We start from the raw sequence: 72,089 nt of genomic DNA on the forward strand, positions 1-72,089 counted from the left end.
GCATGTATATATATAAAAAACTAGGTGAAAGAAGTGAAGTTTGAACCCAGAAATTTCAGTTTTAGGAGCCATAGTCTGAACAGCTACTCTCAAAACTAGAAAAAATTATAACATTTTTAAACTTCCAAATTTAATAGAGTTCAACCAAAAACAACTTTCCAATTATTTATTAAAAACATACAACACCTTATAAAAGACATCATAATTAGATATGTAATTTGGGAATAAAACTTTTAAGCCACTGATGTAATAAAACCATAATGATTCAACAGAGCATTTTTAATTCTCTCAAAAATGTCCACTGAAAATGGAATGAAATTGCAGACAGCTTTTATAACTGACATAATTTTCAGGTTTCATATCCTTTTACTAGAAAGCTACACAAAAAACATTTTATTAATTTGATGCTTCCTGAGACATTTACAGTGATTCCATTTGGCTATTTTTAAAATTTCTCTCTTGACTTTAGTAACTAGGGCATTTTGGAGGTCAAATGATACCTGTCTCTTTTCAGAATACTTTGCCTGCATGTTAGTTTTTAGCCAAGGTATATGACTTTGCTTCTCATTCTTTTCAGTTCATTTCTGTATTTTCATCGACTTCCTCTTTCCAGTTATCACTCATAGATGAAAATAACATAACTGCCTCTAGAATAGCCTGTGTGGTTGAGGGGCGGGGAGAGAGAGTTGCCATTACTGAGGTTGCCAAAATCACCACCAAAGATTCACAGGTGCACAGGTGGTCTGGAAGGGTAGTGAGGAGGCTCAAATGCTGATTGAGAGGCTGGTCCTAAGTTTGGAGGGATAGGAAATGGGTGACGGGACTCCCAGATGTCTTTCCCTTTTCTAATGACACAGGAAAAACGTTCTTCTCTTGCCAGCACTCCTCCCCAACTCCACATCCAGTTTGTCTTTGGGAGCAGGCGGGGGAGGGGGAGGTGTGAAGAAGGTACAGTGTGGATGGGCCCCAGGAAGGGGATAGGTACTGAAGTGGAAGCAGGAGTCCCCGGGTTCTCATGCTTCTTAATGCAGAGCTCCAATGTTAAATTTTCAACAAGAATTCTATTTATTAATTTGGTTTCTTGGAAATAACATATAATTGGTTGACTGTATCAAGTACAGTGGGATAGCACTGCACTTGAGAATGGAATTAGAGTAGCTAATTTTCCAATGTTTATCCACATGGCAGATGCTGTGAGGTACCACCTAACTCCCTTCAATGAAGGGCTTTATTGTTCCAATGTTGGCACTTTAGAATGACTTTATGGATTCCCTCACTCAAGATCATGCTCTTTCAATGAGCTATATCTAATGACTGATAGATTTAGGAGTATTAAGATATGGCATTTCATTTCAACAGAGGACATCTCCAAAGGGCAGTTCAAACTCCACATTACCCCATGAGATTAGCTGAGCTTGTTGTGGGCTTACCTTACAGTTTGATGTCTCCCTCTGCCCACACTCATTTCTGTCTCTTCAGTTCTATAATAGGTGATCCAAGGTTATTCCTAAATAACCATCCTTCACACTAAATTGCATTTCAAGGTTTGCTTCCCAAGGTATGACAATCGACTTTGGATTTCTCTGGAATGAGGCATTAAATCTATCTTCCATTCATTTACCCATCTATTTATCCACCTATCTATCCACCCACCCATTTAGCTCTTTAGTATTTTTATTAAGCCATCCTGGGATCTCAGAAGATTCACTATTCTCCTTTTTGGTAATATCTCTTCAGGTTATAATATCTATACTATCCACCAAGTAGCCATGTGTTATTTTTAACTAGTTTCCCAAAGATATAAATAAATGTGCAATGTTTAGCATGTTAGCATATATTGTGATCAAATTCTCAAAGTACAGTTGTTACTGAATTTGCTAAATGAATTAATGAAAACGTTAGCTTTGGTTTCACCAAGTTATCTCCAGGGGGCAGCAGAGAATGCTCTTAAGGCAAATATGATTCGAGAAGTGCAGTTTCTTTTTCTCTTTCTCCCTGTCTCTCTCTTCAAAACAGACAAACTATAACATTTTAAGAGTGTCCAGCTGGAAGAAAGAGTGAATGAATAGATGAATAGGTTTAGAAGGGATGACGAATGTGGGCGATGCATTGGAGACAAGACCAAATAAAAGAATACTTAGTAAAGCAATTAGCCACATAACTAAGAAACAGACTTTGGAGTAAAATTTCTTGGATTTGAATCCTGTCTCCATCACTTAATTAGCTGTGTGACTGGACAATTACTTAATCTTCCAACTGTAAAATAGAGAAAACAAAGATATTTACTTTATAGATTAAGTGAGGCCGTAGTTATAAAGTGCTATGGAGCCTGGGTGTTAAGCTAAGGGCTTGACTATTTCCTATGGATATGACCACTGAGGTCTAAAATTGATATTTGGTAAAATAACATGTGGTTACTAATTTCTCTGCCCTGGTTTTACTTTTCATTTGATATTTCACATATTTTATTTTCAAACATCTATTTCTAAATTGTTCTCTTTGCACACTATGTGAATTTGTATTGAAAAATAATGATTAACTCTCATCTGATATATATTTTGTCTAACTTTTTAAAAGAGAATTATGGAGGGGACATGACATCAACTGTACATTGAAAGTGAAATATTTCAAGGTGAATAGCAATGATATAGCAGAATGTGAAAGTAGATATATTCATTTTGTGAGGCTCTTCTAACACATTTAGTGACTGTGCAGGGAAGGAGATCCAGGATTTCAGATGGGTCATCTTCAGAACTTGGGTCTATGAGGATTGCAGAGAAGTAAATTGGAGAACAGGAAAATAAGAGATGGCCAGCAGAGCAGCCATTTTTTGCAGTCATTGAATAATGATGTCTCTGCGGAAGTCATTAGCCTCACATCTGTAATCGTTGTGCTATGAGGGCAGGGAGCAAAGTAAAATAAAGAATGGAGTGTGATTCCTTGAAATTCTTCACACTGTTGGCATTGTTCTTTTAACTCTTTCAAATTGTTACATTAGTACTTGGGCAACAGCAGGACAGGGGACAGGGCAGATTGAGGGACTTGGGATGAGGGTTTAGTAGTGTCTTTGTGTGAGTATGCATGTGAGTGCATGCTGTGGAAGGTCACACACTGAAGAGAGTTTACAGACAGTAAATATGACAACGTAAGTAGGCACTGGCCCATTTTTGCAAAGGTACACATCCAGAAAACTTAGCTAAGACATTAGAGGCAGGCAAGTACTTGAGTTCTAGCCAGTCAGGACTCAAATTCAGGATGTGTATGTGCATGCGATGGAGGGCAAGAGGTCAGTAATAAAAGATCCTTAGTGTCTACTTAGACACTAAGTAGATCCATACAAAGGATCCATACAAAGTTTCTACATAAAGGGGAAGCATACCGCTGGCAAGATAGCAATATCTTCTAACTGGTTTGATGTGGGGCTAAGTCCAAATCTGACACTGGAGACAAAGAAATACACCTGACTGAAAAAAATTGTACTTCAAAAAAATTTATAGGCAGACAATTTTTGTGCAAATCAACTGTGCAAATGTGGGGGCATTATGTTTTCAAGCAGCTCTTGCTAAAGCTCACTAAAACTTACCAAGTCATTTTGTTTTGGCCACCACAATATTACTCTCAATCACATTCTTCTGTTAACCTGTTGTGTGCACTGATTCTTAACAGGTACTATTGAAGAGGAGTTAAAAGACTGGTGGGGTAAAAGTTTTGGATTTTTGGTTTGAACTGCTCCTTTTTCTTGGTCTTGTCCTGCTCTCCTGCTCTGCTTCTTGGATCTGGTGCCCAAGGGATGCAGGTAAGAAAAATCTGGGTCCTTTAGGTTTTTCAGAGATGTCCATTTACTAGACAAGCAACCTTTTCTTTTATTATATTGACTTTCATGGCATATCTTGGTGGATGGTTATGCTAACAAACGCTTGGTTCCTTTATTGTTCTTCCAAACACCCATTCAGCCTAAGAAATAAAGATGGGAACTGAGAGTTGGGGATGGGGTAGAGGAGATGATGGAGGTGGGGGAGAAATTCGTCCTGCCGAATCTAGTTACAGATTTCTATGGTTTTTGACACCACTTGTTTGATTCTTAAACTACTGATTGCAGAGTGTGGTCTGACCTGAGATGAGTACATGGGGAGTTGCCTGAAATTTCAAACGAGAGGAGTTGAGTGGAAAGAACACAGGGCTAGCAAACATGAAATGTGAGTTTTACTTTCAGCTGTGTCACCGAGTCACTTTGAGGCATTAAGCAGGCCATATAGCCCTTCCATGCTTTGGCTGTCATTGAACCGGCATTAAAATAAATGATCAGCAAGAAGTTTTGATGACATAAGAAAACACTCAGGTAAGTACAATATAAATGGGACAAAACAGGTTACTGACTTAAGAAATTTCCCTAGTATCATCAGACTAGTAATTGTCCAGCAGAGACGTAGGTCTATCTGTCATCAAAACTCATGGTCTTAACTACTGTTAACCTTAACATCGATGTAGAAGCTGGAATGTTATATTTCAAATGACATTTCATCACTGATTTTCTGATATCTAGCACGATATTAGACAGAAGGGAAGTTGTTTTTTGCTATAGTCCACCACTGTCACGTAGCTGATATCTTCAAGTATTTCATACCCTCAAGTACCTGATTTTGCTGTGTTAATTAAATTGATTCACTGAAAGGAAAGCTGGAGAAGAGGAAGGGCGTGGGGTGCGGATATATATATAGTTTACTTACTGTTTGGCAAGAGGAAAGATAAAACTGCTAACTTAAAAGAAAAAAAATGCGTGTTGTTTAGTCTTTTTCCTGTTTGCAATGCTTTCTTCCCCTTCCTGGAGAGTTTTGCCTTGGGGTAAGAGATTCTTAGCACATACAGAATTTCTTTCCTCCCAAACATAATCTAAATGCACATGAACTAGCACATTAAGGCAGAGTCTTTTTTTTTTTGTAAGTCTCAGGTACAGCCCCTTGACAACTAAAGACGGGTGCTTATTTTTAATTTGGTTGAAAGGATTTTTGCCTTGCAAAAGTGAAAATGAATGGAAATAAGTACAAAATCATAGCAGAGTAATGCCTCTCCCACCCCCCATCAGGAATCTATGACTTAACCTCTGAAACTTGTAAATAGGCAGATTTATATGGGATAAGGGAATTTGCAGATGTGATTAAGTTCAAGATTTTGAGACAGGGAGATTATCCTGGATTATACCTGGGTAGTCCAATATAATCACAAGGATCTTTACAAGAAGGAGATAGGAGGATTATAATCAGAGAATGTGACAGGGGAACAGAGGATGGGAATGATGCAGTGTCAAGGCAAGGAATGCTGGTGGTCTCTAGAAGTTGGAAAAGTCAATGAACAAAATCTCTACATGTGTCCAGAAAAAACATAGCCCTGCCAACACTTTGATTTTAGCTCCATAAGATCCATTGTGAACTTCTGAACTCTAGAACTGTAAGATTTATTTCTGTTGTTTTAAATCACTTGGTTTATAGTAATTTGTTAAGTAGCAATAGGAAAGTAATATACTTATGATGCATTTAGATTTGTAAATATTATAGACAGTAATTTCATGAAAGAATTTTCAAGGAAAAATATTTTATTACAAACTTTAATACTGAGGTTGTCCACCTCTTCAACCTGGAGAAAGCTTCTAAAAGTTATCATGACTGAGAAGTTTAGAGGGATTGACCAAAAATAGACAAATTGTCTGTTTTGCTCTTTAATCCAAGTTTAGACAAATCTATCTATTTTGGGCATGTTCAAAGCCTTACTGTAAAATTTATGTGTATAGCAGAAGTGAGAGGAGGACCAATGAGCTGAAAGATAATCAATCTGCTTCCTCCGTCCTTGTTTCAGTGCTTCATACAGGAAATCTATTGCTGTGTCAAGTTCCAGAGAAGTGTTTCTTCTGTTCCAAGAGTTTCTTCAGTCTAAAACACATAGAGTTGAAGGAAGGGAGCAGGAGAACAGGAGTGTCCCGCTGTTGATGGGCTAAGAGGATTCAGCACAGAGAAATTGACCAGAGAGAGCCTCACCATGTCCACAGCTCCTTTCATACTTGTGTGGAGGAGAAGGACTGAGTGAAGGACAGAAAATAAGAGAACAGAAATGCCCTGTTCTTGGAGAACTTCTCACCTACAGCTACTGCTGATATTGACTGTCTTCTTAGAGGCTGGTAAGTTTGAAATGTCTTTGGAAGAGTGGCAGGAGAACAACTGGTGAGAAACCTGGTCTCAGCTTTTCCTGAGTATTCTTTACCTTTACGGAGCAATATAAGATAAACACAGTCATAGATATGGGGGATGGGGTTACTCCCAGATTTGTTTCACTTTATTAACTTTATTTTCCCTCTTTTTCATACTTATTTTACTTTGTATCCAACTACAGTATACTCATATATGATTTGCCTGTCTCTCCACTTCCTTATTTCTCCCTCCCCCCTTTTTTGAATGAGGCAGAATAAATGAATTTCTAGTAGCAATTCAAGTCATATAGGTTTTCTTTATCTTCTTTTCTCTTTCAAAAAAATTAAATAATAATCCCAACTCATTTAGGTGCATATTATTAACAGTAAAAGTCTGGAAAGTTTATTGCTTTCTATCACTTTCTATGACCAGATACTTTTTAAAATATAATATGCTCAGTGTTTGGTGGTGCATCTGTGACGCATGTCTGTATTCAGTTTTAACATGTGTAGGTTGTAAAAGATTTTTTTGGGGGGTGGGGGGAGGTGGAGGAGAGTACAACGAGGACAAATAGTGATGGACAGAGACTTGCCTTTGAGTAGTAGAATTGTGCACCTGAAACTTGTATAATTTTGTTAACTAGTGTCACCCCAAGAAATTCAATAAAAAGGAAAAAAAAGGAAAAAAGACATTTTCTGTGCTAATTTCTTCAATGTCTAGATTCCTGTAGGTGTTGTAGAGAACTTGGAACCATGTGGGGGTGTCCTGGTTTCACTATAGAGGGTTATAGTAGGAGTTCATGTGGGAGGGAGTTTTCAGGTTTCACTTTTAGTAAATGGGAGCAGTCACAAGGAAACAGTGTAGTTGGTTTTAAATTTTATAATTTGATAATTAAAAGAATAAAAAGTATTTTTTCTCATATGAATGACTTTAAAATATTGCCTATCCTCCAGCAAAAAAAAAAAAAAATCGGTTTTCCACATGATAATCTTACTGTTGCGCACACACAAAGTAACCACACTGTACAACTGCACCTTTCTGTGCTGAATTTTCACACACTTTTTCTCCTTTGATCTGCAGTGAAATAGGCACAGAAGACACTTCTCCATTTTATGAAAGTAGAAACTGAGGCTTAGAGGAGTGAAATGATTTGCCCAGCATTACAGTCACACCCAGGCACATCTGTAGGCATCATTTGAATAGGCAAATTTCCTCAATATTTAGCATTATACTTTTCACTAGAAAGCACCACTATTGATAGCACCACTGAAAAAAAATTAAGCTAATATCGGTTATAAACCTAGTGGAATATTTACTTATTTAAAAAAGTCAGGTGATCTGACATTTTCAATAGTTGAGATTTTGTTTGAGAAAGCTCATACAGAAATCTGTGTAGGACCAAACTTGGCAGGGAAGCCATTCATGTAAAGCTGAACTATGACTTGGATAAAGGGGAAAAAAAAAATCAAGATTAAGACTGTGTGTGTGTGTGTATGTGTGTGTAAAATAGTTTGATAAATTTGCATGGTCATAGATAGTTACTACATTTAGTGTGGTAAACACACTATAAGATATATAAATGCAAAACCACTATGTTGTATACCTGAAATTAATATAATGTTGTACACCAACTATACATTAAATAAGTGAATATTTCATTCCCTCAAAAGATTAAAACATAATTGATAAGCTTGAATTTTAATGTTTGGTTTAATGTTTGGTAATGTAAGGTTTAAAGGTTTGAAATTTAAAACTATTTTTAAACACAACTAAGGGATACTACATATATCAAATACTGCTGTCTGTGCTTATATAATTATGAAGTTACCAAAGTGTTCAGAATCAAGATGCAGGAAAGCAAATTACATGCAGTGATTTGGCATGATAAATTTACCATGAGATAATTTAGAGTAAATTAAAAGAAAGCCACTTGGGGCATGAATTCATCTTTACTAGTACTGCTAGTACTGCTTTGTTATTAACACTACCAAACATAAATAATTCACTTTAACTAATATACAAGATAAATTCACAAAGGAGCAAGGGAGCTAATGACTTCAATGTAAAACATAGTATTAAAAAAATATACTTACTTTTTATCTTTACTAATTTGCTTATAAATTCAAGCACTATGGTAGTTAGTAGACAAAGTTTATTCAGAGAATACCGGAGAAAAAAGATTAAAACATCCAAGTGGTCCGCTGCAGCAACCTGCAACTAGCAACTCTGTGTCTGGTCTCATTTCATTGTATTCCCTTCACCCTATACCACTTCTTCTTCCTTATTTTAGCCAATTGTCTTTTAGGTTTTCTTTGTATTGAAATTATATTTTGCTATTCCAATTAACATGATTCTACCTTTTATAAAAGTCACTGATGCTGAGATTATGAATTACTGAAAAAGAATTCACTTTTTTCTTCCTTGGGCTAATTTTGACCATTTATCATTATGTTCCACTAGGGGGCAGGCAGTAATAATAAGAAGAGATAAGATCAAGACAGGGCTGTTTGGTAGTTTTAGCAGATTTGCAAAAGATGGAATGAGAGATTAAAGCAATTGCAAAATCATATGGTATATTAAAAAAGCAATTGTAATAAAAAAAGTGTCCTCATTAATGTCAGTTCTATCTTCCTTTTCTAGTTTGTGTTAATTGCAAATTTACAAATAGTAATTTTACATGTGTTTAAACGTCCATGCTTAAGCAATTAATAAACTCATCAAAAGTCATTGTTGAAAACACCGAGTGTACATGGGGTGTGTGTGTGTCTATGAATAGTGTCTAAAAGTTATTAGCAAGCTAAATTAGGGAAAAGTCAAACTAAGATGACAATTTAAGAGAACTTTTAAAATTCAGTTAGTTATGAAATTGTCTATGAAACTAGTAAAAATTCAAAGATGGGAGAAATTATAGTGGGATGGAGTTGTCAAAGGCTTTATGCAGGAGATGGGTCTTGACCTGCATTTTGAATGATAGGTTTGGATGGATGGGGAAAGGTAGAGATACAAATAAGGAGGAGTGGATGTGCAGCATGAACACAGGCAAGGTGGTCGGGGGAGATTGTGTGTTACATAACCATAGGAAATAATGCTGAATTTTGGGGACCCTGATAGCTAAACAGAGGAACTTGGATACTGTGCAATAAGCATTGAGGACCCATCTTTTTTTGTGAACAGGAAAATAATATAATAAAGGAATATTTTTAGAGAATAACGTGGCAACAGTGTCTTGTTCAGTGGGAGTGCACTTGATAAAAAATTTAGTTTGCAGGAGGAGTCAAGAGCTCCTACCTTGAATTTCCATTTTAGAAAGTCCCATGATTCTTCTGCAAGATATTGATGGCTGAGAAGGGGGGTTTCTTTGCAGACGAGGATGTTAAATTTAGTACAGGGAAGGAGGAGAACTAGGAGGCAAATTCCTATAGGTACCTGGAAATATAACACAGTGCATTTGTGGAGTAGGGGGATTCCACAAAGAGAATCCTCATGGAGATAAACATAGTAGAATAACACTAGATATTTTTGTATTTGGGTCCTAAGAGTGATAATTATCTCTTTCTTCTCAATAACAGAGAGCAAGGTATGTGAAGAGAAAGGATGGGAGTTTTTAACCTTAAATAAAATTGAGGAGTCAGATGAGAAGTTAGATATAAGGATACTAATAGGTTGAGAATAGAAATAAGGAGATGCGACAGTTCCACAGTAGACAAGTTGCTGCCTAATAAGGTCATGAGTATTTCAGTTAATGGTGTTAGTTAATAAAATAACTCAGTTGTTATTTGGTTTTATGTTGTATCTGAAAAATCAATCTGCACAGAGACTAAAATTTAGTAACAATTGATACTTTGAGTCCTTGTTATCACTGAAATACATTTGATAATTTTTGACTAAGATTAGGGAGAGGATCTGTGGTCAAGAAATAGCTTTGGATGTAACAAAACTCACATAAGAGTCACAGTTAATTATTTGTAGGAAGAAATAACACTGTTCATACATGAACACGGAGCAAACAATTTAGAAGTTTTCTTAGCTAGAGTTTATATGCCTTATCTGTCCAAAAGAACTAGAAACAATCTTAAGAATAAAATCTTATTTGTGTTTAAGGAAAGTAGTTCAAAAAGTACCAAATACAGCACTGGAAGTTGCTAGAATAGCAAACCATTTTATTTAAAAATATCAGTTCCTTTGAGTTGTTGATGCTGTTGCAGGCTCTCCCGGGATCAGACTCTGAGATAGAGTTTTGAGTAGAGAATGTTTATTAAGGAGGACAGTTGGAAGAAACATCTGGAAGGAAGGGCAAGTTTGCAGAGGGAGAAGTCAATCTGCAATGTCAACCTTTGACACACTCATCTGATCCCCACAGGGGGCTGTGGAGTTAGAATGGTCTTAGAAAGGCCCTGCATTGAATCAGTATGGTTGGGCCTTTACACCTTCATCTTAACCAGTCATTGAATGTGGGATGCTCTGAGAAGAGTCTGACTTTGGGCAAAGTAATTGAGTTCATCTCTGAAGATGCTGAGAGCTGAAGGCTGTCTGCCGATACTGCCCCTCGCAGTAAGAGCAAAAAGTCACTCCTTGCAGGAGATTCTGAGCGCATACACTGTTCCTACCGTAATGGCTATTTCCATGCTCTTCGTTCCTTCCTGAATTTCTGAATTTGTGTGTTATTATTTCCCTTCAGCCTAAATAATTTCTTTTATCATTTTTACTAGTGTAGGCCTGCTGGTGAGGATCTCTTTTAGATTCCTTTTATCTAAATACGCCTCATTCTTGAAGCATATTTTTGCTGGATATAGAATTCTGGGTATTCTAGGTTGACTTATTTTCTAGCACCTTAAAGATATTTTCTTTTACCATTTCTGATGAGAAGTCAACAGACACTCAAATTATTATTTCTCTGAATATAATCTGTCATTTCCTCTGGCTGCTTTCAAGATTATCTCTTTAATTTTTTTCCCAAAGGTAGTACAGAGATTTGTTATTAGAATTTTATGTATATGGTGCATTTGTTACAATTAATGAGCCAATATTAATATATTATTTTAACTAACGTCCATATTCCACTCAGAAATTTTTAGTTTAGAGTTAATATCTTATATCAGTTTCAGGATCTTATTCAATATATACACATATATTACTCATGTCTTCTTAGCACCTTAGCATCTCTTGGCCAAGATTGTCTCTTTATTGTTGTTTCTTTGCACACAGTATGAGTCTATGAATGGTTATTTTCATATGTATCCTGCTTTGGGATTACTGAGATTTTTGAATCTATAAATTTATACTTTTCAGAAAGTTTTGAGAAATTTTCAATCACTATTTCTTCAAATATATTTTCTGCCAATTTTGTCTGTTTTCTTCTAGAACTCCAATTACACATACGTTTAGAGAAATTTTGCTACTTCATCACTGGTCCCAGTGGCTATTTTTTTTAACCTCCTTTATTCAGATTGGATAATTTCTATTGATATATTTCAAGTTTGCCAACAGTTTCCTGCTTCACATCCATTCATCTGTTAGGCCCATCCAGGGAATATTTATTTTAGATATTGTATTTTTTTTTAATTTATTTACTTTTTAAATACATTTGTCTCTGCCTCCCCCCCACCTCTTTCCCTTGCCCCCTCCCACCTTCCCTCCCTCAGCTCTTCCCCTTTGGTTTTGTCCATGAGTCCTTGCTATATGTTCCTTGACTTTAGGTATTGTATTTTAAATTTTAGAATTTTCACTTACTTTTTAACTAGTTTACTTTTCTCTTTTTTTTGTCTTTTCATTCATTGTGTGTGTGTATGTATGTATATATGTGTATATATACATATATGTGTTTGTATATATATACACTATACACATATATACACTCAGTGATTATATATAAAATATATAATATATATTTAATATATATTAATATATACTCAGTGATTATTTATATATATAAAATATATATAATATATATTCTAAGATCTTTGTCTGAAAATTCTAACATCTGGGTTAACTTAAGGTTAATCTCTCTTTAATAGTTTTTTTCTCCTGAGAATGAGCCACATTTCCCTAGTTCTCTGTATATTGAACAATTTTATTTGGGTAATGACTATTGCATCATAGACACTCTGGATTTTATTATATTCCTTTGTTGATCCCCCCCCGAAAAAACACTTAACTTGGTTGGATTCAAATGGCAAATTTTTCTCTTGGACAGTGTCTTAAATCTCAGTGTTCTAACCTTCAGCTAGGTGGCTTCAGATTTGTCTTACCGTATGTAACTTAGGGTTAGCCACAGAAATGTTGGTAGAGTTTATGCATAGAATATGGAACTCTTTCTCTTTCTCTCTGGTTCTCTCAATTTTCAGAGAGAGAATTTTGGTTGCCCCAAACGTCTTATTCTTCATAAAACTGTATGTTTTATATTAGAATTTTAGCTGTTCAGTGTGGTTCCAGCAGTAACCTTTGCTGAGACTGAAAGCGGTAAAAATGGGCAAAAATGGGAACCCATACCTTCAACTCTGAACCACTTCCTTCTTCCAAAGATTGACACTCTTCAAGAACCTTCTTGCTTTTTCCACTCTCCTGTGGCTTCAGAGAGTTGTTTTTATATTTTGCCCAGAACTTATAGTTGTTATATGAGAAAGTTTATTTTGCTATAAAGGAAGTGGAATTTTCTTCAAATCCATGTATTTTTAATATCAATGTGCTTTTACCAACTGATATTGATTTGGTTGATTATACTGTCTCTTGGACATTGAGATTGGCTGTATTATATTATTAAATGTCTTTTTGCTTTTTTACATTTCATTCATGCATTGAATGTTTGGGTGTTTTTCACTTCCCCAATAAAATCTCAATCCCCTTTCCCCCAATACCCCGATCCTTATATATGTCTTTGTTGGCTTTAAAGTTATATCACGAGATATGATTCTAACTACTAGCTGTGTCATCTTTAAGAAAATGCTTACTCTCTTTAGATAGTAATTTCCTCGTTTGTGAAGTGAAAGAAATGTATGAAACTATTGAGAAGTATAGTGCTTTCAGAAAAGAAAGAATTTAGAAACCTTCCAATTAATCCTTTCATTTTATATATGGGCAAATAAAGCCCAGGAATGTTCAAGAAATTACTAAAGATATCACTGAACTTTTTAGTGGATGAGCTGAGCTTGAAACTTCTCTGTGGCATCAAAAATAGCAGGGAAAAGTGATGTGGCAAATATATGGTGGAAAATCTATGATTTTTAGATGTGATGCACTTGACATACAGCAGGCATTGGAATGGAAAGAAATAGCAGCTATAGGATTGAGATTCTTGTTTACTAAACACGTTAAATAAGTCAAAGTGAAATGTGTGTCAGTTGCTCTGTTAGTTATTAAGTATGGGAGTGTCCGTCTCATATCAGACACTGTACTTCATGCTAGGGATACTTGAACAAGACAGACAGAGATTCTGCTCTCATGGAGCTTAGAATCTGGTAGGAAATATATGTATTAAATAAATCATTGCAAATTATTAAATAATACATAGGTGTATAAGGAGAAATAGAAGGTGGTGCATAACTGGTATATTTAATCTTCCCTGAGGAAGACTTCCATTGGTGGAAGCGATGTTTAAGATGAAGATGAATAGAAAAGAGCTAGCAAGAAGAGTTGGAGAGAGGAACATTCTAGACAAGACACACAGTTGATGTGAAGGGCAGAAGTAAAATTGACTGATGTGGTAAAACAAGGAGAAATCAACGGTGTAGAACCCAGTTGAAGCTCCGAGTATTGGGGACAATGATGAAAGAAGCCATAAAGAGGAAGAAGAGCAGGTGAAATTTTGGGAAATACTACAGCATGGTGCCAGAGGAAACAGGCAGGCTTGCAGAGAAGGAGACAAATGGGGAAAAGGATAGGGTAGCTGTAGCTGTGAAGGAAGGGGTTTTAAGAGAAAAAAATGGTTAATAGCATCAAAATATGCCAAGGAATCCAGGAGCACAAGCACTGAAGAAAGACCAAAAGTTTGACTATGCTCCTTTAACATTGTGGTTTGAATGGAAGGGTGTGTGAGCTACAAGATTGTTGGTATCGAGGAGAGAGTGAGCAGGGAGGAAATTGAGGCTGTGGGCACAGACCACTCGTTCTAGAAGTTTGGCAGCAAAGAAAGGATAAAGGATAACTAGAAGGAGGAGGCAGCATCTAGTTTTTCCCCCTACACATACAGGAAACCTGAGAGTGTTCAAGCAGTATCATTTTAGAACATTCAGGGATTTCTTAGGGGTATTTTTCCAAACTGGGTGTGTACATATATAGCTTTAAATTGTTCAGTGTTTTCTTTTCTTTGTTTTTGCCATTTTGTTAATTTACCATGATATACTAGATTTTCCCGAAGGTTTATCAATTACATAATATAAGAATATCTGATTATGTAATGAATTTTGTGATACTGACAAATTTTTGAAAAGAAATCCAAGTAGTAAATATCGGTAGATTCAAAATAATGATTCTCCAGAAAATCACTCCATCTTATCTATTATCGGCTTCCTACCCACGGGTTGTTTTAAACCAGTAATTTTAAGCAGACTGAGAGACAGAGTTGCCTGTATAGCCCAAAATATTATACTGTGGTGCTAGCTCAAGCCTATTTAATAGCACTTTTCAGTGTATAGAATCTGGGCATCTGGACTTTCACAAATCTTTGCAGATGATTGTAATGAAAGCCAGGGTTAAGAACACTCTCCAGCCCTGGCAGGTGTGGCTCAGTAGGTTGGAGCATTGCCCCATAACCAAAGGGTTGTGGGGTTCGATTCCTGGTCAGAGCACATTCCTTGGTTTCAGGTTTGATCCCCAGTCTGGGTGCACAATATCTCCTGTCTGGTCTGGACATGTATGATCCCAGATCCCCTGTCCAGACATGTAGAGGGGGCAACCAATCTGTGCTTCTCTCTCCCATAGATGTTTCTCTCTCTCTCTCTCTCTAATCCTCAGGTGAGAATAAAAAAACAAAACAAAACACGGTCTCAGGTATTTCTTTATCACCCAAACTGTCCTTTTTGTTCTTTATACTCAGCACATGGCTGCTTACCTTCTGGTTTATCTATCATCTAATGTGGACATCTTTAACTATCCCAGACGAGATTCCCAAGGGCAGAAACTTTGTCTCATTCATTCTACCATTCCCAAAGCTCTTCATGGCTACCTGATGCTGTATAGGAATACACAGAAAACGTTTGTTAATCTGAACTTCTTCAAAGTATTTGTTGTGTCTGTACTCACTCTTTCCCTTTCTGCTCCTCTTTCAGAGATGAGTATTAGTCTTTTCAAAAGCAAACATCCGTTCGCTTTTGTCTCATCTTCTCCCAGTACCTCTAGGATCCTGCTTCACCAGTTAGCCTTCTTCATTCTTGTAGCCGAGCTCACCCTCTTTCTATCTGCACACATCCTGTGTTCTTTATCCTCAAATACCCTCTCAGTCTTTATGGTTCCAGATTCATCCCATCTCTTTCAGGGTTGGCATATAAGGAAAAAGCCATGCCTCACTCTCCAGGACTTCTAAGGTCAAGATTCCTGAAAGAGAAGGTCTACATTTGTTGACAATTGTTTCTGCTTGGTTCCTCGTGATCGCTGCTCCTCCCGCAGTATTAACACCGCCAGTCTGACTCCTCAAGGTCTCAGACTGCCTTCTTGGTAGCAAATCATGAACCCTCTTAATCCTTACTTCAAGACTTTACCCAGGTGATTATTCCTTTCCTAAAATCTCCTCTTTCCCTAGTTTAAGGACCTGCAGTTACTTTCTACTTTTCCCCTCATGTTTTGCTAACTCCATTTCCTCCAAAAGATTCCTAACTTTAAATGTTTTTAAGATTCTGGGTTTGGCCTTTACTCTAATTTCCACATCAGGAAGTACAAATTGGCAGCCCGTAGGTTAGATCTGGCTTGTAGACACTTTTAGTTGGCTCATGTAATATTTTTAAAAATTTCAGTTAGTTCCTAATATTTAAAAATGGAGAGATTTTACCCCAAAGCCTTGACTTAGTGTCTAGGGTTGCTGTGAAATTTGAGTTAAATGAAGTCTATAAAGCATTTAGCACTATCTTAATTTTACAAACATGCAAAAAATGGTACTTTAATGATCATTTTGCAGCGTTCAAAGCTCTTTTATAGATATTATTTCATAATACTGGAGGGGGGTTTACAATCCTACAAAAGTAGGTTTACAATCGTGAGTAAATGAGGCATGCCTGATAAAGCTATTGTGATAATCATAACCTGCATGTCTTTTTCCATACACACAACTGTGAACCTACTTTTGCCTGCCCCTGTATTCATTTATCCCCTACAGATTGGCTTTTTGGTTGTTTACAGCTTTTGGGTATTATATACTATGCTGGAATTAATATCCTAGTACATATGAGGTCTGTTCAGAAATTATCCAGCCATGCAATATGAAAAACAGAGACATTTATTGAAGGAGATACAAGATACAAGAGACATTGTACCTAGGACAATGATGCCTCAGTACCCTTTTAAAGTAGGCACCTTGGGACTTCGCACAGTTCTCCCAGTCACTATCAGCTGCCCCTTGTATATCTTCGCGTATTTGATATACATACGAGGTCTGTCCAGAAAAAGTCCAACCATCATTAATATAATGAGAATGGTTTGCACAACATTGATGTAACCTGGCAGCCAAGGAGAATGGACTGGTACGAGCATGCATGAACAATAACGACTTCACTGTACTAGTCAGTGGGGGTGGTAGATGCCATTGAGTGAGCATGTGTACTGTGTGGCTGTCACATTCAAAATGACTGAGCAAGGAGAGCAATGAATCTGCATCAAATTCTGCATCAAATTTGAACATTCCTCCATGGAAACTATTCATATGAGCCCTGGACAGTGTGGCTCAGTAGACTGAGTGCTGTCTTGCGAACCAAAGGGTCAGTGGTTTGATTCCCAGACAAGGCACATGCCTGGGTTGTGGGCCAGGTCCTCAGTAGGGAGCATGTGGGAGGCAACCACACATTGACGTTTCTCTCTCTCTCTTTCTCCTTCCCTTCCCCCTCTATAAAAATAAATAAATAAAATCTTTAAGAAAAAGAAACTATTTGGATGATTCAGAAAGCCACAGATATGGGCAACTAGTGATCGGTAGCTTCATCAGGGGACAATGCGCACGCTCACACATCATGTCTCAGGCAGTTTTTTTGTGAAACATCAAATCACCCAGGTGATTCAGCCCCGCTATAGTCCAGATATAGTGCTTCTACGACTCCTGGCTTTTCCCAAAACTAAAGTCACCTTTGAAAGGGGAGAGACTTCAGACCATTGATGAGATTCAGGAAAATATGACGAGGCAGCTGATGGTAAATGGGTGAACTATGTGAGGTCCCAAGGTGCCTGCTTTGAAGGGGACTGAGGCGTCCTTGTCCTATGGACAATATTTCTTGTATCTTCTTCAGTAAATGTCTCTATTTTTCATAGTATGTGGCTGAATACCTTCTGGACAGACTTCGTATATATTCATTATCTATTCATTAAACACCTGTTCCTTGTTATCACTGACACATGTTTGTACAGAAAAATCTGCCATGAGCCAGGGGAAAAAAAATCTGTTTCCAACAATTTGTTTTGGGCTATGTGACAGTAACAGCCTCAAAGCAAAACTAGAAAACGTAAATTAAAAAATCTAGCCCAACAATATAACTTTTATTAGCCCTATGTCCTAACAAACTGATACAGACTTTGTGATTATAAAAAAAAAAAGTTAGGCCCAGCAAAATGCTTTTTATTAGCACTGTGTGTTAACCAACTTATATAGACTCTGATTATACTACTTTGGATTAAGATGAAATTTATTTTTTTCATAATTCTTTTTGAGTTTTAAATTTTAACCATCCACTGATTACTATTAAATTTTTGTGTTTTAGAACTTGTTAATTTTCTTAAACGTTTCTCCTTTTTCCTTTTCATAAACCAGTTAGGTGTTTTATTTCTCTATTTTGTATCTGAAAAGTATAGTTGCAGTTACTAAGTCACCCTTCAACATATTATTAGGCTCATATTTTGTCGCCTTTCATATTCTTTGCTCATTTTTTTAAATAGGTTTGTCCATCTCTCTATTTTTTATTGATTTAAATGTTTTCTGTATGTTTTTTGGAGGAAAGCAGTCTTTTGTTTATCATAACTGTTGCAAATACTCCACAAAGTTTTGCTTGTCAACCTTATTTTATGCAATTTTTTTTTACTTTACAAAAGTTTTAAATTCTTTCTACAGTCAAATTTCCAAGTATTTTTCTTTATAGTTTCTATGTTTTTTTTTTATCAGGGTTACAAGGGTTTGTTACTTAAGGTGACAACTGTTCCAGTTTTCCTGTTTCCAGGACATAATGTCCTGCATCTCAAGACACCCCTCAGTCCTAAACAAACCAAGGTGTTATCACCTTATCAGTGTTTAATGTAAAAAAAAATTACCTATATTTTCTTCAAGTACTTATTTACTTATTTATTTATATTTAAATGTTTGATTCATTTTATTTTATTTTTTTGTGAGAAATGAGACAGGAATCTGGTTTTATTTAATTTTTTTCAAATGGCTAGCTAGTTCTCCTAATATCATTTATCATTGATATAAATCATCATCTTTCATTCCAGTTAAGAATTTGAATGCCCACTTTTATAAGACACTAAATTTCAATACGTGTAGATGAAGAAACTGAGGTTCAGAAAGTAACGTATTCAGATTAGAGAAGTAATAAATGGAAGAGCCAAAACATCCATTTTCTTATTCTAAAAGTGTTGGTATTTTTTTTTCTATTTTTGTCTCTGCTGAAAGTTTGGGTTTCCAACCAATATGTTGTTTACTGAACATCTAATTCAGCGTTCTCTGTTACTAAATTAATGTCTCTCAAAGTGTAAATCACTTTCATGATTTAAAGTCTAAGAGCATGAAATACATGCTCTACTACTAGGATCAACTGTTGACATGTTTAGAAAGTAAGTATTAATTGTATTTCTTGAGTTTCTTTGTACTTACTAAGTTTTTATGTTAACATAAATAGTGCATCTTGCTGAGTATATGATATTCATACATTCCAAAGGATAATTATACAGTGAATAGCTATGTAAATTAAAAATAGACTATTGCCATTCCTTCTCCAATTATAACCTCAGCCTTTACTGTAAAAGTAGTTATTATCTTTGGGACAATCATCCCCTGTTTTTCTTTACATTTTTCTATCTATGTATGTAGTCCCTAACAATAAAATTAGTTTTGACTATTTTGTACTGTGCATACATGACATCATATTGTGTATGTTATTTTATAACTGTTTTTATTTACTAAGTATTATGTTTGAGATTTATCCATTTTTAAGTTTGTAGTTGTAGTTCATCAATATGAATAATTTTTATCCTAGAATTTCAGATGTTTGCAAAATAGTCTTTTCCCCTGGAAAAATTGTGGTGCAGAAATAACAAACGTGATTTAAAATGCTCTAATATATGTGATATATCTTCACTCAAGTGCCATATGAATGAGAACTACTAGTGGGAGACTCATCATCATCTTAGAAGGCAAAAAAGAAAATATTTCTTTTACTTCCAGTATTTACCATTAAATTAATGTGTTAGTCTTCAGGGAGCTTTCGTAGAGAAAAAGGTCACATGTGCTCTTATTCCAAGCAAAATTCTTATTTGCTATTTAGGAAATAAAAAAATTCGGGGGAAATTGGTGTTGCTTTCAATTATTCCTACAGGGTGATATTTCTTTTTACTTATATAGCAGAAATGACATTAATTAGACCCCCTTCCCCCAAAGTTAGAAAGGTAATGGATATTCTGGCTATCATAGACTCCCACAAGTTCCCAGATCACAATGTGAAAATCGCTGCATTAGAGGAAGAAATGTAATTAGCCTATCTAGATTACAATTCATCTTATTTTCCGGACCTCTGAAAAAAGGAGACAATTTATTTTTATAACTTCTTGATTGAATCCATTCATAACTCGAAAAACTTCTAGGAAATAATACTTTTATTTCTACCCTATACCCACAATATGCAGTTTTCGAGATTGCAGTACAAACATTCACTAACTAAAATGATAAAGTTGATATTTTAAGTTTCTGGGGCCAGAAATTTATAGTAAAGTTTTTTGCACTGTAGTGACTTTACCACGCTGGTGCTTAGAAAAAGTTATGTGCTCAGTGTGGCTAAATGAAAGTTGTTCTGGCAATGTAACTTGAATTTCTGGGTCTTTGTGTGATTAAGATCTCAGCCTTGAAGTTGCATTCATTTATGAAACCTTGACTCTGTAGAAGTATACTGCTTCATTTTTACTGGGTTTAAAACCTCAGTTTGTAATGTTCTTTGAATATCTTTCATGAGTTATTCCTTACAGTCTGTGTTTTGTAAAGGGCATAAATAGAATGTATAAATTCATTTAGTTATCTAAAATGATTCAGGAAAAAAGAAGCAGAGCAAGAAGTAAAACCCATTTCTCTTATATTTTCCAGCCATTGCCTAATCTACAATGGTCCAGCTCTGTATTTTTTGTAATTACTTGAACACTTTTGAAGTTGGAAAGCTTAAAACACCAAATGAAGAATGAAATAATTATATAATTTGGTTTTCCTCATGTAAAATATCAAGATATTGCCACAGATTTCAAAGTATTTCAATGTATTCTGTATTGTTTTTTAAAAGTAGTAAGTTCATTAAATGATAAATAACAATAAAGATGACAAATAAAGATGTGAAGGTCCTAATAAGCAAAAAGAATGACTTTTAATTATTTCAGTGCTGGCATAGAGGCCTTAAATCCTGGAGAGAAATACCAAAAGAAATGTAGACACAAAACTATTCCACATTGTTCTCTTTTACAGCAATATGGTCATCTTATTAGAGCATAGGCAAATATTTTCTGCTACAATTTTGCCCCAATTTAAGGATTTTTTTAGCTTAGAATTTATTTATCAGACTCCTTACTCCTTTGTTTGTATCTCCCTCAAACATGAATGAATTAAAGGGCAGGAAATCTTGCACATTTTAGTTTCTCACCTTTACGCATTAGAAATAATAAATTAAGTAAATATAAAAGTTTTAAAGTATGGCATAATATAAGTTTTGTTTTGGTTAAAAACTATTACTGGTTTTTATTGGAAAGGGTCAAATAACAGAATGCCTGTCTATAACTTTCTAGTAGTATAGCACAGCAGAGCACAGGATTTTTACAAAAGATAAAAAACTGTTTAACATCACTGGGAAACTATGTGCTGTTGCTGAGAGCCGTTTTCCCTGCTACTGGAGGAAGCCTTGGGAGTGTGGGTTTGCGCAGTCATGCCTAGACAATGGCTGTGGCGTGGGTGGTATGTGCTTGCTCAGGCAGATGACACTGATGATTTGGGAAAGGAAATTTATGGTGCTCAAAGTGAGTAAGAGGTTTCGTTAGTAGTAAAATCACAAGACAGTCTTACTTCTTATGACGATTTTGACTTAGATGGAAAAATTTCCTTTTCTCAGTGTTATGGGTTTTTTTTCTGTTTGTACTTTGTTTTGTTTGTATTTATGTGGGTACATGTTCTAATGTTATGTGTATTAAAATCTGATGTTTATGTCCCTTTTATCTAATTTTATTTCATAGTTTGTTCTTTCTATTTTCTAAGCAATCTTTTTGTATATGTCAAAGTCACAGAGATTATCTCCTATGTTTTCTTCTAGAAGTATTAAAGTCTTAGCTTTTACATTAAAGTCAATAATTCAATTTAAGGTATATTTTTGTGTATAGTGTTAACTAAAGGTTAAAGTTCTTTTTTTCTTATAGATATCCAATTATTCCATGATCAGCTGTTGAAAAGACTGCTTTCTCTTTAAATTGCTTTGTTGAAAATTGCTTGACCATATCTGTGTGCATCTATTTCTAGGCTCTCCATTTTGTTGTTTTCAAGTACATGTCTGTCCGTTAACAAATGCCAGACAGCCTTGATTATTGCAACTTCACAGTAAAGCTGAAATTAGGTAGTATAAGCCTTCCAATCTTATTTGTGTTTTAAACATTGCTTTGGCTATTCTAAGTTTACATTTCCATGTAAATTTCAGACTCATCTTCTCAACTTTTACAGAAATGACTACCAGACTTTGATTAAGACTATATTGAATCTATACAACAATTTGAAGAGAATTAACCTCTTATCAATATTGAGTTGTTCTGTCCAAGACCAAGGTATTTTCTCCATCTACATAGGTTTTCTTTAATTTACTCAGTAATATTTTGTAGATTTCAGTGTGTAGGCCGTGAACATTTTTTATAAAATTTATTCCTAAGGTCTTATTGAATATTGTAAATGAAATTTATTTTTAAAATTTCATTTTCCAATTGTTTGTTGCTAGTATATAAAAACACAATTGCTTTAAAATATTAACATTTTACACTATATTCAACCTTGCTATATTCGATTAGTTCTCCCAGTTGTTTTATAGATTCCTAAGAATCATGTCATCTGTAAATAAAGAGTTTTGTATCTTTGCTTCTGATTTATATGCCTTTTTTTTATCCTTGCTTTATTGCAATGACTAGGACCTCTAGTACAATGTTGAAAAGAAGTACTAAGAGCAGACATTCTTGTTTTGTTTCTGATTTCAGAGGGAAATATTTCATTATTAAAAATGATACAAACTTTGGTATTTTCATAGATGCTCTTTAACAGTATGAAGTTTCTTTCCATTCCTAGACTTTTAAAAATCATGAATGAATGCTAAATTGTGTCATTTTTTCTACATCTGTTGAATTGCTCATGTTTGTTTTCCTTTTTTATTCCCCTTATATTGTAATTGTCATTGATTTCTAACTTTACAATCAACCTGCATTCGTGGGAGATATTTCATATGATTATGTTGTATTACTCTTTTTAAACAGTGCTAGATTTTATTTGCTATTATTTTGTGAAAAATTTTTATGTCTTATGGTTATCAAGGTTACAGGTCTTTTTTTTTTTCATTGTAATGTGTTTATCTGCTTTTGATATATGGTTAATTCTACCCTCATAAAGTGAGGAAGGAAGTGTTCCCTCCTTGTCTATTTTCTAAAGGGGTTTGTTTGCGGAACTGATATTACTTCTTCCTTAAGTATTTGCTTAAACTTGTCAGTGAAGCCAATTTGGTGGAAATATTTTTATTAACAAATTCAATTTTTTAAATAGATATAAAGCTATTCGAATGATGATCTTTTTAGTCCCAAATTAGCTTTGAATGCTTCTCAGTGAATTTGTCCATTTCATCTAAGTTACTGGATTTGATTAACATAAAGTAGTTAATATTCTTTTATGACTTTTCATAAATGTATAGTATTATCTATATTGTGTCCCTTATTTCATTCCTGATATTATTGTGTTGTCTCCGTTTTTTTCATAATAAGTCTAGCCATTGGTTTATAAATGTTGAGGATCTTTTTAAAACACTAGCTTTTGATTTTGTTAATGTTCATATTGCTTCATTTTTATTTTGTTGATTTGTGCACTTACCCTTTTTTAGCTTCTTTAGATGGATTTTAATCACTTTTTTCAAATAGCATTTAAAATTATTAATTTCCCTTTATAGGTGAGATCATATGGTATTTGTCTTTCACCCCCTGGCTTATTTCGCTTAGCATGATGCTCTCCAGTTCCATCCATGCTGTCACGAAGTTTAGTAGTTCTTTTTTTCTTTCTGCTGCGTAGTATTCCATTGTGTATATGGACCATAACTTTTTGATCCAATCATCTAATGATGGGCATTTAGGTTGCTTCCAACACTTGGCTATTGTAAATTGTGCTGCTATGAACATTGGGGTGCATAGGTTCTTTTGTGTTGGCGTTTTGGTGTTCTTAGGGTATAGTCCCAGCAGGGGAATCACTGGATCAAAAGGCAGTTCCATTTTCAGCTTTTTGAGGAAATTCCACAGAGGCTGCACCAGTTTGCATTCCCACCAACAGTGTACTAGGGTTTCCTTTTCTCCACAGCCTCGCCAGCACCTGTTGTTTGTTGATCTGTTTATGATGGCCATTCTGACCGGTGTGAGGTGGTACCTCATGGTGGTTTTGATTTGCATTTCTCTGATGGCTAGTGATGCTGAGCATCCTTTCAAATGCCTCTAGGCCCTCTGTAGCTCCTCCTTGGAAAAGTGTCTGCCCAGGTCCTTTGCCCAATTTTTGATTGGATTGTTTGTCTTCTTGGAGTGGAGTCGAGTGAGTTCTTTATATATCTTGGAGATCAAACTTCTATCTGATGTATCATTAGTGAATATATTTTCCCATGGGGTTGGCTCCCTTTTGATTTTGCTGATGTTTTCTTTTGCCATGCAGAAACCTAACCAAGGAAAGATAAGGAAATGATGCAAGGAAAATAAGACCAGCAACACTGAAAGGAAAAGAAATCAACAGAGACAAGAGGGAAGGAGGGAGGGGGGCAGGGAAAAGGAAGGGAAGGGGAAAGTCAAGGAACATATAGCAAGGACTCATGGACAAAACCAAAGGGGAAGAGCTGAAGGAGGGAAGGAGGGAGGGGGCAAGGGAAAGTGGTGGGGGGGAGGCAGAGACAAATGTATTTGAAAAAATAAATTAAAATAAAATTAAAAAATTTATTATTTTCCCTGTAAGCATTGCTTTAGCTGCAAATCACAAATTTTGTGTTGTACAAGGTCTGTCTAGGAGTTATCCAGCCATGCAATATGAAAAATAGAGACATTTATTGAAGAAGATACAAGAAACATTGTACACAGGGCAAGGATGCCTCAGTTCCCTTCAAAATAGGCACCTTGGGACCTCACACAGTTTTCTCAGTTGCCATCAGCTTCACTGTCATACTTTCCTGAATTTTATCAATAGTCTGAAATCTCTTCCCTTTCAAAGGTGATTTTAGTTTTGGAAAAAGCAAGAAGTTGTAGGGGCACCATATCTGGGCTGTAGTAGGACTAAGTCCACCTGGGTGATTTGATGTTTCACAAAAAAACTCTGCATGAGACATGATACATGAGTGGGCATGTTGTTGTGATGAAGATGCCAATTCGAGTTGCCCATAGCTGCAGCCTCCTGAATTATCTGAATAGTTTCCAAAGAGGAATGCTCAAGCTTGATGCAGAATTTGATGCAGATTCATTGCTCTCATTGCTCAGTCATTTTGAATGTGACAGCCACACAGTATACATGCTCACTCAATGGCATCTACCATGCCCACTGACTAGTACAGTGAAGTCTTCACTGTTCATGCATGTGCATTCCAGTCCACTCTCCTTGGCTGCCACATTACAATGAGGTTATGCAAACCATTCTCATGATAGTAATGATGGCTGGACTTTTTCCAGACAGACCTCATATTTTTACTATCATTCAGTTCAAAATCATAATTTCCTTTTAAATTTCTCCTTTGACCAACTTACTTAGAAACATGTTTAATTTCCAAATAATTGGAGGTTTCTAAAAACAGTTTCAGTTTTTAAAAGTTTTTTGAGACTTGCTTTATGGTCCAGAATGTGATTAAAGTTGGTGAATATACCATGTGCACTTGCAAAGAATGCGTATTCTGCAGCTGTTGGGTAGAGGGTTCTAAAAATGTCAGTAGGTTAATGCAGTTGGTAGCCATATTAGTAATTATCTATTGCGATGTAATGAATTCACCCATAACTTAGCTGCATATAGGGAATATGTATTTTAAAGAATATATTTATTTATTTAGAGAGAGGGGAAGCGAGGGAGAAAGAGAGGGAGAGAAACATCGATGTGAAAGAGAAACATCAATTGGTTGCTTCTCATACATACCTTGACTGGGGACTGAACCCATAACCCAGGCATGTGCCCTGACCAGGAATCGAACGGGCACTTTTACTTTGCAGGACAATGCCCAACCAACTGAGTCACATTGGTCAAGGCAGGAATTTGTATTTTAAAAGATAAAACACATTATAAGTTGATACTGATATTTTTGATTCAAATTTAGTACTTAGGGTTTTTACTTAAATTTATTCATTTTTACATCTATAACTTTTCTCCCACATTGAAAGATTGAATGGTGCCAATGTAATAACTCCTTTTATTTATCTCTCAAAACATATAGACCAATTTGAGAATAAAAATACCAAACACTGCCATCAAGAAAATGATTATTGAAAATAGTTTTTGTTTTGCATTTTTGTCATTATGTTCCATAGAGGCATACAGTGACATCACTATGTTTTAAAAGTCACTTGGGTGGTTCCTCTATAAGTGATTATCCAACCAACTCTACATGCACTTAGGTTCAATTGCATCATTTTTAAAATAGTTTTAGTGTTTACAAAAATTTGATTATGTTTTATAATTATGTAAAATGGTTATATGGTTCCAAAGTCAATTCTATAAAATCAAGTACAGTCAGAGATATCTTATTTCTATTCCTGTCCCATTTTATTTTTTGTTTTGAAATTATAAGCAAGAAAAGAAACAAAACACACTCACTTATATCTCTCCCTTCATGTCCTAGATTAATAATAACATACTATATAGACTTTTATCTATCCTACTTCTTTAACTTAACAAATGTATCTTAGATGTCACTTCATAATTGTTTATGGAGCTATCCCTCATTCTTTTAAAGAGTTTCATTGTCCTTCATTTTGTGGGTGTACTGTGGATTAGACAACTAATTCCTTATGGGTGGCTATTTGGATTATTTCTAAAAGTCTTGCCATTACCATGTTGAATGAATAGTCCTGTGTATATAATCTTTTCATACTGTTGCCAGTGCATCTTTGGGATAGATTCCAAGAACTGATATTGTTGGATCAAAAGGAAAATAAATATGTAACTTTTCTATATATTGTCAAATTTTCCTTGATTAAAGTTGTAACATTTTACATTCTCATCAGCAGTCTATAGACATTCCTATCTTTCCACAGCTTTGCAAATAGAGTATGTTGTCAAAATTTTGTATTTTGACAATCTTTTGGTGGTGAAAGATGGTATTTATATATAGTTGTAAATTGCGTTTTTCTTACTGCATGAATGGTGTTGAGCATCTTTCTATATGATTAAGAGACATTTGCACTTTTTTTCCTATAAAGTAGCTGCTGATATCTTTAGTCCAGTTTGCTATAGGGTTGTGTTGACCTTTATTTTTAACCCAGCTTGAGACAGCCACATGCAGGAAGCTGTGTAAGCCAATCTACTAAGCTTTGAGAATGCAGAAAGAACAACACAGGTGAACACCCCTGCTCTCAATTTAGTGAAAGAGTGATGGGTTTGACCCATGAATTTGTACAATTTTCTCAAATTCTCTTAACTATTTCCAGTTCTGATCCAAAATTCATGTGCTTGAATCTACAGGCCATGATAATTCTGATTCTATGGACCTGCCATTTGATGTAGTTTTCCAGGTTTTTTGTCTTTCAGTGTTCCCATAAAAATATGGCTTGGACTTGCTTCATCAACTCTCAATTTATGTAGCATTGGATAGTCTATATATCCTAGCATATTTCTTAAGAGCCAAACCTTGGTTTCTAGTCACTGCAGTTAACACCTGCCTGTGTAAGAATAATGGGGCAACTGGAGCAGCTAAAATGCTGGGTGGCCTTGGCCAAATTGTTTCATCACTGTGAGTCTACATTTCTTTATGTGTAAAATGAAGATAATAATACCTGTCAGGATAGAGAGATTGAAATAAAAAAAATAAGCAAATTACCAAAAAGACTTGTTTTTTAAGTGTAAGTGCTCAAAAAGTATTGCTTTAGAAGAATGTTTTATTAAAGAAAATAGTAACCAAGAGGGTCACTGGATTCAAAATTTCTCCATAAAAGCACTGTGCATTAAATTTTATCCTAAAATGTTTCTCTTTGCTAGTCAGATACGCTCACTGTAGATGCACTCAGAGTGTATCACTTCACTGTGAAAACTATCTAGGAGCTTGTGCCTTCCACACTTAGAGCCTGCCAATATCCAACCTCAACTCTAATCACACACCCAATTTTTCTCACTTTCTGGCAATATTGAAATGTTTGTAGTTCTTTGAAAATCCCATGTGACTTTACACATTTTTCTAAATGCCATTCTTTCTGTGTGCAATTTTCTTTTTTCTTGTATCTTCCTGGAAAGCTCCTCATCTGCTAAGATCCAGCTCAAATATCTTCTATTGTAAGGAGTCTTCCCTAATCTCTCATGTGTACTCTCTTAGATTAAATGTCTCTTCTTTTTAACTTCTGGACATTATGCATACTTCTATCATTACACTGAAAACTTTACATTATCATTTTTTACATAGCTGCTTCCTGGCCTGGACCTTAAGCTCTTAGAGAGAAGAGGTATTGTTTATTATTATGGTGTTTCTGTGCCTAGCAAGTACATTGCCAGTAGTTACTGCTCAAAATATGTTTATAGTGATTGCCATTTAGAGTTTGCCTTGTAAAATATGAAATTGATAGATAATTGTTCACATATTGTAATTTTAACAATGTTTAGGAAAACCCTTTTTTTGTTTCATGCCAGCATCTAATCAACACAACACTACTAATCTTTTCCTACCTTGTCATTAGTTCCTAAAAATCTGTAACAGATAATAAAATCCTTTCTCCACAGAGATCGATTAATTGAATATAAGCCTGGGGGAAGAAATACTTTGATTTAAATATCAAGACAGGAAGGTAGTGAGAGGCATTCTGGGCTTGAAGTAAGAGGATAACAAACAGGCAGGAAGATCAGACCAAAAGTTCATACTGGCACAATTTTTTTTGAGACTTCTGTTGCCTGTCATAATTTGTGTTTTCATTGACAACTGCAATCCAAAAATGGCTTCAAGAATGTGAAAAAAATGTGGTTTTGACTAGGAATCAGAAACACTAATATATATTTCTCTCTCTACCCTATTTCAGGGTACATAAGTGCAGGAATGGGAAGTTTTGCTACATCAAGCAACTCAACGCACCAAATGGGCCAGAACAATAACAGTTTGGGTAATGCTCATCTTTTAATGATAATTCTAATAGGAGAGTGCTTGACACTTGTACAGTTTTTACATTTTAGGATGTTTAATTGTTGAGTATGCATTTATAGATTGTATTGTCTAAAGATACTACTTATGTTTAAGATTATTGGTAAATTTTTTATTCTGAAATTATTTTTCCACTTATTTATTACTATTTCAAGAATATAATCACTAAACAATGTTCAAAATATTTTTCACTCAATTTTTGAAAGAAAGAAGGTGAAGGGATTAGCCAAGGAACATACAATGCATAACCTGTAGACACAGACAGCAGTGTGGTGGTGGCCAGAGGGGAGGGAGTTGAGGGCTGGGTGGAGGTGGGCAAAGGGGGGGCAATGGGGACATCTGTTATAGTCCCCATTACAATGAAACAATAAAAAATAAAGTTAAAAAAGACAAGTTGGTTTCATATGAAGAAATTAAAGAAAGGGCACAGGAGTATTGATTAGATGCTTTAAATAACAGCTGCTTAGAAAAACCAGATTATTGCAGAGGTCTGTTTGCTGTTCATTTCTAAGACCTTCACTGAATTTCTTTGTTTATTTTTTAATGTGGTAGAACTGGCTGCAAAATTAGAATGGAGCAAGAGTATATTTTTATAGCCAGAGGGTTCATAAATGCTTATAGAATGGTTCAACCCAGAAGAAGAAATTTTTTAAGCCCTTAAATGATAAGGAATATTTTTAAAATCATTGTTGTTTTAAAAAACAATTCCACAAAACAGAAGTGTTTCAGAAATCAAATTTCAAGTAGATTAGGGCTACTTTGATGTCAGAAATACCTCACTGTAAAACCCAAAGAAAGGGATGCATGGGGATCTCGAGAACTATGGAATTAGAAATTTGAGCTAGGTGAAGACTGTTATTTTTTTTCTCTCTATCTCTTTATCCCACACCTCCCACCACCCCATTCTGCCTCTGTTTCTTTATTCCCAATGTAGATGTATTAGTCAGGATTTCTCAAAAACAAAACAAAAACCAGAACAACAACATATGTGTGCATGTGTGTGTGTGCACGCACGTGAGCGTGTGGGGGGAGAGAGAGAGAGAGAGAGAGAGATTGATTTATTTTAAGGGATTGGCTCATGTGATTATAAAAGCTTGGCAAATCCAAAATCTGCAGGTTGGGCCAGCAGCCCGGAGACTCAGAAAAGAGATGTAGTTCAAATGTGAAGGCAGTTTGCTGGCAGCATTCCCTTTCCCAGGAAGTCAATTTTCTTTTGAACTAAATTTTATTGATTATGCTATTACAATTGTATAATTTTTTCTCGCCTTTATTCCTCTCTGCCCTGAACCCCCCCTCCCACCAGCATTGCCCCCCAACCTTAGTTCATGTCCATGGATCATACTGTAAGTTCTTTGTCTTCTCCATTTTCTATACTATTCTTAACCTCCCCTTCTCTGTTTTGTACCTACCACTTATGCTTCTTATTCCCTGTACCTTTTCCCCCATTCTTCCCCTCGGCCTCCTCATTGATAACCCTCTATATGTTCTCCATTTCTGTGATTCTGTTCCTGTACTAGATGTTTGCTTAGTTTGTTTTTGTTTTTAGGTTTAGTTGTTGGTAGTTGTGAGTTTATTGTCATTTTACTGTTCATAGTTTTGATATTCTTTTTCTTAGGTAAGTCCCTTTAATATTTCACATAATAATGGCTTGGTGATGATGAATTTCTTTAACTTGACTTTATCTGGGAAGCACACTCTCTGCCCTTCCATTCTAAATGAGAGCTTTGCAGAATAGAGTAATCTTGGACGTAGGTCCTTGACTTTCATGACTTTGAATACTTCTTTCCAGCCCCTTCTTGCTTGTAGGGTTTCTTTTGAGAAATCAGCTGTAGTCTTACTGTCTCCTTTTCTCTTGCTGTTTTTAAGATTCTCCCCTTATCTTTCATCTTGGGTAATGTAAGTATGATGTGCCTTGGTGTGTGCTTCCTTGGGTCCAACTTCTTTGGGACTCTGAGCTTCCTGGACTTCCTGGAAGGCTATTTCTTTCACCAGATTGGGGAAGTTCTCCATTAGTTTTTCAAATTAGTTTTCAATTTCTTGCCCTTTGTCTTCTCCTTCTGGCACCCCTATGATTTGGATGTTCAGACATTTAAAGTTGTCCCAGAGGTTTCTAAGCCTCTCCTCATTTTTTTGAATTCTTGTTTCTTCATTCAGTTCTGGCTAAATGTTTACTTCTTCCTTCTGCTCCAAATCATTGATTTGAATTTCAGTTTCCCTCCCTTCACTGTTGGTTCCTTATATATTTTTCTTTATTTCACTTTGCATAGCCTTCTCTCTTTCTTCTATTTTGCGACCATACTCCCCCATTTCTGTGGGCATACAGATTACCAGTGTTTTGAACTCTGATAGGTTGGCTATCTCTTCATCGCTTAGTTGTATTTCTTTTGGAATTTTGATCTTTTCTTTCATTTGGACCATATTTCTTTGTCTCAGCACTCCTGTTACATTGTAAGTGGCGGAGCCTTATGTATTCACCAGGATGTGGAGACCCATGTTGCTGCGTTGTGGCACTGTATGTTGGGGAGGGATCAGAGAGGAAACTATGCTGCTTTCCTGGGTCTCTCCCTGTTTTCTGTCACTTCCCCCACTACCCACAAACAAATTGGGCCCTTCTAGTGCTGATTCTCAGGTGGGTGGGTTTTTGTACGTTCTAGTATCCTGTGGGTCTCGCCAACGAACACTCCTGTGAGGCTGGGAGTTTTCCCATGGCCGCAACCACCACAGGTTTTTACAGCCAGGGGTTTTGAGACTTTCCTTCCCTGTGCTGAAACTCTGGGTTGCACTGTCTTGCTCCCCTTTTGTTATTCCCAGTTTATCTCCACACATATGGGGGACCACCTAGCCTGCCAGCAGCCACCTCATTTGCCTGGTCCTCCAGGTGCCACCTTGCCACATGTCCTCTCCACCCTAGCTGCCCATCTCCATCTCTCCTACCAGTCTGGATGAATGTTTATTCTTTAACTTCTTGGTTGTTGAACTATCATAGAGTTTGATTTTTCTGGCAGTTCTGGTTGTTTTTTGTTTTTAAATTTGTTGTTGTTATGCATTTGGTTGTGTGAGGAGACATAGTGTATCTACCTATGCCTCCATCTTGACCAGAAGTTGATGTCTCTTTTTAGTATTTTTAAAAATTAAGGCCTTTGACTGATTACATGAGGCCCATCCACATTTGATAAAGCATTAATTGGCTTTACTTAAGCTTACTGATTTAAATGTCAATATCATCTAAAAATATCATCAGAAAAAGCCCTAGAATACTGTTTAACTCAATATTTGGGAAATTTGGCCTAGCCGAGTTGCCATAAAATTAACCATTTCAGTAGGAAAAATGGTGAAGGAAGAAGAATGAACTATTATTCTCAGTTCTGGTTTCAGAATTCTAAAGAAGATATTCAATTTGATCAGTTGGGTAAGGGGACCATGACTGGACCAAACAACTTAAATCACAGTAATTAGCCTAGCTCATGTGAGGTACCCATGATGGGCCAATCCACTGTGGCTAGGGAAGGGACAGAGGCAGGCTTACCTTAGACAAAATAGTAGTCAAGTACTAAACAAGGTGTCTCATAAATGGGAAATCATTGATTAATAGCTTATGAGTGTAATTTTCAAACGTTAATATATTATTTCATTAAGTGATGAAATAACTTTAATTTGTTTGGTAAGTCATTTAATGTAATTTAGTTATGGTTAACTAATTTTCTATCAAGTTGTATATAAGTTTTGTGGAGAAATAGTGGCTTCCCCTTCACTGAACTACCTGAAATTGATTTCATTTACTTTTCTCTAAATATTTTTCTAGCTTCTTCTGTGGACGGGAAGCAGAAACATTCAAAACTTCCTGCAGATGGTAATATACTATTTTTGTTTTTTTTCCTTTAGAGGGAAAACTGAAGAAAGAGAGTGTTGAATTTTCTTAGAAACATAGTCGGTGGTAGGTCTGAGGGCCAGCCTGGTGCCCAGTATAGGAATGTGGTGATCTGAATGCTGTGGTGGGAGGGACCCTGAATGACACTGCCCCTCCTCCCGCAAAGCAGTCGAATTCTGTTTGGAAATTATGGAGCTTTCTCCCCCAGGCACTGTGCTAGGCTTTACAGGGAACACAAAGATGAGCAAGACGAACAAGACTGTGAGAGAGCCCTCAGGGAGCTCAGTTTTCTGGGGGCACACAGACATGAGCAGTGTGATCATGTCAAGTGTACCAGGAGTCTGGAGGAGGGAGCTGTTAGCACCAAGGCTCAGAGAAGGCTTCACAGAGGGTGCATCACATGAAGTGGGTCTTAAAGGAAGACGAGTATTATAGTAGACGAAGAACTTTTGCAGGGCCCGCCAGACCACAGGAACAACGTGAGGGAAGACATATAAATGCACTTGTGCTTGGTCTTTTCTTTCTGAAGGGTGGGAGCAATGTAGGGAGTGATAAGATTGGAAAGGTGAGTCAATTTGAGAAAGGGCTTTCAAAGTCAATATAAAGGCACTTAAATGTTTTCTTCAGGAAGTGAGAGATCCCTGAAGGGTGTCTGAGCTGAGTGAATCACATCTGTTTTATAGAATGATGGGCCTGGTTCATCATTCTAGTGTCAGGTGTGAACTGAAGACAGGAGAGTTTTGAGACAGAGACAGAAGTTCGGAGCCTTTTGCAGGATCTAGGTGCATGACGATGGGGATTTAAACTAGAGGATGGTAGTGAGAAAAGAATGGCAATGCCCAAAGGTCAATTGGATGTAGTCTGTGTGCATAAGGCTGGGTGAGAGGAGGAGATATTTATAGACAAAGGATCCAGGTAAGACAGGCTCTGAGTGCTGGTTCTGGAGAAAATACGAGAATCTACCCTCTCTCTCCTCAGTGAAGTAGGAGGTGAAATCATTCTAGCTGATTGGAAGTGATGGAGAATAGTTGTGCAGACAGGTGCCAAACCCACCGAGTACAGGGGAGTGACTGGCCATTGTACATTATCAGTACAGGCATTAACAAGGAAAAAGGGGGGCAGAGAAAGGGTGAAATAATAGCAACTCTGCAAGAACTATCATAAAGGAGAAGGGTGGTTGATTGAAAGTTATAGAAAGGAAGAAGGTGAAAGAACATCCACTGTGCTTAGATTCCTCACCATTGGAGTTACTATTTTGGATACTGTGGCCCTGTTAAAATGCATATGTCTCTATGATTGGCCAGTACTTTCTTTCTAGAAAATAGAGTCAGATCCAGAGGATAAATATGAGGCAAAAAGATGAAAGCCTTGTAGTGTTTACGAGCTAAAGTTCCAACTCCTGTGAGAACATAAGAGGGCTTTCGCAACTTGCTTCCTCGCAAGTCTTTTCCTTCTGGTTTTGTCTTCAGCCTCTTTCCTTGTGCACATGTCTGCTTACCCACATCTAACTCTAGTTGTTCCCAACAAGCCATGTCTTGCTCGCCTCTAAGCCTTTGCCAAGTTGGAGTTTCCCTCTGTAAGGGGATGCCATCTGCTTGAGTTTAACTGCCACTCAGATCTGCGTTAAAATCCTCCCTCTTCCCCACCTAGTTAAATGATCATTGGTTGTAAAATTCAAAGGCCTGAGTACATCACAGAAGAGGCAGGTGACACCAACAGAGGAAAGGAGAGATATCAAATGCAGAGTTTAGCACAAGCAAGCTCAGCTGATGTAAAAATTTTGCCCCAGCACAGCTGTTTCGGTTCATGTTAAAGTGATGAAATTATGGACACCTCTGTTGCAGGTGGTTGCAGCAGGTACACCTCATCACCTCTCAGCAAACCCCTACCAGTCATGGACACATTATGTCAATTTATGGGAAAAATGTGAGCTTCCATGTTGAATACTACTTGCAGGTTGCGGGCTTAATTTTTACTTTAAAAGATGGAGAAAAGGAGTCACCATCTATATTTAATCCTCATAATTAGAGTGATTATATGGGAACAAAATATGTGATGAAAGTTTACAGTTGAACTCTGGGAGTAACAAGAAGTATTGAAGGAAGGAAAATCTGATTTTGCCATCTATCTTATTCCCCGCCCCCATTTTTTTATCTTATTCAAGCTAAATGTCATCTTAGTTTTAATTTTATTTTTAATCCTTACCTGAGTATATGTCTATTGATTTGAGAGAGAGAGCGAGAGAGATAGATAGAGAGAGAGAGAGAGAGAGAGAGAGAAAGAGAGGGAGGGAGAGAGAGAGATGTGAGAAACATCCATAGGTTGCCTCCCATATACACCCAGACCAGGGAGTGAACCCAGAAACTTTTGGTATATGGGATGATGCTCTAACCAACTGAGCCACATGGCCAAAGCCATCTTAGTTATTTTTAATACTATTTACTTTCCATAGTTGTGTTTGTCTGAAGTGTTATCCTTAGGGGCAAGCATTTGGATTTGATATTACTAATTTATTTTCTCTCATCAAAATTAGAAGGATACAGCCATATCACTATTTATTCCATTTTCTACCCTGAGGAGCTTGAGTTATAAAATATAATAGTCTCTGATGAAAAGATTCATTGTCCTGTCTTTCAGTTGAGAATTTTGTTTTCTTGTTTTTTTCCATAGAAATTGAAACTCCTGAATTTATTTCAAAATACTTGAAAAAATGTCTCACACGTGTAATACATACTGTTGACCTAATAACTCATAATATGAGAAGATGAGTTAATCTTTAAATTCGGTTTAATATGTTATATATACTTTATGAATGTTTAATTTTTTAATAGAAGCCTAATAACTTGGATTAGGACCACCAGCAGTGTTCTAGTAAAACTTTATGTAATGTGTTATGGAAAATTTAACACATGAAGTTCTTTACTAAGCTTTCCTTTTACCATTCTTTGTATGTGTGTCTATGTTGTCCAGTTAATACTTCCCTAACTGTATTGGAGGATACAAAGGCTGTGCTCTTTTGCCCTCCTGTCCTGTTGACAAAAGCAGTTGTAACAACATGGGAAATAATCCTCAGAGACAAGCCTCCCTGCATCAAAGCCCACAGGAGAGATAAAAATGAGACCGCAGAGGCAAACTGTACTGACGAGAGAATAACCTGGACCTACAGACCTGACCAGAATGTTGCCCTTCAGATTGATCCAGTGGTCATCGCTCATGAGGGGTTTTACATGTGTCAAGTGGTAACACCTGATGGGAATTTCCATCGTGGATATTACCTCCAAGTGTTAGGTAAGGGACATACATTGCGTTGTTTCAGACAACCAGATTTGGGAAAGAAATAAATGCCTGTTTAAGTTCCCTATCTAATGTGTTAAGACTAAAGCATTTTCTCCTCCATCTCTGCAGTGACCCCTGAGGTGACCCTGTTTCAAAGCCAGAATAGAACTGCGGTGTGCAAGGCAGTTGCAGGGAAGCCAGCTGCTCATATCTTCTGGACCCCAGAGGGAGATTGTGTCCCTGAGCATAAATATTGGGAAAATGGCACAGTGACTGTCCAGAGTACATGCTTCTGGGCAGAGAGCAATGTATCTGCCGTGACCTGCTTTGTTTCCCACGAGGCTCGCAACTGGAGTAGGTCCATAGAGCTGAAAGAAGGTAAGTAATTCTAGTCTTGTGTTTGATCTTTCCAATCTTACAGATGATTTATGGTAAGAAGGCAGAGAATGTGGAGAGAATTTCACTCAAGGATGTTCTCCCTACCCTCTGCATTATCTCCTTCTCCTACATCAAGAATGTATCTAGAAGAATAATACAGAAATTTGTTGTAGGAAGCCATATTTAGAATGAGGTTTAATCTTTAATAATATAAATAAAAACAATTTAATGTTCATTTCTATCTGGTAGTAAATTGGCTTGAGTAGTGTACTTTTAAATGAATATGTAGGGTTTTAGTAGAAGGATAAAGTGTAACTTTAAACAAAATCTGATACTTTTACCAGAAGGATACAGTCACCCATGACTTTTCTTCACAAAATTTTAGTCTAGTAGAATTTTCTTCTTCAGGCTCTTGCTAAACTTTTTTAAACATAACATTCATGATTAGTTCATCGTTGTTCAGTTTTACTAATCTCTTCTTCCAGTCTACTCCCTTTGGTTATTAAGAAATCAAATATTATTTTAATCACCACACACATAAAGTCAAGTTGTTTGTTATGTTTATAATGAAAAGATGAGCTCTTTCCCTGATTCTCCACCTCTCTCTCTCCATCCTAACCCAACTCCCTAGGAACAAGTATATTAAAATCTTTAGGTGTTTTTTTTTTCCTTACCAGGAAATGAATGATGAGTGCTAAATCAAGAGATAAGTTCATACTTTATGTTTTGATTATTAGGTAGTCCATCGGTCCCATTTTTTTCCCTTAAATACTTCTCTTCTTGGGTGTTTACATTTTCTTGTTCTAAATTAGAACAGATTGGCCGTTAGACCTACTGCACAGCTATCGTCCTCAACGTCCTCTTTTCTTGGATCCTCTGCTTGATTCCATGTCTATTTAATCTGAGTTCTTTCTGCCTTCCAGTCATTTACTAGTTTTAATGTCTTTCTTTCACATATGATGCTTTCCCTCACTCTTTGGTAATCCTTTGTTATCCATTCATTTCAATGTGAACATTCAAAAGTGAGCTGATTAGAACTTATGTTACCTGTGGATCGGCTTGTCAAACAGTTAATTTCAATAGGGTGAAAACGTGGTAAATAAATTTTAAAAAATAATTGGGGATTCCTTCTTTACCTGAAAGCCTTTTCTCTGAGGCTGTTCAGGTTCTGCAGAAAACAACTCCAGGCTCTTGTTTTAGAGGAGTTAGTCCGGCGCTGTCAGTGTTCTGAGAGCAGGGAGAACCAGGGATGCCTGTGTGGCAGTTCAGAACTCCGACTTGCCTTTAATACCTCTCTTCAGAATGGCACCTCATCTCCACCCTCCGTTTGTGTCTGGACTCTTGACTCTAGAGCCTCTCCAGTTCATCTTCTCTGGGTTAAACTTCCTGTTTTCTCTTGGTCAAAAGGTATAGTGACCTGGCTGCACATAGTGGGAGATTTGGCGGCTCCCTGTTTTTAATGCAGACCTTCAAAGAAGCCTCCAACTCTTAGCCCGCATCTTCCCTTCCCATATACCTCTTTTTCTATGTTTAGTCTAGAGTATTCCTGAATTTCTGTGGGCACCAAGGTTTTTTATTTATCTTACTTTGAATTATTTGCCATTCTTCTGTTCATTTTTCATTTAAAAACAATTTGAAATACGTCGTATGTTCTTGACTTCATCCATGTTTTCTTTGTCTTGCAAGTGTATACTTTAAAAAATTTCTTTACTGATATTTTAATAAGTATTAAGAAGGGAGATGTGACAAACCCATGTGTTTGAACTGCCTCTTTCCAATACTCTTTCTTAAAGTGCTGTTTTTGTTTTTAAGGAGTTTAGCAATATTTACTGAGAAGAGTAATTGTGCCCTGGTTATGTACGGAATCTGACCACCCAGTAGCACAATATGATGTCATATTTATAGAATCTCAGAATTCAAGGGGCCGCATGTCCACTCCCACACAATGCGGGGATCTCCTATGTCTTCCCTGCGGGGGATCTTTAGCTTTTGATGGCGCACTTCCAATGAAAGAGAACACAATGAAGGAGAGAGTTTCAAAACAAGGTTGTTATTTTAAACTGTAAAACCACGTGTTTCTTTCCTAATGAAATATCGAAAAATCCCATGTTTAAACACAAAATATTAAAGGAAGGTGGAGGGATTGGATGTCAGCCTGCTCCACCCCTACTTCATTGCCTTCTGCTGCCTTCAAAATTAGATTTCTCCAGCTACCTCCCTTACAACTTTCTATTTATTTCTGAATCCTGAAGATGTGAAATACTGCTATTATTATAACAGAGAGATCAAAATTTTACATCTCTGCTATAGCAATTCACCGTTCAGTAATCCGTAGAGCAACAAAATTCTGACATAAGATGATGTCTTGATGGAAACTGTAGTCTCAATTGATAAAATAGTTTTATTTTAATGATTGATCGGTCAGAAGTGTTTGAAATAAAATTGCAGAAATGAATTTCATGTACTGTGCAACATCCTTGAACCATGTATATGTATATGAACTTTATTTTTTTAATATATTTTTATTTTTTAAGAGAAGTTTTAGGTTCGCAGCAAAATTGAGTAAAAAATACTGAGAGTTCCTATACACCCCCAGCCCCAACACATGCACACAATGCCCTCTATCTACATCCGCTGCACCACAGTGGTCCATTTGTTATAATAGATGAAGCTACATTAACACATCATTATCACCCAAAGTCCATAGTTTACCTAGGGTTTAGTCTAGGTGCATATTCTATGAGTTTTAACAAATGTATGAATGACATATTCACCAGAGCAGTTTCACTGTCCTAAAAATCCTCTGTGCTCCACCTATTCATTTCTCTCTTCACCCTAACCTCTAGCAACCCCTGATCTTTTTTACTGTCTCCATCGTTTTGCCTTTTCATGATATGGTGAAATCATACAATATGTAGCCTTTTCAGACTGGCTTCTTGCACTTAGTAATATGCTTTTAAGCTTCCTCCATGTCTTCTCATGGCTTAATGGAGCATTTCTTTTTAGTGCTAAATTATATTAAAGCATGTATTTTTGTGTCTATATATACAGGTGCCAACACATCAGAAAGCTTAAAAATTCTATTTATCATCCTCCCTATTTTTATCTTGGTCATCATGGGATCCATTTGGCTTTTGAGAATCATTGGCTGCAGGTATTGACTGATATTTTCTTCTTCTTCTTCAGCTTTATTGGTTTAGGAAGGGGTTGTGATAAGGGGATTTGACTGCATAAAATTGAGATGTTAATGATCTTATTAAATTAAGATGTTAAAATTAACATCATTTTTCTCATATTCTGAAGGTGTTAGACTTGGACTATTCTAAATGGTGAGAGGGATTTTGCTAGTTTACCTAGGCATGAAAGCATAGTGAATTAGGCCATTTAGGGCAGGATTTTGGGAAAGACAGTGCATACTAATTTACTATTTGGGAAAAGAATTACTGTAATTCATTTTTTGTACCAAAGAGCAGGTGTCACACATGTTCTATTACAGCAAGCTCCTGTTGCATAATTTAACTTCCTTTTCCAAAATCCAGAATTATCTTGTTTGTGTGTGTTAACTACAAGCAGTTTTCTTCACTCATTTCTAATTGTTCATTTCTGATTCATTATGGCTACTATCAAAATGAACCATAATTGTCAATAGTATACCGCTTTGTTTTTACATTTTCAATGTAAATAATAATATTTCCTGTGATTCTATCCAACTTATTTTTATTTTTACAGAAAATGTAAATTGAAGAAAACAGATCCTACCCCAGTTGAGGAGGTAAGATGAGACTTAAAAGAATATTTGTAAATTTTAAGCCATGTAGTTTGAAAATCTAGCCACATAATTTGTAATTTTTGTCAATATTAATGTTTTAGTTGAAAAGCAAAAATTCTCATTTTACAATGCTAATAGTTAGTTGTGCTTATTTTGTTAATTATCTACCAAGTATTACTGCATTGAGATAATACCTTAAATCCATATTTTTGTTTCATGAACTGCATCTTACAAAAGATACAATGTTTGCTTCATTCAGACTTTAATCTTTAGGGAAACTGAATTGATGTTTTCTCCCTTATGAAACCATCTCTAATTCTTAACTTTCTTTTTTAAATACCATCATCATTTCCCTCTTACCCAAGCTTAAAACCTATTCTCCTCCCTAATCTCTTCTAACCAGTAGCTTACTAAGTATTTGTTCCTCTTCCGTGAAATAGTTCTCATATCACTTCATTCTTCTTCATCTCTACTCTCACTCAGTCTTTATCATCTGACACCAGGAGTTATTTAATCAATAAACATTTTTTGATACAACATTAAAAAAGTCTTGCTCTATGGTCATATAAGCCCAGAGACACAAATATAAACACTCTTGGTAGATATTAAAGCTGTGGGCTCCTGTTACCAAAACATAGGTAGTTTCTATAATGATTTTTGGCTTTTTTAAATTGATTTTGACTTTGAAATTTTTCTTAGGATGAAATGCAGCCCTATGAAAGTTATATGGAGAAGAGTAATCCACTCTATGATACTACAAACAGGGTTCTGAAGATCTCTCAGATGTTACAAAGTAAAGATGATAGTATGAGTCTCCATACTTTATAAATTGCTGGAATCTAGCATAAGGAGAAATGAATCAAGATAAAATACAGTACAGTTACTGTTTTGATTTTCTTAGAGTTCTGGAAAGGAAGATCTATTTTGGAATTAGTTTTTCAAAGATTTTTAGAAGACAGAGATGTTCTAAAGAATTTGCTTTCATATCCTTATATAGTTGAAATTTTAGAATGTTAGCTGTGACCAGCGAGTTCTCTGTAGAAGTGATATTATTACAAAGAAAGCACATGCTCATGATAAAATATTCAAATTGTTCAGTATGGTAAATAGTAAAAACTGTTTTACTCAAGAAATACTTCTGCAGAAGAAACAATCATTAACAAGTTTTGTGTATTTTCTCAGAAAATTTCTATGTGCCTATGACATATTTATTTACCTGTTGTATTTGTGTATATTTACATGTATACTTACATATACATACTTATATCCTTATCAATACACAAATGAGAAAATGATACAATGCTGTTCTGTACTTATAGAAAGCTAATAATACAATATGTCTTGGAAATCTTTTATCTTTTATTAACACAAGCAGAGCTACCTCATTCTTTTTAATGGCTACATAACATTTCATTGTATGGTTGTACTGTAATTTAATCAACTACAACTCTAGTAATGGAGAGATTGTTTTAAGTTTCATTTATTTGTTTGTTTTGCTATTATAAAAAAATACCATACAGAATGTTTCTTGTGGATATGTATTTGAATTTTTTTAGTGTATTTATAATTTCCTTGAGTGGAATTTCCAGGTCAAAGGGTTTGTGCATTTTTATTATTGATCGGTATGTCAAATTGTATCTATTTACATTCTCTTCAATGGTGTTTGAATGTGCCTCTCCTTATACTGTTATTTTAATATCTACAAAATTCCCACTTTGTATTTTTAATCAACCAGTTACTAAATATGATGTAAAATTATAATAAGAATTATACTATCTAATAAAAGAAGATTTATATCTGTCATGTTTATAAAAAGAGAGATTAAGAGGGAGAGATAGGAAGAGAGAGAGAAAGAGGAAATGAGAATGCATATGAGGAATTTAGCTTATTATATCTCTGTGGTGGTATTGATTTCTAATGTCTAATGTTTAAAAGTTTTGCTGACATGGTAAAATAGAAATGTGTGTTTTATAGTATACATTTTATTGTGATGTATTTATCAAATAACATGTTTATCGACTATATAAGCAGCTAAATATGCCATAGGGAGGACTTGGAAATCTATGTAATATGGTGTATGTGTTAAGAGAATGGCCATGGGATGACATGACCTTCCCCTCCACTTTCTGTGGAATAAAATGTTAGGAATATGTATATTAATCATTTTTAACATTATTAAAATTTATTTATGAAAAATTAAGTCTCTTTCTCTGTCCAAAAGATGAGACTAGAATTTCAGGGACAGGGATATCTAAACTTGTGTCTGCTGCAATGGTGATGTGAGAGAGGGTACCACCATCTTCACGACAATAACCAAAGCTATTTCCTCCTGCCTGATATATATTTAACAAGACAGGGGCCCCATTGCACTCCCATCCTAGCTATCTCCATGGAGAGAGACAGAGGATTTACTAACACATGATGGAGAGAGGACTACAGGGAAGGACATAACTTCCCATTCATGGAAGACTTTGCAATATTTCACCTAACTCACATGCTGCCATAAAACTAAAGGGCATAGAAGAATATCAACATGAATGTTCCCTCGTACACATCTGTCTCATCTTCCCTTCCATTCCCTCTTAAATACCATCTCCCAGGGCCATCCAACAACATGGTACAGTCAGAAATTTCTTTGCCTCTGAGCTTGCAAATATAGACACTTCCTCTTCAAAATCCACTAACCTTACAGTACACCCGCTAATCTACATGCAACTTTTTACCTCATCAGAATATCAATGCCTCCAAACCTATTGGAAACTACACTTGCTATGTTCTCCATCCAGGTTGTATTTTAAAGCCCCTGTTTTCACACCCATGTCTGCACTAAACTTCACATGCATGTTTCTGGCATTTTGTTTATTTATCATATATCTATTTGAAAAATTCTGAAGATGGATAAATTCCAATACTTTATTTTTATTGTGATAGTACTGGTTTATAAATGTATATAAGTTTCAGGTGCACAACATTATAAAGCAACATCTGTGTTTCCTACATCATGGTCACCGCCGAAAGCCTGGTTCCATTCATCAGCATGGAATGGAGCTCCCCAAAGTCTCACTTTCATGTGGTCCATGGAGCCTCCAACCAGACAAGTTCACCACTGTAAAATAATTAAATCGAATCTCAGTTAGAATGTAGACCATTCCCAGAACTATCTTAACATATATTTGTAGTTATCCTGCTCCTCTAGTCTTTGTAAAGTCTCCCTTCCAGTCTCCTCTCACTCTTAATAGCTATCACTTTCTTGTACTTTAAATTGAAAATATTGGAACTGTCCATCATTAATTATAAACCCACCTAATAGCTAGAGCTGGTGACATCAACCAAATAATTTCAAAAAAGCTGCGGATGTGGGGGAATGAGACTTGGACTGAGTTTAAGAATGTTTCTGAAACAAAATTTTTACCTGAAATATTTTAGGATAAATCTATAAATGAACAATAAAGAAATAAAATGTAGGAAAAAGAGGAAAACTGTATTTCTTTTTTTCCCATTGTAAGTTGGAAGAAAAATGGATGCAGATTACAGTGGGTTTGTCTAGTTTTTTCAGTCCTCACCCTACTTGACGTTTCAGCAATATTAGACAGTGAAGTCTCTCTCACCTCCAGACACTCTGTTCCCTGGCTCCTGATTTGTTCTTAGCTCTCCAGCATTTTCTACCCAGTGATTAAATATTGGGGATCATTCATAGACTCTACTCTGGTCTCACAATGTTTACTCAGTAAGCAATTATATTCATTTTCTGAAATTCAGTAATAATCTATTCACCAATGATTTTCAAGTTTATATATGCTATGTAGTCTTCTCTTTAGATGTCTAGACTCAGTTGTTAAATGGACATTTTCATAGGGGTGTTTTACAGATGTTTAAAATCCCTCGGTGTCCTCTCCTTGTCATTAGGGTATAATCTAGGTCCTAACTTACAAGATCTGGGCTATCCCTGCTCTTTCACCTCTTCCAGTGCCATCCACCTTCATCGTCCAGTCTCTGCCATACTTCACTCTCCAAATGGGCCACGAATTTCTTCTGCTTTTCTCATTGCCTGGAACCCTCTTCTCATCTCCTCAGCCAGCTTTGTCCTGCTCACTTCTCATCATTAGACCTCTCATTATGTGTTACTTCCTAGGAGAAGCTTTCTTTGTCTCCCTGGAGAAAGGAATCCTTTCTTATATTCCTACGGCAGGCTTTATTTCTGTATTACATGCAAGCCCATTCTAACTGCATGTCAGCCTCTATCTTCAAAAAAACTATGAACTCCACAAGAGTGATGCTCTGGCTGTCTTACTTACTGCCATGTCTTCAATCCCTGGTGTAGTGTACACTGGAACCATCACCCCCCATTCCCGCCTGGCCTATGTTGTTCTGGGGCAGGACCTGCATCAGTAACACTCTGGCCTCTTTCTTGTCCCCACCCGAACTCCACTCTCATGCTTACTCCTTCCCCAGCAACAGAGGAGGAACTCAGCTGATGGATGAATTTGAAAGGATTTGTGGAAATACTACTTTCCCCTTTGGTCACTTGGCTAACAGGCTAAAAGTAACACCTAACAGCTTTATGAGGATCTTTCGATCCTCATTTCTCAGTTTCTTTAATATGCTTCTCAACTAGTTTCAAGTTCAGGCAGAGAATGAGAATTTTATTTATTGAGCCCTCCAAAACAACAAAATAACCCAGTTGCCTGGCCCATGGTAGCTATATACCTGTTCAATAAATTTATGAAAAATCTTACTAACGAATTAAGTTTGAGGATATGAAATAATAGGACAATCAAAGAGGGCTTTGGGATGCAAAAGAGAATAAAAACAAGGATGGTAAAGAGAAAGAGGAGAAGGTAGAATAAAAGAAGGATTTGAAAAGACAGGAGATTATGCTAGGATATTTAATGCAGATTAGTTATATAATCTTTAAAACAATCCTAGGTATAAAATAAAGCAGACAGGGACATAATTAAAATACTTGCCAAATTAAAAAAAGTCAGGAAAGGGATTCATTTTTCAGAATAGAGTATCAAAAGGACAAATCTTTAGATAAAGAATCAGGAATAATAGAATTAGAGTTGCAAGGAATTTAGAGACAATGTGGCATGTTTTGTTTTATGAAAGATGAGTGAAACAGGTTCTCAAGGTCACAGAGAAAGTGGATAGCAAATCAGACCAAGACCAGGTTTTCTGGCTCTCAACTCAAAGACATTTTGTGGCTGTCTCCTTTAAAATGTGAGGAACCTAAAGAAAAATCAAAATTAAGATTTAATGAGAGACTGAGAAAACCAGATGAATGATGGAAAGTGTAGCATGGGATGAGAGAAGTGAATAAAAAAGAAAAGAATTCATTTTTAATTCATAGATATTCCACTTTGTTCAACATTTAGGATCTATGATTTAATGGTGGTTTGGCACATAGAGAAGGAGAACAAAAAAATAGTGAAAATGTGAGGCTGACAACATGATCTATCAATCGGGAATATAGAGTCCTGTCAGGTCTACATTTACGATCAAAAGTCTTGGTTTAGAACAGCTCAGTATGCTCAACCAAATATCAGTATTTCATAGTTCTTTCATCTAAATTAGAAAAAAAATCATCATCTGTCAATAACACATACCCTATTGTGGTCTGCTTTCGAAAGAAAGAAAGAAAGAAAGAAAGAAAGAAAGAAAGAAAGAAAGAAAGAAAGAAAGAAAGAAAGAAAGAAAGAAAGGAAGGAAGGAAGGAAGGAAGGAAGGAAGGAAGGAAGGAAGGAAGGAAGGAAGGAAGAGGGAGGGAGGGAGGGCGGAAGGAAGGAGGCAAAAGTTAAAGAGACCAGTATGTTATCTGGAGGTCTTTTTCCACTTTCCAAAAGAAGCAGTAGAGTAAGAGATAGGTGATAGTGATTTTTAAAAATTTATTATGGTGACATAGTTTAATAGAATCATATAGGTTTCATGTATACAGTTCTACAATAAGCATGAAAAACAGTAAAAATTTTCAGCATGGTAGAAATTAAAACAAAATCCATTTGTTCTTCAATTATGCATTTGAAATATTTAAGACAGCTATTTTGTTTTATTAACATATTTTCCTCCCTCTAGACATTTTGGTTACTCTAGGCTTTATCCTTAAAAGAATTTTTAGCCTATTTGGATGTAAAACTAATGTAATTGCACTTGGCACGTGATATTTGACTGAACCATTTTGACACCATTTTGAGTTGGCCACGCCTCCCCAATCCATTAAGTTTCCCATGTAAATATTACCAAGCAGTGTGCACAATAGACATCGTAACCTGGTTCTTGACCTTTTCTTAATTTTTTAATCATCCCTAGTTGCAATGACGTTCACAGGTTCAAAAATATCTGTTTAAATATTACTGAAAAAAAAACTTGATAATGTCAAAATAGCCATGTCAAGTGACTTCAAGATAGTTTCTAAATGTTAAATTATATTTTACAGGAAAAATGTACTAAAATCTTTGGTGAAAGACAAATAGCATATAATTTCACCTATAAGTGGAACCTAAACAGCAAAACAAAAAAGTAAGCAAAATATAACCAGAGACATTGAAATATAGAACAAACTGACAGTAACCAGAGGAGAGGGAGGAAGCGATGACAAGGGGAAAAAGGGGAAGGGTCATCAAGGAACAAGTATAAAGAACACGTGGACAAAGCCAAAAGAGGGTAGGATTGAGGGTGGGAGGTGGGGATGTGTGGGGTGGGGAGGAGTGGTGGGGGAAGAATGGAGAAAACTGTACTTGAACAACAATAAAAAAATGTAAAAAAAAAGAAATTAACCCCCCCCCTTCCATTACAGGGGTGCTAAATGCATTGAACATCAGAGTCATGTGGGAAAATAAAAAATTGCAGTAGTTTTCTTTATCCGTGGGGGATATGTTTCAAGACCCTCCAGTGGATGTCTGAAACTGAGCTAGTACTGAATCAAGTAGATACTGTTTTTTCACATAAAGGAAGCACTTTTTGGCTTGTCTTTAGCTTACCTAAATTACAAGTATCACTACTCTTGTGCTTTGGTCCCATTATTAAGTAAACTAAGGGTTACTTGAACACAAGCATTGTGATACCAAGGCAGTTGATCTGAAAACTTGAGATGGCTACTAAGTGACTAATAGGTGGGTAGTCTATACAGTGTGGGGACACTGGAAAAAGGGATGTCCCAGGAGGGATGGAGGAGGACAGTGAAAAATTCATCACACTACTCAGAACAGTGTGCAATTTAAAACTTATGAACTGTTTATTTCTGGAATCTTCCATTTAATATTTTCAAACCACAAATGACCACAGGTAACTGAAACTGAATAAAGCAAAAGCTTGGATAAAAGGGGGCTGCTGTATATAGATTTCCCAAATCAACTTTAGACTTGTTGAATCAGAAAAGTCTAGAGATTGGACTAGGTGTATCATTTAGGCCCTCCAGTCAGCAGAGGCTAAATAGAGGTAGGAGTGATAAAAGTTAAATGTGGAAGAGAAGTTATACCTGTGAGAGATTAAAGAGGCAGAGAGCAGGATATAGGAGGGAAAGTCATTAGACCGTGATGCTGACCTGATTGAAGCCTGTGAAAGGAAAGAAGGGAGGAAGCAAAATCGAAGAAGGAGAGCCTAATATCACTACACAGAAGTGTCAAAGTCGTGGGGCCAAACCAATGACAAAACCTGGAGCAAAGATGGCTTCTAAGAAGGGTCTTTCATGAGCAGGAATGGTCAAATCTGATACCTCTTTATGCTCAGCCACTGGCTAGTACGTATTTGGCCTCAAATCAAAAGCTGAAATAAATCATGAAGGTGTAAACAATTTGAGACCACCATCTAATTACACCCTTTGTAGCTGAATGTTTAGTTCTTTTTTTTTCACCACCTTGGCTGCTCAGTCCATCCTTTTTCTGGTTAGTATTTGCCTGGTATGTCATCTTCTGTCTCTTTACTTACAATTTTGTTGTGACATTTTATTTATTTTTCTTATTAACATGTTATTTTTTAAATTATATTTTATTGCTTATGTTATTACAGTGGTCCCAAATTTTCCCCTTTTGGTACTCTCCACCCAGCAGCATCCACCCCCCTCCCCTCACCCCGCCAAACTCCCTCAGGTAATCCCCACACTGTTGTTCATGTCCATGGGCCATGCATATATGTTCTTTGGCTACTCCGTTCCCTATGCTGTACTTTACATGCCTGTGATTATTCTTTAATTATCAACCTGTACTTCTTAATACCTTCACCTTTTTCATCCATTCCCCCAACACTGCTCCCATGTGGCAACCATCAAAATGTCTTCTGTATCTATGATTCTGTTTTTGTTCTGCTTTTTTGTCTATTTTGTGTTTTAGAATCAATTATGGATAGATATGTATTTATTACTTTTTTATTGTACATATTTTTGATCTCATTCCTAAAGAAGAAATCTTTAACATTTCATATAATACTGGTTTGGTGGTGATGAACTCTTTTTGGTTTTTCTTGTCTGGGAAGCTCTTTATCTGACCTTCAGTTTTAAATGATACTTTGCTGAATAGAGTAATCTTGGTTGTAGTTTCTTGCTTTTCATCACTTTGAATATTTCTTGCCAATCCCATCTAGTGTGCAAAGCTTCTTTTGAGAAATCAGCTGAAAGTCTTATGGGAGCTCCTTTGTAGGTAACTAACTGCTTTTCTCTTACTGCTTTTAAGATTGTTTGTCTTTAACTTTTGACATTTTAATTATCATGTATTTTGGTGTAGGCCTCTTTGGGTTCATCTTCTTTGGGACTCTGTGCACTTCCTGGACTTGTATGTCTATGTCCTTCAGCAAGTTAGGAAAGTTTTCTGTCATTATTTCTTTCAAATAGGTTTCCAATTTCTTGCTCTCTCTCTTCTCCTTCCAGCATCCCTGTAATGCAAATGTTGGAAAACTTGAAGTTTTCCCAGAGGCTCTTTACAGCATCCTCATTTTTTTGGATTCTTTTTTCTTTTTGTTTTTTTTATTCTTTTTTCTTTTTGCTTTTTTGATTGTTTTTTTAGTTTTGCCTCCTTATATTCCAAATTGCTGATTTGATTCTCAGCTTCAGCCAGTCTACTGTTGATTCTCTGTAGATTGTTCTTTATTTCAATTAGTGTGTCCTTCATTTTTGACTGGATTTATTTTCATTTTGTTGAGGTTCTCACTAAGTTTCTTGAGCATCCTTTTAACCAGTGTTTTAAATTCTGTATCTAGTAGATTGCTTGTCTCCATGTTGTTTAATTCTTTTTCTGGAGTTTTGTTCTGTTCTTTCATTTGGGCCCTGTTTCTTTGTCTCCTCATTTTGGCAGCCTCACTGTGTTTGTTTCTATGTATTAGATAGAGCTGCTATGTCTCCAAGGCTTGATAGAGTTGCCTAATGTACTAGGTGTCCTGTAGAGTCCAGTGGCACAGCTGCCCCTATTAACCAAACTCTGTACTCAAGGTGTATCCATGGTGTGGGCTGTGTATGCCTTTCTGTTGTAGTTAAGACTTGATTGCTGTTGGCATGTCAAGGTCCGCCACTACCTGTGGGCTGTCCAGGGTCACACAACATAAGATATAAAGCTATTTGAAGAGGGGTACTACTTGTCCTGGGGTTGGATGTGCCCAGGTGAGGCCAAGCTGTGAGTCAAGGCCAGCTGCTGCTAATACTGGGCCTGGGGCAAATTGGTGAATGGTGCAGGGCTTACTGAAGCCAGATGCTGCTTGTCTGAGAGAATTTAAGAAAACCTGAAGCATGGGCCAAGACAAGCCATTTGTAGGAAAAAGTCCCCGGAAACAGCTTGGGTGGACCTGAAAGTTGTGTGGGCAGGGCCTCAGGGAATTACTCGGGTGGGGCAAACATTTGAGCTAGGTTGATGGAGTCTCAGACATGGCTCCTACCTGCCAGCTCTGTGTATCTGTGTGGGGAGGGCTCAGCAAAGGAACAATGGCCTCTACCAGAACTTCTGCCTGGGAAAAAGCTGCCCTCTAGTTCTCTCCCTGATGCCAAACAATTCAGTTCCTTTTTGTATGTGACATTTTAGTTTAGACACACCTTTACAAGGAAACTATAGCTTTTTTGAATAATGAAGATATAGCTGATTTTATTAGCTATTTGAGAATTTTAATTTTTAATAAAAGAATTTAAACCATGAACATTTGTTGTGATTACTTACACATTTGGTTATAGTTCTACAATCTTATTTTATATGTCTCATTTACTATGTTTTCTACCCCCACCCTGTTTTATTTTTTTCTTTTACTCTGCTTTGCTGGAATGGTTAATTTCTTCTCTTTCTTTCACCTCTAGTAGTTTAAAAGTTTTCCATTGTAATGTACATATATTAGTGGTTATGCCTTATTTATGGACACCTAAAAACAGCTTAGTTGTGGCATAAATAATACAGTTAAGGTAACAATTTGTTAAATGTTGCACATATTTAAAGTATACAATTGGTTGTTTGAATATAGTTTCACACCTTTGAACCATCAGCTCAGTTGAGATAATGAACTTATTCATCACCCCCAAAAGTTTTCTTATGTACTTCTTTGTAATCCTTCCTCCAGACTCTTGTTCCCTCCCTTCCCAGGCAAATACTGATCTGCTTTTTTTTTTTTTTTTTTTTTTTAAGATTATAACTTCTTAGAGAATTGATTTTAAACAAAGAAGAGAGAGGGAGAAAGAGATGGAGGGGGAGAGAAAGAGAAAGGGAGAGAGAAAGAGAAGAAGAGAAGCATCGATTTGTTGTTCCATTTATTTATGCATTCATTGGTTGATTCTTGTATGTGCCCTCACTGTGGATCAAAATTGCAACGTTGGCATATCTAGATGATGCTCTAACCCACTGAGCTACCTGGCCAAGGCCTAGTTTGTTTTCTTTAACTATATATTAATTTACATTTTCCAGATTTTTACCTAAATGTGATCATAAAATATACATATTTTTGGACTGGCTTCTTTCATTCAACATAATTATTTTGAGACACAATTTACACATTAATAGTTCATTATTTTTATTGTTAAATAATATTTAATTGTATGAATGTACCATAGTTTGTTTAGCCTTTCATTTATTGATAAACATTTCAGTTGTTTACAGCTTTGGACTATTCCAAATAAAGCTGCAAACCTTCTTGTGCAAGTAAGTTTGTGGAAATGTGCTTTTATTTTTGCTGGGCAAAAACCTAGGAGTGGTTTACCTGGATCATATGGTAGGTGCATGTTTAATTTTTAAAGAAATTGCCCAACTGTTTTTTAGGTGGTTGTACTATTTTACATTTTTTTCTAACCAGTGTATGAAATTTCCAATTCTTCCATATCCTTACCAACACATGATATGATCAATCTTTTTAATTTTAGACATTATAATAGATGTGTCTTGTTTTGTCATTGTCATTTTAATGTGTCTTTTCCTAAAGACTAATGATGTTGGCTGTCTTATCTTATGCTTATTTAACACCCATATATATTCTTTGGTAAGTGCCCACATCCTGCCGATTTATAAAAACTGGATAATTTGTTTCTTTATTGAGAATTCTTTATTCTAAATACAGGTTCTTTTTAATCTCTTTACATTGTACATTGTCTTTTAAAGAGATGTTTTTGTTCTTTGTTTTGTTTATTTTTAAGAGGGGATGTTTTTGATTTTGATTAACAATCTGTCAAATTTCTTCTGGATAACCATGCTTTTAATATTGTATCTCAGAATGTTTTTTTCTAAGCCAGGGTAGCAAAGGTTTTATCCTCTGTTTTTATTCTAGAAGATTTATAGTTTTATTATACACTTAGGTTTATGATACATTTTGATGTGATTTTTGTATGTGTTATGAGACATAAATTGAAGTTCATTTTTTTTGCATGTGGATATCCATCTGGATATTAAAGCACCAGTTAATTGCCTGCCTTTTAATCTTTGTTGGAAATCATTTGCACCCATATATATGGCTTTAGTATGAACTCTCTATTCTGTTTTATTGAACTATTTATCTATTGTTATGCCAATACCACACTTTTAACTTTTTTTATTGTTGTTCAATTACAGTTGTCGAATTTCCACCCTCAACCCCCCTTAGTCAGTTCCTCCTTGTTGTCCATTATCATGTTTCCTTTATGCATGTTCCTTGACTAGACCCTTCCCTTTCTTTCTCCTGTTCCCCCTACCTTCTGGTCACTGTCAGTTTGTTCCTCATTTTCCATGTTTCTGGTTCTTTTTTGCTTGTTTGTCTTGTTGATTGGGTTCCACTTATAGGTGAGATCATATGGTATTTGTCTTTCACCACTTGGCTTATTTCACATGGCATAATGCTCTCCAGTTCCATCCATGTTGTCATGAGGAGTAGGAGCTCCTTCTTTCTTTCTGCTGAATAGTATTCCAGTGTATAAATGTGCCACAGTTTTTTTATCCACTCATTTACTGATGGCCACTTAGGCTGTTTCCAGCACTTTGTCTTGTAAATTTTTGTCTTGAAATTAAGTAGTGTTAGCTCTTCACCTTTGTTTTATTTCAAAGTTGCTTAAGCTATACTAAGTACTTTGCATTTCTATATGAATTTTAAAGCAGTTTGTAAAATTCTGCAAAAACCTGCTTGAATTTTGATTGGGTTATGTAGAAGTATACATTAATTTGAGAAAAACTGATAATTAGCATTACTGAGTCTTCCAATCCTTGAACAAAGTAGGTCTCCCATTTATTCAGGTCTTCTTTAATTTCTCTGTGCAATTTTTGTAGTTTTATGTGGACAGCTTTTGCACATCTTAGTCAGATTTATCCCTAAATACTGTATTTCACACTCTTTAATGTTATTATAAATGATACTGTTTTTAAATTTTAATTTCTAATGGTTTCTTGATGTTATATAAAAATACAATTGAGTGTCATATTTTGACTTCATTCTGCAATGTTGACAAATCTACTTAGTGGTTCTAATAGCTTTTTAAAAAGATTTTTTTGGATTTATTACATAGGTAATCATGACATCTGCAAATGAAGGCAGTTTCATTTCTTCCTTTCAAATCTGAATGACTTTATTCATTTTACTTACTAAATAATAACTGTTTCTCTACTCGCAGCATTTCTGACACCAAATGTGTAGATTTTCCACACCAAGCAATTCCTTATTTCTCTGCAAACACCAATTGTATGATCTACAATTTAATTCAATTCTGACACTTTCCAAAGTTAGCACTGTTGACATAAGAAATATCCAAACCTGTAGAAAATGTTTATGAGTTTTATTTGAGCCAAACTGATGATGGCAATTGCTGGGAAGCAAAATCTCAATGGATTTAGAAAATGCTCCAGAGAATAGCAGTACTGCAGTTATAATCTACACATTGCAACCAAAGGAAGAGACGTAGGAGTGTTACACAAAATCCATTCATGGTAGATTAGGGAGGTAGGAGAAAGCAAAGTGGGGAAATTTTTGAGATCAGATAAAAGTAAAAGAGACATATGCTTTTTAACATTGATGGGCAAAGGATAGTTAACAATTAACATCTACAGCACACAGAGATGATATGCGGGGAACAAAATAACAATGAGGGACCTTGCACTCTGGTGGGAGATTCTCCCCTAAGGGGTCTGGAAAAAAAGGGATTACTCTGACATTCCAAGGGTCTGTTATTATAGATACAAAAAGACAACAGACAGGCTCAGCTGAGATAATGACTGACCTTTGTCAAAAAAGATGGCTGCTTAGGACATGACTATCCACCATGACTTGCTTTTAGTTAGGAAGTTTTAATTTCAGACACTATCCTATGTGATTACTTTTAGTCTCTGAGTTTGTAAGGCCCACCAGCCAGGCCTCTCCTGAGCTTGTCAGGTTTAGTACGTGGCCCCTTTTTTGTCCACAGCATGAACCCTGCAGATTAAGGGTTTAGTACTAAAAGACTGCCCAACCCCTCAGATGCCAATTGCAAGTAGTGTCCTCACACAGAACTCAGGAAACCACTTTCTATTACCAGTTAAAAAGGATGTTATAAAGGATTTTATAAAGGATACACAGGAAGAGCTAGATGAAGAGATACAGAGGGCCAGGTCTGGAGCTCCAAACCCATGGAGTTTGGGCTGTGCCATTCTTCTGACACATGAATACATTCACCACTTGGAAACTCTCTGAACCCCTTTGTTTAAGATTTTTATGCAGGTTCCATTAGGGAGGCATTATTGATTAATTTTTTGACCATTGGTGATTAACTCAATACTCAACCCTTCCCTCTTTCCTGAATGTCAGGGTGCAGACCTGAAATTTCCAACCCTGTAATCACATGGCTGATTCCCCTGACAACCAGCTCTCATCCTGAGGCTATTAAGGCAAATCAGAGTCACCTCATTAACATCAACTCATGTATGACTGAAAGGGACTTGTTATGAGTAATAAAAGACACTCCTCTGTCCCCACCATTCAGGAAATTACAAGAGTCTTAGAGGTTCTGTGCCAGAAACTGAATATATGTTTCTTATCATATCACAATATCACACTTTACTGTTGAATTGGTTAAAACCTCTAGGAGAATGTTGATTATAAGTACTGAAAGTGGATATTCTTGTCTTCTTCCAGGTCTTAGAAGTAAGCATTCAGACATTTACCATTAAATACAATATTAGCTGAGTGTTTTTTGGTAGATATCCTTTATTGGGTTGAAGAATATTTCCTCTATTCTTAATTTTCTCAGAGTTTTTAATAGTACTGGGTGTTAGATTTTCATCAAAGCTATTTTTGTATCTTTTGTAATAATCAATTTCTTTTCTTATTTAGTTTTTAATATGGTGAATAATATTGATTTTTTTGAATGTTAAATATATAGCTTGTATTTCTGGGGTAAACCTCATTTGGACATATTATATCATCCTTTTTTTATACATTGTTAGATTATAAAATTTTGCTTAGAAATTTTACATCTATGTTCATGAGGGATACTAATTTGTAGTTTTCTAATAATATTTTTATCTGGCTTTATATGGTATCAGTGTAATGCTGGTGTCATAGAATGATTTGGGGTAGTGTTATGGACTGAATGTTTGTGTCCCCTCAAAATATATGTTGAAGCCCTATCTCCCAATGAAATGGTATTAGGAGATGGGGTCTTTGGGAAGTCTTAAGTTTAGCTGAGGTCATGAGTGTGGGCTCTTTATTATGGAATTAGTGTCCTTATAAGAAGAGGAAGAGGGACCAGAGTAAGGCCACAGTGAGAAGGGGTACATATAGAAGCCAAAAAAAAAAAAAAAAAGAGATCTCACCAGGAACCAAATTGTTCATCACCTTGATCTTGGACTTCTCAGGTTTCAGAATTGTGAGAAATACAGATGGTCAGTCCCTGACTTATAATGGTTCAACTTATGATTTTTTTGCCTTTACAGTGGTAAAAAAGTGATATGTGTTCAGTAGAAACCAGCTTGGTTAAGCCATGATGTTCAGCAGGTTAAATGCATTTTTGACTTACAATATTTTATTTATGATCTTTTTAATTTTTATACACAAGATAAGATCTTACACCAAGAATACAGTTAAATGGTACAAATTTACATTCATGAGGAATGTTAAAAAATCAACAAAAAAACCCTTCTTCTTGTGACCCACATTTATAACATTTTATAGTGCAAGGGAGAAGGAAGGTATAGGGGGAGCATCCAAAACAAGTCTCTCTCAAAAAAAAATGACTTAAAGTCAAAAAGAACAATTCAAAGGATCAGCCAATCCAGAGGCTGGTTCTTTGAAAGATAAATGAAATTGACAAGCCTTTAAGCAGACTTATCAAGAAAAAAAGGGAGAGGACCCAAATTAATAATATCAGAAATGAAAGAGGAGAAATAACAACCGATACCACAGAAATACAAAGGATCATCAGAAACTACTATGAAAAATTATATGCCAAGAAATTTGAAAACCTGGATGAAATAGACAAATTTCTAGAAATATAGAATCTTCCAACACTGAAGGAGGAAGAAACAGAAAGCTTGAACAGACCGAAAACAGCTGGGGAAATTGAAGCAGTAATCAAGAAACTCCCAACACACAAAAGCCCTGGGCGAGACGGTTTCACAGAAGAATTTTACAAAACATTTAAGGAAGAGCTAACCCCTGTCCTTCTCAGGCTATTCCAAAAAATCCAAGAGGAGGGAAGGCTCCTAGACTCTTTCTATGAGGCCAGCATCACCTTAATCTCAAAACCAGATAAAGACCCTTCAAAAAAAGAAAACTACAGGCCAATTTCACTGATGATCATAGATGCTAAAATCCTCAACAAAATATTGGCAAACCGCATCCAGCAATACATTCAAAAGATTATCTACCATGATCAAGCGGAATTCATCCCAGGGATGCAGGGATGGTTCAATATACGCAAGTCAATAAACGTAATACATCACATAAATAAAAGAAAAGAAAAAAAACACATGATCATCTTGATAGATGCAGAAAAAGCATTCGATAAGGTACAGCACCAATTTATGATCAAAACACTCAGCAAAATGGGAATAAATGGGGCATTCCTCAATGTAATAAAGGCCATAAATGAAAAACCTACAGCCAACATCATACTCAATGGGCAAAAACTAAAAGCTTTCCACTAAGACCAGGAACACGACAAGGATGTCTCCTTTCACTACTTCTTTTCAACATGGTATTGGAAGTCCTCGCCACAGCGGTCAGACAAGAAAAAAATAAAAGGCATCCAAATAGGAAAGGAGGAAGTAAAGCTATCATTGTTTGCAGATGACATGATAGTGTACATAGAAAACCCTGTAGACTCTACCAAAAAACTCCTCAACCTAATCAGTGAATTTGGCAAAACAGCAGGATACAAAGTCAACATTCAGAAATGAAAGGCATTTTTGTACACCAGCAATGCAATAGAAGAAGAAGAAATCAGGAAAAAAATACCATTCAATATAGCAACAAGAAAAATAAAGTACCTAGGAATAAATTTAACCAAGGAGGTAAAAGCCCTGTACGCAGAAAACTATACAACATAGAAGAAAGAAATTAAGGAAGACAGAAATAAATGGAAGCATATACCATGCTCATGGATTGGAAGAATTAATATCATCAAAATGTCCATACTACCCAAAGCAATTTATAGATTCAGTGAAATCCCTATTAAGATACCAATGATGTATTTCACAGATACAGAACAAACATTTAAAAAATTTATTTAGGGTCATGAATGACCCCAAATAGTCTCAGCGATTTTGAGAAAGATGAACAAAGTAGGGATCCCAGTGCCTAATACCAAACTATATTACAATGCCACTGTAATCAAAACAGTCTGGTACTGACATAAAAACAGACACATAGATCAATGGAACAGAATAGAGAGCCCAGAAATAAACCCATGTCTCTATGGTCAATTAATAGTCAACAAAGGGGGAAGAAGCATAAAATGGAGTAAAAATAGTCTCTTCAACACATGGTGTTGGGAGAGCTGGACGGCTACATGCAAAAAATTGAAATTGGATCATCAGCTGACACCACACACAAAAATAAACTCAAGATGGATAAAAGATTTTAAATAGAAGTTGCAACACCATCAAAGTCCTAGAGGAGAACTTTGGCAGGAAACTCTCAGATATCCCACGCAGCAATTTTTTCACTGATATGTCTCCTAAAGCAAGGGACATAAAGGAAAGAATAAACAAGTGGGACCTCATCAAAATAAGAAGCTTCTGCACGGCGAAAGAAAACATCAGCAGAATGAAAAGGGAGCCAACCATATGGGAAAATATATTTGCTAATGATACATCAGATAGAGGTTTGATCTCCAAGATATGTAAAGAACTCACTCGACTCCACTCCAAGAAGACAACTGATCCAATCAAAAAATGGGCAAAGGACCTGGGCAGATGCTTTTCCAAGGAGGAGATACAGAGGGCCCAGAGGCATTTGAAAGGATGCTCAGCATCACTAGCCATCAGAGAAATGCAGATCAAAACCACCATGAGGTACCACCTCACACCGGTCAGAATGGCCATCATAAACAGATCAACAAACAACAGGTGCTGGCGAGGCTGTGGAGAAAAGGGAACCCTAGTCCACTGTTGGTGGGAATGCAGACTGGTGCTCCCATTGTGGAAAGCAGTGTGGAATTTCCTCAAAAAGCTGAAAATGGAACTGCCTTTTGATCCAGTGATTCCCCTGCTGAGACTATACCCTAAGAATCCCAAAGCGCCAATTCAGAAGAACCTATGCACCCCAATGTTCATAGCAGCACAATTTACAGTAGCTAAGTGTTGGAAGCAACCTAAATGCCCATCAGTAGATGATTGGATCAAAAAATATGGTACATTTACACAGTGGAATACTACGCAGCAGAAAGAAAAAAACTACTAAACTTCACGACAGCATGGATGGAACTAGAGAGCATTATGCTAAGCAAAATAAGCCAGGGGGTGAAAGACAAATACCATATGATCTCACCTATAAGTGGAACCTAACCAACAATACAAAGTTGCAAGGAAAATAAGACCAGCAACACTGAAAGGAAAAGAAACCAACAGAGACAAGAGGGAAGAGGAGGGTGGGGGGAAAAGGAAGGGAAGGGGAAAGTCAAGGAACATATAGCAAGGTCTCATGGACAAAACCAAAGGGGAAGGGTTGGGGGGGAGGGGGCAAGGGAAAGTGGTGGAGGGAAGGCAGAGACAAATGTATTTGAAAAAATAAAAAAAATATTAAAAAAAAAAGAAATGATTTAAAGTTCACATTCCCTCTCCACATAGGCTCCAAATGGTAAAAGTATAATTTACCATTCACGTTTTTCAGCTGCAGATTTCCCTGCTGTTTCTTGTTCTTTATCTGTTCCAGCATCCATTTCTTCTTGCTCTGTGTTTTCTATAGTGTCATTTGTTGTTTCTTCAGCTTCTTCTTTGGGTTCTTCTTCTATCTTTTCACCAGGGCCAATGTTTAAACTGAGGTGAAGCATTCTTTCTATTCTCTCTCCATGTCCTTTTATATATAGTAAAAGATATCCCAACCTCAGCGTTGCTGTTTTAAACAAAACCATGGTTATAATTGGTTATTGAGACCTAATTCTATTGTAAGTCAAGGAGCATTTGTAAATTTCTGTTGTTTAAGTCATACAGTCTACAGTAATTGTTACAGCAACCTGAGATGACTGGAACAGGAAGTAATCCCCCTTTTTTAATTTTTTCGAAGAAGAGTTTGTGTTTAATTTTTAATAGTTCTTTAAATATTTGATTTAAGGGAGCCATTTGTGACAGTTTCTTTTGTGGAGGTTCTCCTTTTTATTCAGTTCAAATCACCTTATAAAAAATTATTTAGATTGCTTCCTGACTTATGAATTGTTTACAAAAATTTATTATTCAATTTTCAAATATTTGGAGATTTTCCAGATCTTTGTACAATTGATATCTAGTTTCACTCCTTTGTGGTCAGAACACATAATTTGAGTGAGTTGAGAACTTTTAAATTTTTTGAGACATGATTGTTAACTGTATTAGAGGACTAACTTGGTAAATGTTCCATATGTATATATATTTTGTCGTTTGAAGTACATGTCAATTAAGTCACGTTGATTAATAGTGTTCAACTCCTCTATATTCTGGTTGATTTCCTGTCTGCTTCTATGGTTGCTGAAGGATACTAAATTTCCGGCTATTGTGGATTTGGATTTTTCCTTGCAGTTCTATTAGCTTTTGTTTCATGTATTTTATCTATCTATCTATCTATCTATCTATCTATCTATCTATCTATCTATCATCTATCTATCTAATATCTATTTATTTATTAACTGTTGTTCAATTACAGTTATTCCCATATTTTCCCCATTACTTTCCCCTGTCCTACCCACTCCCCACCTCCCATATTCAACCCTCCTGCCCCATTGTCTTTGTCCTTGGGTCCTTTATACACGTTCCTTGACTTGACCCTTTCTCTTCTTTGCCCTGTTATCCCCCACCCCTCTCCCCTCTGACTACTGTCAGTTCTTTATTTCCATGTATGTGGTTCCATTTTGCATGGTTGTTTGTTTTGTTAATTAGGTTCCACTTATAGGTGATATCATATGATACTTGTCTTTCACCACCTGGCTTATTTTCTTTAGCCCAATACTGCCTAGTTCCATACATGCTGTCATGAAGGGGTAGGAGTTTCTTTTTTCTTTCTGCTGAGTAGTATTCTATTGTGTAAATATACCACAGTTTTTTGATCCACTCATTTACTGATGGGCACTTAGGCTTTTTCCAGCACTTGGATATTGTTTCATGTATTTTAAAGCTGAGTTATAAAGTACAAAAACCTTTAGGAATGCTATGTCTTGTTGATGAATTTGACCTTCTATCATTTTGAAATTAACATCTTTATTTCCGGTAATAATTTTTCTCTCAAATTTACCTTGTTTGATATTAACATAGTCTTTCCAGGTTTCTTTTAATTAGTGTTAGAATGGTGTATCTTTTCCCATTATTTTCCTATTAAACTATTTGTGTCTTTATATCTAAAGTGTGTTTCTTACAGACAACACATAGTTGAGTCTTGCTTTTTTATCCAGTCTGACCATATTTGTTTTTAATTGGCAAATTGAGACTACTTACATTTATTTGATTATTGATAATCAAATAGGTTAGGTTGAAATCTATTAATTTGTTATCTATTTTTTGCATCTGTCTCTTTTCCTTTTTCCCTCTTTAATTACCTTGGGATTTTTATTTTATGATTTGTTTTTATATCTTTATTAGCTGTAACTCTGTCTTTTTGTGGTTGTTTTAGGATGCATAGTATACATCTTTAACTGATCACATTCTATCTTCAAGTAATATTAAGTTGCTTTATATATGGTATAAGTATCTTATAATAGTATACTTCCATTTCTTCTCTCCTGTTGTTTGTGTTGTGAAATCTTTCCTAAATGAAGTCAAGAACACACACACTACCAGCTGGCCCGAGGAAGGTTCATTCCAGGCCCAGTCCCTGTTCGGTAATGTGGAGACAAACCTTCCTGAATCAAAGCCTATGGGAGAGAGAGAGAAATGAGAGAGTGAAAATAAATTGCATTGACAAGAGATAAACCTGGGCCTCTTGACCTCACTAGAAACCTGTCTTTCAGTTTGATCCAGTGACCATCAATCATGATATACATTGTATGTGTACTCTTGTAATGCCTGATGGGAATTTCCAACATGGCTATTACTTCCTTGTATTAGATAAATCACATCTATTGGCAGAATGCTATATCCAGGTCCAGGATTGAAGGATAAAATTTGACAAAGATTTTGGAAGACATTTCACTCCTTGGTATAAAGTTGCAAGATGAAAGAGCCTGGGGAAAGTAGTATTTTTGAAGAGGTCTGCCTATAGGACATGGTTATAATAGTGGGTATAGTCAACACATAACACTCCCACAGGAAAGATGTCATTCTCTGACCATACTCTTCTCCTACCCTCTAATCTATATCTACTGCCAGTGCCTTCAATAGGTCAGCCTCTTAGGGCACAAAAAAGGGATCTAGAGGGAGCAATGGAATATTCCAGAATTGGATGTATCTTACAACAGATACTGTGTCACAAGTAATTGGCAGAAACTTTTTGCTTCCTACTGTTACATAATTAATAAGTTAAAATTAATTCATTCTTTTACTTGATGAAGCACAGTAACTTGTTTAAAATTAGGAAGCAATTGTGGCAGATGTAAACACAGATAATCTGACTCCAGAGCTTGTGCCCTTAGCCAACATGTACTACAAGTAGATCATAGTCACAAACTCTGTTGCTTTTTAAATATTAAACTTGAAGGATTTTTTCTTATCATCTACTGAAGCCCCAGAGGTGACCCTTCTTCCAGGGAAGAATAAAACTGCAGTAGGCAAAGCAGTCACAGGCATGCCAACTGCACAGATTTTCTAGGCCCTGGAGGAAATTGCATCACTGAGCATGAACCTCATACTGATAAGACAGTGACTGTCTAGAGTACATGCCACTGGGTGGGCAATAATGTATCTTATGTGATCTGCTCTATTTTATACTTGCCAGGGAACAAGAGTATAACCATATGTAAGTAGACTTACAGTTACTGATCTGATTATCAAAAGTTCCCAAACAAGAGTAATCAAGCATCCATTCATTCCATTATCTCCTCAGGGAATTCTAATGGGTTTATACCAGATTTTTTTCATTCTGTGTTCCACTTATTTTATTTCTGCTTTCCTTTGTTTTACATATGTATTTTTAATTAATTAATTATTTTTTTATCATCATTTATCCCCCCATACCTTCTTCTACCTTCACCCATCCCTCTCCCCACGATTACTATATTGCCTTATATTTTATTATTGCACTGAGATTGGGTTTTTCAGATCAGTCTTTTACTTTGCTATTTCTCTTTTCGACTGTTTAATCTATTTTTTAAGCCATCCATTGAGATTTGATTTTAATGACTATATCTTTCATTTATAAAACTTTAGATCTTTTTATTTTCTGTCTCTTCTCTTCCTTTTTAACCATATAAACCATATGTTATTTTATGGTGGTTTTCACAGGTCCTATTATTTGTAGTTATTGTGCTGCCAATTTCACTGTTGGCTGCTGTAACAGAATTATGGAATTATAGAGGGGAAGGTGACCTTTATGAGGTAAGTGAGAGTGGGAAGGATCCAGAGAGTAGTTTATTAAGGAGATAAAATTTGACAGAGGATTGAAGGATAGATAAGAGTTAATTGGGCTCACAATGTAAAGAGAAGGCATTTTATTTATTTTTTTAAAGATTTATTTATTTATTTTTAGAGAGCGGGGAAGGGAAGGAGAAAGAGAGGGAGAGAAATATCAATGCGTGGTTGCCCCTCGCGTGCCCCCTACTGGGGACCTGGCCCGCAATCCAGGCCTGTGCCCTGACTGGGAATTGAACTGCGGCCCTTTGGTTTGTAGGTCAGTGCGCAATCCACTGAGCCACACCGGCCAGAGCAAAAAAAAAAAAAAAAAAAAAAAAAAAAGGAAGGCATTTTAAGTAAAGATAACTGCATATACAGAAACAGAGATTCGTGTAACTACTTGGAAGAAATGCAGAAACTAAGTAGGAGTTACTGAAAATTGGCTATTTTATGGTACGCCATGTAAATGATGATGCTGCTGATTGCAGAAGGACTGCAAGGAAAAAAGTGGAGATGATTTATTTGAATTTAATATGTTTTTGAGATGAGTTGGAAAATACAGATTTAAAGCTTTGGAAGTGAGAATGGGATTCAAATTTGGAGATCATCTTCTCATAAATAATAAATAAACCAATGGGAGTGAATGAAATTTTTCAAGGCAGGGCATTGAGTCGTATGGAGAAGCAGGCACAGGATGGAACATCCCCTTTTTAATAAGTAAGGCCCCAAAGAGAAGCTAATTAAAGAGACAATGCAGTCAATGTTGAAAGAAAACTATTGGAAACCAACAAAGAGTTTGAGGGAGGAAGCAGCAAAAGTTTCAAGTTCCCTAAAAAGGTCAGGTATAATAAGAATTTAAAGTATCTTTTGAACTGACAATCAGTGGATCATTGATGACTGCCACAAAAGCAGTTTTAGTGACGTGGTGGGAACAGTAGGGGCAGCATGGAGGAATGGGGAGGGCAAGATTTTCAGGTAGCTTTCAGTAGTTTTTAAAAGTTATTATAAATCATATCAGGAAACATTTCAAAATACCTCACTGAGGTTCTTTTAGACAGGGTGGGGCAAAAGTAGGTTTACAGTTGTGAGTACATAAAACACATAGTTTATAAAGCTATTGCACTCATCACACCCTGCATGTCTCTTTCCATATGAACAACTGTGAATCTACTTTTGCCTCACTCTGTATAAAATCATATTTATTTTCTAAGAATAAAACGTTTTAAAGAATTTTAAATGACACTTGGATCAAACTTTTTTTATCAGAAGGCTAACATTTGATGTTTTATTTATAGATTATTTTTTCAAGGAACTTTTGTAGAAAATTTAGGCAAAATTTCACTAGAAATTTTTAAAAATTTTTAGAGAAAAATGAACGTCTAACTTTCTCCAGATTCCTTTGTTACTTCGAACAAAAAGCATTATTAAACATCAATAATACACTGTTGATTAAACTACTTTGTCACTCAGGCATGTACCTTTAAGGCATTATTTGTGTTTGTATTTAAAAGTCTCGAGCCTCCAGTTTATTCCACACCTTGGACTCTGTGCACAAGTCTCTCTTTCCCTCTGGGTGTTCTGACTGTTGTGGGGTCCATTGTTTTCTGAGAGTTTACTGGATGCAGATATTGGTAGTTAATTAAAATGGACTGTGTGCTCAAAGTATATTTTTTGAAATGGGAAATTTGTAGACAGTAAAATTTGTTATCCTGATATGTGCTACCTGTATTGTTCTGGTATTTGATACTTATGGCAGACGGGTGGAAACAGCTACTAGTGCATAGCAGCAGCAACAGCAGCAACAAGCTACAAACAGCAATAGATGTTACTATTTGAAGGTCTGCTGTTCTGTCAGGTGCTATACCATATGCCTGCAATATCATAATAGCAACTCTTTCAGAAAAAGCAAGGGATTTGTTATCAGCTATTTGCATAGCTGATAACAGAAGCGCATTGGTCTCTTTGAGGCTGGAGTACGCATTCTATTCACTAGGCCATGCTTACTGTTTTTTAGGTATAGACTCCTTTTTCATCATGAGAGTTCTGACATAGGCTATAGGTGGTGGTAGTGTTTTAGCTTATTTGTCAGACTGTAAACATTGTTTTCTATATATTCTTCATTTTATCCTGTTACCTTTTATTATTGTACAGAAAGAATAAGACATATTAATGTTTCAATGTACTGATAATACAAAGTTCTCTTGGAAATAAGTGAGAGATCACTTATTGGAATTACCAGAAGGACTGTACACAACACTGAACCTTTTATATCAAAATCAAAGCTTCAGACTATAGTGATGGATATGGGCCTCCAGCCTGGGCCTCTAGCCTGGGCCTCTCTGCTTACTTGACAGATTCACTTGGATGTTTAACAGCTCTATTTTAGCATGTCCCAAACTGAACTCCCTTGTCTTCCAAACATACTTCACTCCCAGCCTTTCTCCTCTCTGCTGATGGTAATTCCATTCTTTCAGTTCCTCAGACTAAATCCCTGGGTCAATCTTTAAATCCTTTCTTTGTGTCACATTCCCAATGCAATGCATCAACAACCCCTGTTGTCTCTGCCTTCACATTACATCCAGATTCTTACCTGCTTATTCTTCAACCCTCTACAGCTGCTACTCTGATTTAAGCCACTGCCAGACCTGAATAGCTTTATTACATGAGACTCAAAACTGATTTTTCTTCTCTTACTCTATTTCTTAGCTGAGTAGCCTGAATGATCATGTCAGGACATAGGTAGGTTATGCTACTCTTCTCTTCAAACACTCCAGTGCCTCCTCATTTCACTTGGAGGAAAAGCCCAAGAACTGACAGCATTCCCCACAGCCTTCTGTGATCTGCTCCTGGCTCACCTTATCCTCTGATCTCACCTCACCTCTTCCTGCTCTTTGCCTTGCCCACTCTGCTCTGGATACTGCCGTTTTTTTCCTTCCTTCAAACATCCCAGTCCCCTTTTCTCTTAGGTTTTTGAATGGCTGGCATTTTTTCTAGATATCTATGTGGCTAGCTTCCTCACTTCTTTCAAACCTTTGTTCAAATGTTACCTAATCTGACAATCTTATTAAAAATTGCTACAATTCCCACCCAAAACGCTCATCCTTAGATTCCCCTTTACTATAAGTTATTTTTTTCCATAGCTCTGATATAACATAGTGGTCCTTGACCATTTTCTTATAGTAAATATACTGTTGCTTTTTAGGAAAGTCAATTCCATTGTTGGATAATTTGTTTAAAAATAAATGCAAACAACTGGAAATTTGTATTCTTCGTTCTGTATGTTGGTTGCCATCTTTGAGTAGGACAAAAGCAATGGTTTGTGAATTCTTTGCTACTTTGTTTTAATTTTAATATTTTAATAGGGCCTATATATTAAAAAATTGGAAACATATTCCAGATGTCAAAATGGTAAATAAAGAATATGCTTTGGATGATTCATATTACATTATAATTAAGCAGTGTAAATTTCCATGTTTTGTACTTTCACAGATACTGGATTCCACATCTATGTAATGAAAACAGGTCATAGATTTTTTACTTCTATGTGTGCAATCTTGTGGTGTCATCTTTGATCTTCTCACAAGGTTCTACATTTGCATGACAAGTACATCGTGTGCAATCTCTCAAAGTTACCATGCAAAATGCATTAAATCCCACTGGTTTATTGGTGTCTTCCAGGTGGGGCTAAGGTTACTGGAGCTGCCAGCTGTCTCTAAAAGCTTACATAAACATGTTTTGTGGGTGCTCTCTGTATTGGGTGTGTGTGGATGTAAACATGCCCGTATTTATGCAGAGAGGAGTGGAAGTAATGAGTAGCCTAATTTTTGTTATATCTTTCTTTGTTATTCTGACTTTGATTTATCTAGATTAAAGACAAACAGATTTACATCAACTCAGATGAAAAATAAATCTCATTAAAACACTCAGTGGAGCAAGAAGACTATGGGGATGCCAGTCTCTGTTCAATGCCTCTTTCTTATACTTATTAGCTATTAATGGGAGCATGAGAAAAATGGTTGATTTGACAGGTCCTCATCCTGCTCTGCTTGGATTTGCACTGACATTGGATGTGTTCATAAATTTAGAATATCAGAGATGTGTGTCTATTTGATGCCTTTGCTCTCATTTATCTGCATGTTACCCCTGAGTGTTTTAGCATAGCCATGAATCTATCGAACAATACGGAAGAAGCACAAGAATCACAAGGTGCAATCTATGTTCCTGAGGAGTGTGTATTCTATTTAGTTAACTTGTTTTAAAATCACCAAATAATGATACATTTCACTTAAATTATTTTTTCTTATTACCTAGAATAGAACTAAAGATTGGGAGCAACTAATCATATAAATGACTTTTATGACTTCCATATTTTTATAGATATGTAAAGGTGCAGCTATGATCTTTGTAGGGAGGAAAATAACATATAATGAAAAGAAACAGGTTTCTTTTTAAAAGTGCAAATAGTTTTTATTTACAATTGCTTTGCTAACTAAAGTTGACAGATGAAGAATAACAAGTACCAAATCAGGTTACTTTTTCCCTTTTTTCTATATTTTTCTGTTCCCTAACATTTTGACACACAAAAGGATAAAAGAAGAATACTCTTTGGGTTTACAAACTTGGTTTAGTTTAGCTCTAGTAAAAATGTGGTCCAAGGGCCTTGCATATGGTCCTCAAGGGTTTTTTTTTCTATTTTTATAATAATGCTAAGATGTTATTGGCATTTTGCACTTGCATTCTCTCATGAATACAAAATAGAATTTTCTAGATGCTACAAGGCGTATGTTGATGTTGACGTGATGGCTTATGGAGTGAGTACTTGTGTATTTATTTGTGTGTGTGTGTTTCTAGATTTTCCTAAGGTAAGTTCTTCGGGATCCTCAATAATTTTTATGGATATAAAGGGATCCTGACACCAAAAAGTCTGAGAATTGCTGTTTTACATAATATAAAATACATATTAGGATTACTTAAGATTGAATTAGTTTTAAGTTTGAGAAATATCACTTTAGAAAATTATACAAAATTGTAAAATATTATCAAATATGAAAAAGTTAATGAAAATTCACAAATTATATCATTTGGTTAATCTGATTTGGTTGTAATCATTGAGTTCCTGGCTGTGGATCTTTTTTAGAGCTACATAAGACTTCATTTTTTTAAAAAATTGAATTTATTGGGACGAACTTGTTTAACAAAATGATATAGGTTTCAGGTGTACAATTTCATAACACATCATTTGTATATTGTATTGTGTGTTTACCACTCCAAGTCAAGTCTCTTTCCATTACCATTTATTCCACATTTACCCTCGTCTACCTCCTTCCCCTCCCCATAGCCCAATCCCACTTTCCCTCTGCCAATCACCATACTCGTGTCTGTGTCTATGAGGTTTCTTTTATTTTTCTTAATCCCTTCACTTTTTCCACTCAGCCCCTGTGGTTAAGACTCATACTTGTTCCTTAAGCTTCAGTGCTTGCTCTATTTTTCCCTCTCTTTTTTTTTAATAAATAAAAATTATCTGGACATTTTCTTTAAAATTAATACAAACAGGACTTGATTTTTCTTGATTATTAACTTACTTAATAATATGTTAAAAACTTTTTAACCTGCCAAACTTAAAAACCTGACTTCTACACAAACACCATATATTTAAGCCAACCAGTCTGTGGTATTTTGTTATAGCTGCCCTAGCAGACCAGTACACCATGGGACTTGGTTTAATCTGTCTTAAGTATGGGTCATGCTTGATGTACTTAACCCATTTTTAGTCTAAACAAACATTTGAAGTATTCCACTTATCCCACTTATTGCCCTTATCTTCCCAAATAAAAATGTTTACTATATCTTTCTCTGGGTTTTTCCAGTCTCTTACTGTTTTTCAGGATACCTTTCTAAGATAATTCTACCAAACATTTAAAAACCAGCATTAACATTTAAAGTATTTATGAGTGGTCTCTTAGGTAGGTATTTTCTCTTTAGTTTTTTTTTAAACTTTAAATAATGACATTTTATTTTGGTGAAAATGAAACATGCTTATTATAAGATTTGAGTATTAGGGAAACCATAATCAATTAAAATTCTACTACCCAGAAACACTAACGTTAGCTGAACACTTTTCTATGAATATATGTCAAAATAAGGGAAGACAGAAATGTTACATTAAATAAAAATTTTACATTTTTTGTTACTTGATTTTAAACTACGGAATGAAACAAGAGTCATGACTTTGAGATAAAAATGTCTCTTCCATGTACAACACCAAGAGTGAACATTAATGTAAACCATAGACTTTGAGTCATAATAATGTGTCAATATCAGTTATTTATTTTAACAAATGTACCACTCTTGAGGAAATGTTGATAGTGGGGGAAGCTGTGCATGTGTGGAGCAGGGAGGAGTATGTAGAAAGTCTTTGTACTTTCTGTTCAATTTTGCTATGAACTTCAAACTGCTCTAAAAAACAAAGCACACACACACACACACATATACACACAGACATATGCGTGCGTGTGTGTGTGTGTGTGTGTGTGTGTGTGTGTGTGTGTACTCTTTTTCAGAAGCAGTACTTTCTGGTTTACCATTATGATGTATACAACATTCAATGAACTAAACACAAAACAGAACAAAACCACAACATGCCACATAAAGAAAGCAAATCTGCACACGTGGCTATTCCAATGGATTTGGACTGTTGCCCCCTACATGTTGGAAACTGTCCTGCCTGGTTTCATGGACTGTAGACTTGCTGACAGATGAGAGGGCCCCAAGGCTGGATCTAAGCAAGGAGGCCTTGGGAAAATAGGCCACTGAGGAGACAAAACCTGTCCCCCTGGCAGGGGTATAGCCTCTCCCTCCCTCACATCACCCTGCTTGGCCCCAGAGTATGGCTGGTTAGTCAATGATGGGTAAGATCCCTCGGTGGCAGAGGCAACCTAAGACAGGCACAATCGCATAGAGGTCATTATGGGAAGGACTTAGGGGACACAGAAAAGGGGAAAAAGTTCTTCACCCCTCAGCTTTGATATGGCTGGAGGCCTCATTCTATCTGAAAGAAATCTCCTTATCTCTTGGTGGCTCTGCCTCACCTGCCTGTCTCAGACTTGAAACAATATTAAAGGCAGATATAGCCCTAAACTGGATCGGGTGGTTCCGGGGGTTAGAAGTCAGGCCTAGAAGTAAGTTCCTTGAAGCATGCTTTGTTCTTCCCTCAAAAGCTATGATAAGCAGCTCATGCTGGGAAGTAAATTTACATTATTTACAGATCCTGATCTCAGGCAAATCTCTTGTGTTCCTTCAATTGTTGTCTATGATCTCTATTTGTTTTCTGTAAACATAGCTTTTTGACATTGATTGATGAGCTTTGCTGTATACCCCTGCACATTTGGTTCTTAATAAAAGCCTTTGGACACAGGGGCTCAGCGCCTTCTCCACTAGAGGGAAGGGCCAACCCTTCCCCTGGCAGACTGAGGGAAAGGTATCTGGGACGACTTATTTTATTTCCCCATCCATGATGACCTGGAGCGGCTTTGTGGGATACAGTCTGCCGCCACATCACCTATATATTGAAAAAAATGTCTTTACCATATAAGATACTAATTTCCGAAGGTGTTCTGCACCTTTTTTCTTACTTTCTGATTTTTTTTAGTAATATATTATGTTTACATTTCAAAGTTTAAATGTTTGTGTTCTATTCTTTAGCCATAGTTCTCTCAAGTGTTTAGTCTTAACTATATATTTATTTTTTAAAAAATATTTATTTATTTATTTCTAGAGAGAGGGGATGGGAGGGAGAGAGGGAGAGAAACATCAGTGTAGCGGCCTCTCACGCGTCCCCTACTGGGGACCTGGCCTGCAACCCAGGCGTGTGCCCTGACTGGATATTGAACAAGCAACCCTTTGGTTTGCAGGCTGGCACTCAATCCACTCAGTCACACCAGCCAGGAAATTAACTATATATTTAAATGGATTTATTGATCTTCACCAATCATGATTTCTTATTTACATTTGTACTTTGTTTGATGAGAAATCACTATTGGGTATTTTTGTTGTTTTACAATTGGAGGACTATGAGAATGAAGAAGAAAGATGAAAAGAATGAGAGTTTGTATCTGTTTTTAAATTCTCTCCTGTCCTCCTTGGTAGAAATGTGATTGGTGGTAGTGGGGGGAAATGAACAAAACTTTACTTGAACAACAATAAAAAAAATTAAAAGAAATAAAAGCCATCATAGCTCACTCTGGTTCAGAATATGTCTGTCTCTCTTGTCATGCTACTCATTGAATGTATCGTAGGGTCTGTTATCTGAAAATGTAATCATGTAATTATTAACAAAGCTAATTTCCATTCTAAGAGAAAAAATTAAAAACACCTTCTCAGGAATAAAGAAAAAACAAATTCTTACTCAAAATTAAAACCATTTTGAGACTACTCATTAAGCAATTTAGTGCTAAAATGTGAGAACATATAGAAACTATAACATTTAAAGTAACCAACAAACTTGCCTATAGTTCAGATGAGAAGTAAGCAGAAAACAGTTTATCCTAAGCTGTGAAGTTTATGGTGGACACAGCTGACCAAACTCTGAAAACTGAATACTTGGTTTGTGTGTATCTGCTGTATTTGCACTTGTGTGGTTAATGTCACTAGATAAAATGCTTGTATCAGTGGTGGAAATGGCTGAGATAACAATCATCTTTAACAGGAAATACATGTGGGTGATGATTTCAGTATTAAATATGTACTTTAGATGCAGGTGGAAGGGAACGTTGTGAAGGGCTGCTTTGAGGACTGGGGTTGGGGGAGACACAGTGAGTCCAGCTGGCTGTAGAGGGTGATACAGTACCTGGAGCTCCAGCTGTGTCTAAACAGAAGCATCTAAAGACATGTTTGACGAAAGGCTGCAAAATCTTTAAAATTAAGTTTGAAAATGAACAGATTTTAGCATATAGGAAATAGATTATCTCCAGTGTGAATAAAAATGTCTAGCCTTTGAAGAGAATAAAGTTAGAGACTGCAGTATAAAAATGGTCTGATACCAACTAAAAATAAATATATTGAGTGACATACCAAAAATGGTATAGTAGGGAGCTCCAAAATCGCCCCCTGACAAAAACA

The 72,089-nt window shown here is 36.0% G+C and overlaps 1 protein-coding gene across 1 annotated transcript; it reads left to right on the plus strand.

Annotated features, from left to right (window-relative positions):
* Positions 1-4,221: 4,221 nt before the first annotated feature.
* Positions 4,222-41,717, plus strand: CD200R1 (CD200 receptor 1). The gene is made up of 9 exons (XM_054577223.1): positions 4,222-4,339; positions 5,851-6,169; positions 29,010-29,090; positions 32,931-32,978; positions 35,967-36,284; positions 36,402-36,650; positions 39,702-39,804; positions 40,380-40,422; positions 41,119-41,717. The coding sequence occupies exons 2-9, from the start codon at positions 6,103-6,105 to the stop codon at positions 41,245-41,247; spliced, it is 1,038 nt and encodes a 345-aa protein (XP_054433198.1). The 5' UTR covers positions 4,222-4,339; positions 5,851-6,102; the 3' UTR covers positions 41,248-41,717.
* The last annotated feature ends 30,372 nt before the right edge of the window (positions 41,718-72,089 follow it).

Source organism: Pteronotus mesoamericanus, unplaced genomic scaffold (genome assembly GCF_021234165.1).
Source record: "Pteronotus mesoamericanus isolate MK-2021 breed Mesoamerican mustached bat unplaced genomic scaffold, CSHL_Meso_final contig_42, whole genome shotgun sequence".
In the NCBI taxonomy this organism is placed as follows: Eukaryota; Metazoa; Chordata; class Mammalia; order Chiroptera; family Mormoopidae; genus Pteronotus; species Pteronotus mesoamericanus.

Coding starts and splice junctions, on each gene's coding strand:
- CD200R1 (XM_054577223.1), top strand. CDS start 6,103: ATGCCCTGTTCTTGGAGAACTTCTCACCTACAGCTACTGCTGATATTG. Junction 6,170..29,009: donor GACTGTCTTCTTAGAGGCTG/GTAAGTTTGAAA, acceptor ACCCTATTTCAG/GGTACATAAGTGCAGGAATG. Junction 29,091..32,930: donor CCAGAACAATAACAGTTTGG/GTAATGCTCATC, acceptor ATATTTTTCTAG/CTTCTTCTGTGGACGGGAAG.